This window comes from Phycodurus eques, chromosome 4, assembly GCF_024500275.1.
Source record: "Phycodurus eques isolate BA_2022a chromosome 4, UOR_Pequ_1.1, whole genome shotgun sequence".
In the NCBI taxonomy this organism is placed as follows: domain Eukaryota; kingdom Metazoa; phylum Chordata; class Actinopteri; order Syngnathiformes; family Syngnathidae; genus Phycodurus; species Phycodurus eques.
The window spans coordinates 10,375,791-10,447,879 of NC_084528.1; the positions used below are offsets into that span (position 1 = coordinate 10,375,791).

The window sequence follows — 72,089 nt, forward strand, 5'->3', positions numbered from 1 at the left end:
AAAAAACAAAAAAACCAAAAACGTGATGAAAACAACGTATAATTAGTTAAAAAACAAGATCTCCGTCGCATACGAGCTCCGTCGGGAGCAGCCATATTTACACCGTGGGTAAACGATGACGTCACCACGCATTTACGTCGAGACGGAGCATGCGCAGACAGAGCCTTCCTACTACGGATGGCGAAAATTTACTTCTGAACAGTTTGTTAAAAGGCATAGTCCAACCCTGTGAAACGGAATGAAATTCCATTCAGATTCGGCCTGTTTATTCCGATTGAGGTTTTATTTGAAGCATTTTCACTCGGTTTGGGTTTCTAAACCGATTATAATCGAATTTAGAATGTAAACCAGGCTAGTCTTGCAGCTCTTTATTATTTATTTCAGACCCAGGGAGATCCATATCACAGAGGAAAGTAAAACAATGTAATAGACAAACAAGAAAGGAAATAATAATAATAATAACAACAATACTGATTTAAAAGCAAGAAAATTAAATAAATGATCAAAAATATTAAGGGCGGGCCTTATTTTTCATTATTACAGAGGCATTTAAAAAACAACAATATTATGATTTATGGTAATAGTTTTTGAGAAAATATATAATCTTAACAATTGTTACCTTGACAGGCCTACACACTCGTAACGATGTGGAACAATACAGAACTGGTTGGGCCAACAATATGGAACAAATACAAGTAAAGAGCAACATTTAGCTTGACTTTCTCCAACCTGTAGTTAAAAAAAAAAAAAAAAAAACAGCAAGGAATTTTGGGACGCAACAGAAAGCACTTTATTGCTTTGCGCTGCCTACAATGCAGAGACACCAGTGTGAACCTAATGGTTTAGCCAGCCAATCGACTGTACTTCGTATGTCCACATGGGTTGACTTTCCTTTTAAACGCATGCGCTTGTATAGAGTCTGTGTATGGCGACCTCAAGTGGACAAATAATAACTGCACCGCTTTTAAAAAAAAATCACATTATTGAATTGCATATTTGAAACGTTTAACTTTAATTTATATAAATATGCAGTAAATAATTTGGTCTCATCTCTTTCAGGTGTTTTCTGGAACATAACCTCCGCATTAAACGAGGGAATAGCACTGTATTCTGTTTCAGGAAACGAATTTCCCACGGTTATTATTTTATTTTTCTTCCCTTCAACTTTCATTGACAGTTGCAAAGAGCTGCATGCATGGACACTTAATCAAGAAATAATGCACATGTAACATATAATCCATGTAGTTATGTGTGACTGAAGTAATATATGACGTTAGAGTCCCTCTGTTTTCCTCTTCTATTAAATTATTGAGCTCAAGATTGTAAATCTGCAGCACATATTTCATGGTGCATTAATATCAGCAATATATTCCCCAGTGTTCTGAACTGTCCGATTAGAACGAGTTGCTCAAATCATTCATGAAAACTCCGCCATGAGCGTGAGGAAATTACGTTTCCAATGATCCCATGTGATAATGAAGAGCATTAATCGCATTAATAACTTGGGGTTGAGTAATATCTCAAGAACGCATATTCATGTGAAGGACACACATTTACTGCCACAGTAGCTCGTAGCTAAATGTTATCAGCACGACTTTTATCAGGTGGCCTTTTCACACGCGCACAATTTCAGAATCGAGCGGTTATGCCTGTTCGATGTGATAACAATTGTGCAGTTTAAAGTTTGTTGTGTCACAATAAAAGAAGAAGACATGAAGATGCGAAGAGAGGCCCAGACAAAGTCATTCCCTTGTTTTGAGTCCCATTTCAGTCGACTTTACTGTGCATACACACATGCCACTGTTGGTGGTTTGCGCATCGCGTGAGACGGTTTATTCTAAATGATTTCAAATGTAATTTTTTTTTTTTTTGGAAACATGTCGCGTGAGCACGAGGCAGAGCGTGTTGTAACGATAGACAAAAGGTGCCTTTGCTCCATTCAAGTGTGCCCCGCGGAGTTTAAAGATGCTCACAAGATGGAGCTTCATCAGCACATTTCATGAAGTGCAGTGAAGGAGGAGACAAAGCTCGCTTAAAAACAACAACAACAACAACAACAACAACAACTCCTCTTGTGTCTCTTCAACTTACCCTTGACGCTTAGCGCTGGACTCGGAAAAAACGGAAACAGTTTGACGATGGAATATCATGCGATTTAAGCGCCGTGGCTTCTTGTCCGCTCAGTCGGTCAACTCCCTTCTCCACAGGTTGGAAGGCGTTGGAGCAAAGGGAAGTTCGAGAGCGTCGTCCCCCGATCCCAGGTCAGTTTCAGCTGTTGCATGAGCGGCTGAGGCAGAGCCGACGAGGGGCGTGCGGGCTGATCCTGGGTCAGGTGCACGAGTCCGGAGGGGGCGTGTCGCTTTAATGTTTGCTTAACGAGAGCGAACATGTCAAGTTCTCTCCCTCGGACGAGTCACTCCAGTAACGTCGATCCGTTCGCATTAGTTACATTTTTCTACGATTGTATTATGTCTTATGTTATGTTATCCTATACTACGTAGCACTAAAATGATTGAATAGTGACTGTAAGAGTCTACAAATAAAGTGTGTACTTTTGAAAGCAAATTTGATCCGATGTCACTCAATACACCGTTGTTGTTTCGAACACCCATTGCTCTGATTGAAACGTTTGACCACATCTACCCTGTACAAACATGCAGGAGGTGAGATTGGCAAAACACCAAGCCCCTAAAAGTAGCAAATTCTTCCAATATGGTATCACACGGAACAACAGTCATTACACAACATGTTGACATTCTGCATGTCTTTGCACACTTACAACAATTCAGGGATCATTTATTATTCAGATCTTGCACCTTAAGACAAACAACACATCAGACTTCTTTACCAATTCTCCCCCCGACCCTGAAATGTGCAGATCTACCCAAGATGGCGCGTTTCCTCCAAATGTCCACCCACCCTTTATCTCCACTCCACCCATGTCCTGCCTGCTCGAGCTTCTCCCACAAGGAAACCGGTTTGTCAGGTTCCATATCAGATTTCACTGTCATCGTCTTTGCTGCAATGGGGAGCAAGAGAGGAGGGAGGGCAGCAGTTAGAGTGACGGCTTAGGAAGAAGACAGACAAACGGGTCCCAGGAGGAGGATGTTTGCACATTGACTGTATTGTAAGCGGTTAAAAAGGAAGAAAAGACATCTTACTTGGAGCGTCTGGAGCACTTGTTGTCTGCGAAGGAAAGCTACGGTTACTTTGGTCAAAGGAAGTCAATGATTATTGTGCTAATAATGCGACAGTCACAGTAAGGTTACAAAAAAAAAACAAAAAAAAACACATCTGCAGAAGAGACAAGCTTTCACACAAATGCATTTATGTGTCTAAATGCTCATAAGTCAGCTTTTTTATTTATTTAAAGGGGATAGTAGCGCGGTCATACACTGTAGTTAGATTCGAACCTAACCAAAGAGCAAAGTGTTTGTTCCAGATGGGTTCCCTGTTAGTGATCCAAGGTGATATTAAAAAGCACTAATGTGTCAATAATGCTACTTTTACTACTCCATAATCGTTCATTCAAGCTAAACGTTTCAACACATTTCAGTGGTTAAATGATAGTTTGACTTTGGCACTTACACAGTAAAATACCAACTCCTCCGATGACTAAAAGGCCGGCACAAATCAGGCCTGCAATTCGCAGCCTTTCATAGTCTGTCAAAACAACAACAACAACAACCATTTTTCAGGTTCTCATTTCAGTTCCAAATTGTTCTATTTTACAAAACACATGTTGTTTAATCAATGATCCATACTTTGTAACGTGTACAGCATTTCAATTCCAATAATTACATTGACTTGTGATTACGTTATGTACAACAACATATACCTTTACCCCCACCCCTGAGCATAAACATGCTCATTATAGAAGTAATTCTATATACACGGTGAGACCTTTAAACAGATGAAACTGAGGATGTGTACTTACTATAAACAAATGCACCTATAGAGCAAACACAAGAACATGGAGAGACAGAACAGTTACTACCAAAATGTTAGTCTGACACTTGTTCCCATAAAGGGTCTCAATATAGAAGGCTAGCAAAATTAGATAGATTAAATAGATATGAAATGAAATATAAATTTCCATATGTCATCGTCATTTACACGCAATATTGGCCTTTAACCCTCCTGTTTAGTTTGTTTCTTTGGATCACTCAAAATATTAATGGGTCGATGTGAGCTGCCGCATGTTTAGACATTAAAAAGAAAATATCTTCTTGGATTTTTTTTTTTACTGTAAAATGAGTCAATATGAGCATGATTCAGTACCACAGGAGGGTTAAGTTTCTCCACAAACCAGTTTGTCCACAGAACCAGCCTCAGAGACAAACCAAGGCAGGGGCAGAGTTTTTTTCCTCACTTGCTTCAGTTTCATTGAAGAGAGTGAAGAGCACTAGAAAAAAAAAAACAAAAAAACAGAATATGTTAATTGTGGAATTTCCTGCTCGCCTTGGGGCTCCGCGACTTTCTTAATTATTATTTAAAATTCTTATTGTACTAGCTAGAAATGCAATGCGATACTTTAATAATCATGTGAATTTAAGTAATGAGTTAGATAGATTAAAAATGTTTGAAAGTGTATTTTGCACTATACCTGCCATCACAGCCACAAACGTGAGATGCCCCATCTTCAGAACTGTTAAGACACAAAAATGAGAGCGAAGGAAAGCATGGCTGTGAAATTGAATAGGAGACACGATTTTGTTCTCATGACTTTGCCCTTGCTTTACACATGCGAGCGCATGAACACACACACGCACACACACACACACACACACACACACACACGCACACGCACACGCACACACTCACTCCTCAGGAGGCACGTCCTTGTGGTGTGAGAGGTCAGGGTCCCGTCAGCAGGGATACATTTTGCATGTTTGGAGAATAAACAGCAAAGTTTCCAGTCAACTTTCATTCCACCTCTCAAATAAAAGAAAAATCCCAAAGCACCAGGACAAACACAGTCATGTGCCGCACCGGGCACCCCCCCCCCCCCCCCCCCCCACACACACCCCCCTTGAAATCTTGAAAGAAAACCCAATAACAAACACAATGTTTTGGGCCGTTGTTTTCCATTTCTTTTAATCAGTTAAGTTTGGAAGTGGAACAAAAAGTTTTTGTTTGCATGCATAAATAAACATGCATGTACAGTTTAGCCATTCCTGCTGTATTACTTTAAAATAATTCACTGAGATACATGCTTTTTTTTTTGCAAACTGTAACGTGTAACATTTTACTGACAAAATATAAACATAAACAAAGCTTAAAAACCTTTATGAGCTGTGACGTAAATGTTTTATTTCGGAAATCAACTCCAACTGACCTTTCCAAGTATCTTTAAGAATTCTGTTAATGAAGTGGAAGCAAGGTAAACTTAAAAAAAAAAAAAAAAAAGCGTGGGATAAAGAAGTGAGCCAAACCTTTTGTTACTTTTCTGTTTCCACAATATGTAGTTTTGTAATTCGTCTCTTTCTAGGTTTCAATAATTGGATTGATGATAGCAGAAAGATCCCCTTGCTTTGCATGTTTTGTTAGTCATCTTCCACCATGACCTTTGTCTGGAGGTCATAGTGACACTCAGCTAGCATGACATGAATGAAGGTCACTCCGAATTTTGACTTTCAAGTCTCATGTATGCTGCACAAATGCTGATAAACAACACCAAATCCCAATTTTAAAGGTACCCTAATTTAAAAAAATATATATTTTCTTAACTCTTAATAATATCAAGGCTCATTATTTTAATCAAAATTTTTTTCTGTCCAAACACTAGATTCACAACAAACCTTCCAACAAAACTACAATCACAGGATTTTCACCGTATAAAAACCTGGCTCCCATAATGCCGTGCTCTTCCGTACCTTGGCTTACCTGAACAGACGAGTAGAGAGGCGCAAAAGATTGTCTGAATATTGCAAAGCCGCAGCCCGGATTAAAGTCTTTATTTTCAGTTTCACCTCATTTTGTGGCACTTGGTCCTCCTCTTTGTTTAGAGTATAAACTATTGTGTACGTGCATGTATATCTGTTTGTGTGTGTGTGTGTGTGTGTGTGTGTTCGTGCCTGCATGCATGCGTGCGTGTGCGTGTGACATGCAGGGGTGACTCGTTTGTACATACACTGGAGGATACACTGTTTTCCCAGCCCGTCACATCGTGTAACAGCTGTTGAAAGCATGTCATATAAAATATTAATATTCAACACATCTGAAAACCACAAGGCAGTACAGTGAAGCCTTCACACTTTGTTATACTGCTTTATTGTATTTGTTTTGGTCTCTAAGCGGGGGTTTATGCGAATAATTGGAGGTAGGTTCCCCAAAATATGTGCAAATAGTTGAATTTACAAATGCCAAACCGTGAATATGTGGGGGCCACTGTATTAAAATTGAATTTGAGTTGATGCGTTTCTCCATAAGTTATTTTCCCGATATTTTCCTGTCTGTGAATTTTGTTTCAATTTTTTTCAAATTCTTTCAGATTTTCCCCAAAAATTTGTATTCTTTTTAAAAAAAAATCTTTTTTTTGGGGGGGGGAGCTTTGGAGTTTGCATGTTCTCTCCTTGCCTGCGTGGGTTTTCTCCGGGTACCCCGGTTTCCTCCCACATCCCAAAAACATGCATGGTAGGTTGACTGAAGACTCTTAATTGGCCGTAGGTGTGAATGTGAGCGTAAATGGTTGTTTGTTTATAGGTGCTGGTGACCAGTTCAGGGTGTACCCCCCCTCTCGCCCAAAGAGAGCTGGGATAGGCTCCAGTACGTTCCACGACCCTAGTGAGGACTAGCGGTACGGAAAATTGATGGATGGAAATCATTTAGGGGCTTAAGAAACTTTTTAGGGTGCCTGAAGCCTAAAATAGGCCTAACGACACCACTGTGTCATTACAATGTCTGGTTATCATTATGTTGTTGAGATGGACTAATATCGCCAATGTCTCTCTGGGCCCACCAGCAAGCAATATTTAGTAAGGGGCCATCTCCAAAGTGTTCTGTAAATTGACTGTCTGTTGTACTAGAGCGCCTCCAACTACCGGAGACAAATTCCTTGTGTGTTTTGGACATACTTGGCAAATAAAGATGATTCTGATTCTGATTCTGATATGAAGGGGTTCCGGACAGCGGCGCATTGTTGTTGCACTGTCTTTGCCCAACGTCAGCCGTCTCCTAAGGCCCCCTTCGGCTTGGGGCCCTAGCCTCGACAATTGCCTCTGGCTGCAGCTAACAACTTTAAGCAAATTCTGAAGCTGCCAACCATATTTATATTACTCACTGATTCCCTTATGTACAGTATATGAAAATAAAGTCTATTGTGTAGGGCAATAAAAAATGTTGCATACGTAGGAGACACTTTATTAAATACACCAACACAAGACCTGACTCATACATTCTGTCCATGATAATCAGTTATCGTATTGTTAAATAAATATTTTGACAGGGTCAATCATGATCAATGATCATTATTACCCTTCTTAAAAAAGCACATTAGATTGTGCTGGTGTGCCTAATGAAGTGTTTGGTACATGTGTAGCCACTTTGTTTGACTTGTCATGTTGCTGTTAAATGTATGTCCAAATTGGCTATTCTTTAGCTATTATTGTGCGTGGTCAAAATCACTGTTTCCTAAGACAATGATGGTGTCGAATCAATGTCACTGAGAGAACACACACTGAGCAGTGGAGGTTATCAGTGCATGTGCACCCCCCCACACACTGTCACCGATAGTTGTGCTGTTATGGTGGTATTTAGTGTGTTTGTCTCCAAACAGTGAAACTAAAAGGCTTAGAACAGGTTCGCTGACATTATATGTGAAACCCAATCGCGTCAAAATCCTAGGTAACATAAACTCACCTGTTATTCTTGTAGACCCAAGACACAGAAATACATTTTAAGTGAGCAGCTGAACCAACACATTGCTGCATGCTGCATTGCTGCTGTATCAACTAATAGATGAGAGAGAATTCCCTCCCGCTGATGTGCATTTGTAAGTCTAACACAGGTGTTACAATACAAATGACGGATAAAAAAAAAAGATCAAATGACAGTGGCTGTATTTCATTGTCTATTTCTTATTATCGCTAATAAAAAATGAATCTTTATAATTACCCTTACAATGAATGAGGTGTACGCATGCATTGTACACATGGGACAGATAAACATCAATGACATGAAGTAGGTCTACTCTAAAAGACGCAGGTTCCTGTTCTTTCAGAAGTGAGGTCGCAGTACATGAAGTTTGTCCTTTCTGTGTTGTAATGGTTCATGGTCTTTGTTTGTCATTTTGCCAAGTGCACATTGCAAACTGAGCCACTGAGAACTAAGGTGTGCTAACACAACATTGTTGTCATTTTTTTTTTGAAGTTGATGAATTGAAAAAACACGTCTTTCAAATGAATACTGGTCTAAATAGAGGTTTAGTTCCAGTTCTGATATCTGGTGGTACTGCACACAGCTCTTTCTTTTTTCTTTTTTTTAAGTTTTGGGGCCCGTGCATGTGTTAGTATAAGTGAAGTGTTCCCTCGCTATATCGCAGTTCACCTATTGAGGATTCAATGGATTGGGGATTTTTTTTTTTCATATTGTGCATAATTTGCCATATCGCAGCATTTTAAAGGTTTGCTGAAATGTTATTGTGATAAAATAAACGCTTCGTAGCCTAAAACATTAAAACAAAAAAAAAGAAACAAACCAAAAAAGAAAAAGTCATTAAATCACATATTACAAGGAATAAAATATGCATAGTGTACAGTACTACTGTGTGTTACTGTATGTTTAAGAGTTTAAAAGGTGTTTAAGCGTATAGAAAGTGTTTCTAAGAGTACTGCAGAGGTTAATAGGAGCTTGATGAAGATTAATAATGGGAGGTTCATACATCTTTAAAATATGGATAAATAATCCCCAAAAATATGTGGTCTCTACTTCGCAGATTTCACCCAATGCGGGGGGTGATCCGGAACCTAACCCCGGTGATAAACGAGGGTTTACTGTATATCATCTGTCATGGAATATTGATATATTTGACGGATGCTTGTGCTTAGACCGTGCACAATTGCTGTTGCAATAAACTCCTACACAGCAATAATCTCTTACTTGCAACCACTTGGCAGCAGCCGTAGAACTTTAAAATCACTCTGTGGTTGGAAAATTCCTGGAACCAACATTTTGATCTATTGATTTGGATCTTTTTTTTTTTATTCGATTTTTTTTTTGGAAAAAGGCCTGAAGAGATGAAGGGGTAATCTCCACTAGGGGGAACACGCAGCCCAACCAAACACGGTGCTCGACACATCAGCTGTATAAACTGCTGCATGCCTGTTGTAATTACAGTAATTACCGCACAGCCAATATCCATCTGATATGAAGTTATCTAATTGTCACTTTCTGACTCAGCCGTAAAAAACAGACTGAAGCACAAATAGTATCTTATTCTTTCATCACTGGCCTAAATTTGTCAAACCCACAAAAGAATGAAAGTAATTCAATTCATGAAAGAAAGCACCCTCATCGCAGATTGACTAAAACAACCTATAATATGAAATGTGCCTTACATACATGTGACACTTTGAAGGTTTTAAAGAAATAATGCTTTTGTATTATGTATTGCATTACAAGACTGGGTCGGAAATACTTCACATCGCAATTATATATTACAAATTGAAATAAACATTCAAAGCATGATATTTTAGTTTGTGTCACTGAAACCTCAGAAAACATGTTTACCCTGTTGTTATTTTTTTTTTTGCCATCTTAACTGTTTCATGTATAGTATATATACAGTATATATAACAGTCCATATTGGCACTTAAACAGATTATTGGTTTTAATTCTGATTTTATTATATCATTTGTTAGTTTGAAGGTTATTATTATTATTTTTTATCATTCCTTCTGGTTTCTGATATCCTTGGATATGATTGAGAATGTGTCATCTTCTTCTTCCTTAACCCCTACAAGGGAAAAAAGAACATCACAACTTAAGGAACTTTTAATGATCAGTGAGTCTAAGATAATTGGTCAGCGTAGTTCCTGATAGAGTAAACAAGACGGAGTAAATTTGGATTCAAGCCTCAACTTACAGAAACATTTCTGGAAGGCCTCAGATCTCTGCAGTAATATGAAACACAAAGCCAATACCAGGATGGTACCAAAGAAGGCCCCGATCACACAGCCAATGAGGATGGCCATGTTCCTTCCATCATCTACGAGTAAACACATCAGACATTAGTGGGAAACATCCATGAATGCGTCCTCAACCCCGCTTATCCTGGTTAGGGTCGCGGGGCGCTGGAGCCTATCCCAGCTGACTTTGGGCGAAAGGCAGACTACACCCTGAACTGGTCGCCAGTCAGTCGCAGGGCACATATAGACACGGACAACCATCCGCACTCACAGTCACACCGTCACTGAGTGGGAACTGAACCCACGCTGCCCGCACCAAAGTCAGGCGAGTGTACCACTACACCGTCAGTGACTATTAGTGGGGAACAGTGGGGGGAAATGGTAGATGGAAACAAAACCTTGTAAACCTGAATAGAACTGTGGTACAGAAAATTGATGGATAGATGGAGGAGTAGTCCTCACCATAAACACGCAGGATGGCAGCGGAAGAGTCGAAACCATTTGGCAACTGACAAACAACTCTTGTGTTATTGTCTGAATTAGAGGTTCCTTTGAAGGTCCACACAGCCAGTGACTGTCCTTTTTTTGTTTGACAACTTCCATAAAGAGCCTAAGGACATAGATGAGGGCATGGAATGAATACAAATTACATTGAAAGGCTTTATCTTTAAGTTGTAGTTGATTTCATGATGGCTGTAGACAAAAGTAGATCCCTTGCTGTTGTATAATGAGGGACGAACTCCATAATTTTAATGCAAAGATGTACCTGAATATGGCCTTAAATCATATAAAAAGCAAGAGGAAAGCATTATGCAATTGCATTTGTCTTCATTGAAATAATAACATGTCTCATGTATATATTTTAATGAAAACAACCATGCAAAAATGGAAATGTTATTTCTTCACTTTTATAAAAGGAATCAACATTTAAAAACTGCATTTATTGGGCTCTGTTTTTGTAGGTGGCGCTTCTGCGGTAAAAACTGGCGTATCTTGACTTTTGCACCAGCACAAGGCTCGCTGCTTGTGTCTGCCAATTTGGCAGACCAGTCTGCGACCAGCTGGGTGTACTGGCACAACAAGGGTTTGTCCTTTGACATGTGCCAGCACAGTGACAATTTGGTGGCGGGAAGTCAGTCTAAACTTAGGCTTGCTCAGAACCACTTGTAAGTCCGGCGCAGTAGGTTGGCCGCTGGTCTAGCGCGATTTTTGTTGAATATGATCGGGGCACAGGCAGACAGATACTGAGCCCTGCGGACTTGTGCGGTGGATGTCAAATGTAATCCGTTCATATGTGAACAGTGGGCATCAAACCCCGTGAATAATTGTCATTGTCGAACACATGACTATTATTATGATGATTATTATATTTTTTAATTCATCCCACTGGCCGGCACGGCGCAGATATTAGTGATCTTTCACCTGCCCGTGGAGGTCTGTTTGTAGTTCCGTAAATGTAAACGTACTTTGTGCACTTTGACCTCCCGGATTTGAACAAATTAGGTTCTTCCTCCACCATGTCAAAGATTTAATTGGAATGAGAGGAGCCGCTTTGATTGGACAAGATTGAAGTCGGCTGCAATCGCGCACACAACAGTGCAGAAATCCCTCTTTTAGATGCGCTGGGGTGCGCTGGTCCACGAAATTATACCACATATTTAAGCTATTCATGAAAATAGAGCCCTTTGTCTTTGTTTGTGCTTCCAAAACAATTCAAAATCAGGAAGGGGCAAATCATGTTTCATGGCACTGTATTGTCAAAACAATCCCCGGTCTCACAGATTTCCAAAATGGATTGAAAATGCTATGTAATACGCATGCCAGGCCAGTAGTTGCTGATGGTACAGGTAATCAACACTACTCCTTATTCTTGCAGGTAATAGAACTGTAATTTAAATAGCACTTGTCAACCAATATGCAATTTAAGAAAATCACTTGCTGGAGTAGTGTGACACAGTATCGTAAAAACAAACAAAACAATTGTTTCGCCATTTTGTTGTTGTTGTGATACACACGCCGTATGCCCCGAATTTTCGGACACAAGCTCATCTATTGATGATGTATTTACACTACTCAGTTCAGGTGGGAATATTTTTTCTCCTGATGTGGCACTATTTGGAAATGTGCCCTAGTGTAAAGAAAAAAAACAGCATGCTATTTGGATAGCATTGGCCAATTAGACAAGCTGTGCAAACACAGCCATTTTTCATCATTTACATGTAACGAATGGTCAAAATAGCAGTTTATTTTTGTTTTTACCTAAACAATAAACTGCTTTTTAAAGGCAAAACAAGTTTTCTAGTCGCTATCTGACCTGGGGGATATCTTCCACATGTCCACCAGGGCAGGTGAGGCTGTAATTGCCGTGACCCCCAAACAAGGTGAAGGTGACAGCAGATGTTTCAGGCACACCGCAGGTCAACACGGCAGGGTCCCCCACAAACACAGATACATCCACCGGTCGTGTAAAAATCGCAGACGTAGTGGTTGTATTTTGTGCTGCAAGGGGGCGGGGGCAGTACACGTAGACCGAGTGTTATGTGACAGCTGTTGCACATTGAAACTAAACGTTCAAAGCCGTGTTTTGGCATGAAATGTGCACTGCATAGTGAGAGCAAAATATGCAAAATATAAAGAAACATACCTGATGAGGGTGTGATGATGTAGATCAAGATCAGCAGCAACAGGACAATGTTCTTCCTCATCCTTTGTGTATTTTTTTCCTTTCAATCTGTTCAAACTTCATATCACAATGTTAAGCACAGACAATATTTTGTAGTCCCCTCACACAAGAACGTTTGAGAGAAATCTGTCCTCGAATAATCATGAAATGATGAAAAAGTGAAAATAAATATGTGCCACCATAATCTTTTGCATGATTTATTCATCCAGGTAAGACTATCGATAACAGATTTGCAATGCTGACCTGGCAGCAGGCAGCAGAGTACAACAAAGTCTATGTTTTATTGCTATGGACCCACTCCTGAGCGTTTCAACAAAAGTGTAAGAATATTATGGCTGGTAGAACCCTGAAAACTAAAGTAGTTTACTTGATTGTTAGCCATATATTCACCCAATCCTTTTTAGAACTGGTCTTATTTTTGTATTGCTCCATTTATTAAAGCTGTTGTCTGGCCTTCGACATTAACTGCACGAACAAAAACCATTTCATTTCCACTTGAAGTGAGTTGCTTTCAAATTGAGATTTTCAAATGAGAGTTTTCCAGCCTGATTTCAAGCAAACCTGTTCAGGATCAAGAAGAAAGGGACGAATTTAATACTTAAGCTTTAATTTAAACAACAACAACAACAACAACCCACAACTAACCTTGATATCAATAGAAGCTTCCCAGTAGAACACCTTAATTGATGATAACTACAGCGCTTCAGAAATAAATCCAAAGGTCTTTCGAAAGAGCCAATAAAGTCCAGTGAACAGCCACAAATAATAAATTGTTTGTATCGTCGTGTGATCGTCGTCTTCCTTCTCCTTTCAGATGAAGAAGGGCAGAGGATGACTGTGAGAAAGTCTCTCATTCAAATGTCACATTTCTGCATTGGAGAACCCAAAAAAAAGCAAACAGGTTTGGCTGGCTTTAAGGTTGCGTTGTGGCAGTGATTTACATTCTTTTGCCTTTGACAAACACCGCACACACAAACAATTACAATAATAGAGATAGAGATCGATGATGTAATCATGCAGACGGATAGTCTCGTAATTGGTATATTTAGACAGCCCTATTTCCTTTAAAGAGTTCCTGTTTTTTTGTTTTTTTGTTTTTTTTAAAGTTGGGCCCTATTTCTTATGAATTGAAGCATTTTTCTTTGTTCTTCTTCAAAACACTCTGCTGCCTTACATTCATTCATCGAAGCTCATTTTATCCTTCATCGCAACGAGCCATCATGGTCAAATGGCTATGCTGCCCTCTTGCGTTGGATAAACATGCACATTATTGGGAACGTCTTCATTTCTGTCATACTACTACTATTACTACTACTACTACTAATAATACCAATTCACTTTCGTTCTAGACACGCAAGGACTTGTTTGTGTTGTCCATTTATGGATTTATTGAATCCAGCATTGACAAATATAAATATTTTGTCACAAGTAATACTATACTGCAATTATGTTGTGCAATATAATGTTAAAACTTACTCGGCGCCGCAAAATAGAATGTGCAAATAGCATTTCATGAGCTTTCCGAAGCTTTTTTCCTACCGCAGTTTGCAAAGTGAATCCAATTTGAATTTAGAACAATGTTCCCATAACTGTTGGGATCAGAGTGGTAAGGCTCCTTGTACTCGACCGCATCCATAACACTCAAGTGTCACTGAACTGCTCAATCCATTGCATTATTTGGTTTTCTAAGCGTATAAAAATGTGACAGAGAGTGAATGCAATGAGTAGACGCATCCACCCACAGCAATTGCCACGTATAGGAGGTAAACAAGGAACATAGAGAATGAAGTCTTGATGTCCACATCCATTTTGTAAACAAGTGTCCTGCTGTTGGGAGTCACTGTCCTTCTGGGTCTTGTGCTCTGCTCAGTGTCGGTCAGTGGTGCCTTATCAAACATGAACAACTTGAGAATGTACATCAACAAGACCCTGTTTAACAAGACTGCTCGTTTCAGGAGCTTTTGCCGTCTCAAAATTATAATTGTATCTGCGATAAATAGACAACAAAGAAAGATGTTTATGAGGATGGCAGAAAATATTATACGTGCAAGTATATATATATTCCCCCCCCCCCCCCCCCCCCCCACATGCTGCATCATTGAGGTCATTACGAAGCAAATCAAGATGCAAAGTTGTTGTTTTGGCAACGTCGACCCTGAGCCTACGTAGACTTGTTCTCTGTCCCCCTTTCAAATGTGAAACTTTAGTTAAGTGTTAAATATATGTGTTTTCAATACAAACTGTACATTTTACACTCAGCTTTGTGACCAACACTTACCAGAGGTTCCTCCTTTAAGATTGCCAAAACATCATTTTCGACATTCCCCCCCCCCCCCCCCCCTTTGCTTAATTGTGCTGAATGAATAAGTCAAATTTGATATGTGTAATAATGTTTGACAGAGTCTCACGGATACGGTCTGATAAATTTTAAAAATTTAAATTGTATGGACAGCCACGACTGTAAGAGTGCAAGAAGGAGGCCTTGAAGCCTCTCTAATAATAATAATAATAATAATAATTCAATTTTATTGGATACTTGGTCAGTTAATAAGTAGATTCATTCTAAATAATACAATTATGAATAAAACAAAATAAAAAATGACTATGAACTATCATTTAGATATGAGAAGAAACCTGGAAACGACCTGACCCATCCATTGGTTTTCAAAATGAAACGTGTCCCTTGAGCGGTCCCAAAGTTTGCCCACCCTGGTCCATCCACTTCGACGTGTCGGCGTGGACGCACAGTGCACGCGGGTCCAGTCATGACGTCACGCACGCACGCCCCTCCTCCTCGCCTCGTCACAGGACGAACACTCAGCGACGAAACTTCGAATGAAGCTCATCCAAATTCCGTTTTCGCTCTTACTCGTCTTTCAGGTGTTGCACTTTATATTGTTAGCTGACGCAGGTGGTTTGGGGCGATAGAAAGTGTTTAAAAAAGAAAGAAAGAAAGAGAATAAAACGACGTGAAAAACTTTTTTCCCCCAGCGCTTTGTTGGGGTCAGTAACCTGTGAGGGAACAGGCATAACTGGGGAAAAAGTGCTATACTGTTATTTATCGACCGAACAACGTTCAAATATTTTTGGGCATTTATTTTTCACCAAAGTGGACCAAATGCAACATCTCTGTTCACTTCTTAAGGACTACCAGAAACTACCAGTACCTCTGCTTTCAAAGGAGACAGGTGAGCCTACTTGAAAGATGTATTGTCATTTAGAACGAAGGATCGCTGCTGATGTTTAGTTGAAGACTTAGCCCTTTTTGTTTTGCCACAAAAAGTCAACGTTTGTTAATGCTCACAGTCAAAAGTATTGTCCTACAGTCCATAACGAATGGAGAAAACGATTTGCAAATGCAAACTTGAATAAATAGGGCTGTGTTTTGTGAACCCAAACCACAATAATAATATGATTTCTATGTCCTTGTTTATACATGATAATTGTTTTCCCCATCCATTTTCTGTACTGCTTACCCTCACAAGGGTCGCGGGCGTGCTGGAGCCTATCCCAATTATCTTCGGGCGAGAGGCAGGATACACCCTGAACTGGTCGCCAGCCAATAGTAGGGCACATATAAACAAACTACCATTCACACCTCCGGGCAATTTAGAGTCTTCAATCAACTTAGCGTGCATGTTTTTGGGATGTGGGAGGAAACCGGAGTACCCGGAGAAAAGCACGCAGACACAGGGAGAACATGCAAACTCCATACAGGCAGGGCTGGGATTTGAACCCCGGTCCTCAGAACTGTGAGGCAGACGCTTTAACCGCCTGATTTTGTTTTAAAAACTACTATTGTGCCTACAATGCATAACAGCTTTGGATGCATACTATGTGTATTTAGGTCACTGTTGAAACATTTAGGTCAGGTCATTTTTTTCCCCCCACTGGCACGAATACTTTTATTTAAAAAAAAAAAAGATATTTATTCATTAATTTTTTTCACTGTAGTTGTTTGGATACTGCTATTTGAGGGCCCCCTCAAATGCTGTTTTTGTATTTTTTTTTCATTTTTACTATCTATCTATCTTTCTATCCTGAAAAAACATGCATATTGTACTATTAAGTTACAGGGGGGAAAAATACATACAGTACATACTGTACTATTAAGTTCCAGAAATTCGTATGTGTGGTTACGATGAAACTTGGAGGTTCTTTGATATTTTCCATATCAGAGCTACAGTATCAATTGATCTTTTCAGAGGAGTTGGTGCCATAAGAAATCAAGGGATTGAAGAAGGAAGACAGGACAAGGAGACCATCTTCTATAGTTGCCTTCTCCCTCCTATTCTACACAGATGAATGCTGAAAAAGTCGTAAAAGAGGGGAAGATGGGTAAATACCACACCATGCACGCACTCATTTACACACACACGCCCCCCTCCCCTCCCCACACACACACACAACACACTCGAACACAGATGCACACTCACGTACAGAGGAACACGCAGGCACATATTAAAATGCTGTGCTTGCTGTGTGCATTTGGACAGTGAGCAGGCATCAGTCCATTTGACTGTTGTTAACTATTAACAGATTTGTTCCAAGCTGGCTGGCTGCTTTACCTCTATTTGTCGATTCAACATCCCAGACAAGATAAATGATCAATTCCTGTCTGTTTTGTCAATCCTCAAAAAGTGACAGGAAATAAGCCTTTGTGGTCCTCCTTGCCGTACTGAGGGGATGCTCAGTGCCACGGATCAGTTGCTTGCACAGCATTGGCAGTTTCACACAAAGTTTTGCCTTCGAAAGAATATTCATGCCACTGCTGTATTGTATGACACTGTGTTTATATGAAATGTGAACCCTAACACCGACTGAGGTCACTTGGTGATTATTATTTTTTAAACCACTATCTCTGCTGTCAGGAAGAGAGCTTTCCTATTTAAATTGGAGCAAAGTTGTGTTGAAATAAGCTGAGCCTTGTTTAACCCCGCACCCCCCCCCCACCCCCCACCCCCCCCTCCAAAAAAACCACACTAAACCAGATGAATTAAAAAAAGGATCTTCCTGGTTTTCTAGTTTGTTTTCGAATCTGTTTCCCAAAGTCCAAATGTCAGGAAGAGGTCAAAAGGATATTCACTGCAGTAATGTATCTCACGAGACTGTATAAACACCAAGATACAATAAACTCTATGGCACATTTTCAGTGTCAAGAATGAAACTGATCATTCCTGAGTGATTATTCAAGAGTCTTTCCCTTAACGTTGCATTTCTGTGACGTGTGTAAATGGCGCTCCTGATCATGGCAGAGACACAACTATCCATCACCGCGTGTACAACATGAATCATTTTGAAATGAATCTATAGAATGCATGCTCCAATAAAGCAGACAATAAACCAGCATTATAGGAACCCTCATAACAAAGACCCACAGTAGTGGTCTCAGGTAGAAGTGGACAATAGAGTTCTTGTTCTGTCTTAGGCTGCGATTGCTTCAAGAGCTGCCCTGGGGGGAAAAAACGGGCAAAAGAATGTTTAGCATCACAGTAGTTTTTGTCTCTTTTGGACACCAATGGGCGCTTGTCAGGGGCAGAATAGTGAAGACGATTCTCAGGGAGCATGACTGACAGCGGCCCTCAAAAATACTCTTTTTAATATGAAATTGAAGTGGTGGGGCTAAAAGTGATGTGTTTTCCCTTGCCTACGACATTTTCCCAAAATATGTTAGAAGCCGATAGTCATTTTTGTCAAGTAGTTTACTTATTCCTGGTAATGCACAGCAAACAACATGACCTCCGTAGAAAAGGTAACAACAATTCCTGTATATGAATAACCTGTAACTGACAGTCTCAGAAAGGTTGGTGAGTACAACATTACTTCCTCTTGAGTGCTATTGCTTAATTGTTATTTGGTTTTGTTAAATCATTCAAATATACCAAATCATAAGAAATCCTTTAATAAACTGTAATCTTCCCCCAAAACATTTTGCAATAACTTAAATAGAAAATATTTGTTTAACCAATTGAATAATCGATAGAATAATTTATTCGAAAGATATTTGCCAGTTGTCAGCCCTATCCTGAAGTTTGTTCTTGTGCAGACACTCGACTTTAGACCAGCGATTGTCAACTGGTGGGTTGGTACCCAAAAGTGGATCGCTGATTCATGCATCGGCATCCAAACCCGCCGACATGATTTTTGCTCGAGAAAAACCGCTGATTGGTTTTCAAGGGCCATCACCAAAGCCTATTTGGCCCCGGGCAGCAAAACATGTTTGCATGCCACTGTATCGAAATAAATCCTCGGACTATATTTTTATTCACACTAAAACGTATGGATTGATGTACACTTTCACTCCACTATTCGTAATTATTATAATTCCTCGTGTTGTTAGTGCAGTTTGAAACTCTGCTCGTTAGACGTACACATTCATGTGTGTGTGCAGGGAACCGGGGGATCTCGCTCACCTGTGTAGTAACCCCTTGCCGGCTGATGTGGGTGTGTGTGGTGCTGATGACTTTGGGAGCCATTGGCGCAGCAGTCTGGGCCATAGGTCAGACACAAACACCAACACGCGCAGTGGAAAATACACAGATATTAAACACATTCTAAAACAAAATATGTACTGCCTCAATGAATGTACGCGTATCTTATGTCTCCTCTGTAGTTACGTATTGCTCTGTGGAGGAAGACGCAGGATACTACGATGGTACGACATACTGATTTGCATATCCCGACCACCCACATTGTGACCACTTTCACCATACAAATATCAAATGTTCTCTCTTAACAAAGGTAGGAGTCAGTTTTGCTCGACAGAGGGGGGTATTCCTTTTGCAACGTTACAACGTTATTGTTGCTATAGAATGGGGCTGTACTAATTCCACACCACTTCAAAATACAACTACAATCATAACATTTTTTTTAAAATTAATATTGCTCTTACTAAATCAAAAATGAACATTTTTACCTTTGGGTAGGCAGAATATTTGATACAGATCTAATGGAGATCATTATATTGTGCCACGAATGCATTCACTACTGTACATTGAAGCTAAAACCTTTTGTGTATCACTGTCAAAACCCACTAAGATGTTGATATAATCACATACAGTCCAAGTAAATTCTGCTGACCAACATCTCAGAGTCTTCGACTCCACTCAGAAGAGGTGGCGTCAGGTCTGTTCCTCCTCAGCCAATGAGCTGCTGGCTATTGTCAGCTGCGAGGAAGTTGGCTTTGTCAGGTGAGACCATCTTAAAAGGTCCGTCATATGAACAACGCAAAACGAACGTGTGCTTCTTTCAGCGTGGTGAATTACTCCATCACGTCTGTGCAAGACGTCGGCGGTGACGGTGGAGACTTCTTCTGTGTCAGCACTGAAAAGCTGACCTACGGCAAGAAAATCAAAGACTCTTTGTTCCCATGGTAGCTACACTGACATGACAATTTGATCTTGCAAAATATCTGGTCAGTCGAAGTTCTCATCCCGTTCTTCCACCCATCTACTCAGTTTACACGTGGCATTAGAACCTTTAAGGACTTTTCTATATAGAAAATAGAAGTGGAAATGAAAAATAATACATTCTAGAATGGCACGGTGGACGAGTGGTTGCCACATCTGCCTCACAAGTTGCGAGATTGTTATTTATTTATTTTTTTTAATCGGGGCTCCAGCCTTTCTTTGTGGAGTTTGCATGTTGCTCTGGTGTTTGTGTGGCTTTTCAACGAGAAAGCCTCCTCCCACATTGCAAAACATGCAGTGATTCTTTGGTGTGAATGTGAGTGCGAACGGGCCTCTTCAGATTCCCGTTTTTGCTTCGGAAACTTTCCTTTCCTAACCTATCCAAGCGATACGACCCGGAAGTACTTGGAAGATCGGTCGTTTGAATTCTAAAAATGCTTAGGAAAGTTGCCCTACTGCGACTTTTACGCAACCTTTAACATAGGTTACTACGGACTAACTTTTAAGAAAGAAGTGAGATACAGTATACTACCCACAATCCTTGACAGTAGCAATATTTAAAAGAACAGACAACCAACAAAGCGAAGACACTTGAGTTTCACACTACCGACTTTAAAAAATTATTTGATAAAACTTTTAGTTTTATTCAAAAATATAGACAAATCAGTATGCATAAATAAATATGCATCAAGAATACACTCTAAGTATATAATAGCAACGTAAACAAAAAATGGGTCAAAACATTTTCTTTTCATTTTATTATGAAGCAAATATTTTGCAGGTAAAGTCCGCAAGCTGGAGACATACGCCGGCAATACTTGCCATCGTGCGATGACGTCAGTGAGGAAAAGTGGAGCTGAATTCATTTGAACCGGTGCTGCCCTTTCCTATGTTCAAAAGGAAGCACCTTTTCCTCTCTCCTTGACCCGTCGACGTATTGCAACAAAGGTTAAGGAAAAGTGGCAGAAATGTCAGGAGATTTGACTTTCCAAAGAGGTCCGTTGTTTGTTTATACTGTATGTGCCCAGCGATTGACTGGCGACATAATAGCTAAAGCGTACCCCGTATCTCGCCCAAAATCAACTGGGAGAGCTCACTTGTGACCTGAATGACTGTAAGCGGTACAGAAGATGTATGACTGGACATTCTTGGTTCTTGGTTCGTACAATTTTATGAACTCTACAGGCCATTTAATTAAGATTAAGACACACACAAAAAAATGAATAAAATATAAAACCCAGCGAAGGTGAATCATATTGCAGACATCACGGATCCATTTTTTTTAAAGCATTATTTTGTCATAAAAAAAATAAGATGACTGCAGTTGGCATTAAAATGTAAAAAAACAAACAGTCTTAATGTTGATAACAAGGGACAATGTGCATAATGAAGCTGTAGTCTTACCGCTTTGAACGTGCTTTCTAGTAACTTTTAGTGTACAGTAATCCCTCATTTATTGCGGGGATTTCGCTCCAGAAAACCCCCACGGTAAATGAAATCCACAAAGTAGCGACAAAATATTTATTGTATTATTCTATACATTCATAAGACTCATATATGCAATTAATTGCTAATTTGTGATACTTTAGAGAGGTGCAGATATTTTATTTGCGCCACCTGAGGTCACCATCCACACTATATGAACACGTGCCTATTTTAGGTGGGTGTGCTCTGCTTGAAAGACGTCAGCAACAGTGCATGTGGGCATGGTGTGATTAGGCAATTTCCTGCCTTATGCATCAGCACTGTTTCTCACACTGGTGTTCCTGGCAATTTAGTCAGCAAAAAGCATTATGGGAACCCAGAATTCATCATGCTGATGTTTGTAACTACTGTAGTTGTAGAAAATCAAGCTCAGCATTGCTCTTTACTTGCATTATTTTCTAATTGATATTGTTATAGGTGTGTGGTATTGCTCGGACCAAGGTTTATATTTGTGAATTTATTTCATAAAACTCTGACAGTGGCTTTGCCGTCATGTTCTTTGTATCCTCAACCAATTTGGTGACTTACCACATGTTGAGTTGACTCAGTCAGGTTTCTTTTTCTGCAAAGAATAAGAGCTCAGTTGACCTCATGTTAGTCAGTGCTGCTACGTTAAAATCATATAGTCAATGAAGCGAGCTGCGTCAGAGGTCTGCAGATCAGTAACTGCACTACACTGACCTAAAAAAAAACAAATTCTGCGATGCACTGAATCCGCAGTAAACCGTGATCTAGCAAGGGATGGGATCACTGTATACTCTTTGTGTCGTCCCACATTCCTCTCTTAACAACGCTTGTTGAGTCTTGTCATTCTTTTGTGGATGCAAGAAAAGCTACAAAAAGCCAAAAAGATAATCAGCAGCATGAGGTCTTTCAGGAGATTAGGGTGGGACATTGTTTTGTAACTTTACACACAGTTTGACTTAGATTCCACTGTACTTTAATTCTGATTAGATAGGTTGGTCTTCTCTTAACAAGTGTTGCTTATGTTCCAGCGACTGTGAGAGCAAGGAGGTTCTCACATTGTTGTGCCAAGGTAAGATGTCAACCCATATTTTTATCTTTCCACTCTTGCTTCATTTTCATCTTTGTTTTCCTCTCGCCCATCCCATCAGTATGTTGGGGCACACACACTTCATTCGGAAATCAATTCTTTCTCCCTCGCTAGACTGCGGCAGGCGCAATTTTGCAGAAGACCGTATAGTTGGTGGCGTGGATGCGAGGCAGGGCATCTGGCCATGGCAGGTCAGCCTGCAGTATGATGGAGTTCATCAGTGTGGAGGTTCCATCATTTCAGACCGCTGGGTTGTCTCTGCAGCTCACTGCTTCCCCAAGTAAGAGGCAGAGCTTGATTTTATGCATGAAATAAAGATCATCCCTTATTAGAACAGGTAGTAAATGTACTCACACTATGTACTTAAGTAGAAGAAAAAAAGAGTTGTACTAATTCAACCCCTTTACTTAAGTAAAGTACTGAAATGTACTCAAGTAGAAAATTAAAAAGCAAAAATGAGTTTGTACTGTCAATTATCTACAATACCCATTTTGATGACTTGGCACGATGAAAAAACAAAATAACTTCTCTGCACACAAAATAATTTTCCTCTTTAATGAACTTCCATAGTGCTCGTAAAAAAAAAAAAAAAAAAGCAAGATAATGTTGGTGCATGCACTAATGCCATTAAAACAACGTACTTAACACTAGAAGCTGTTTTTAGGCTGTCACAAGAAATAACATATTCTCCATAAATCCTTCTTGGAGCCAACAAACAACAATTCGCTTGAATAAGGTCATGGGTGTGGAATATCTTGTTTCTCCGAATATGTTGCCATTGTTTTTAATGCTCCCTGATTCACCTTCCTTCATGTCGCTGCTGTCCCTTTTTTTCTCAATGAAGCAATCAATCAAGATCTCAACCACGACTGACTTAACCTCTGTCTATTCACGTTTTTGTTACCTCGTGTCGTCATCGGCGGCGGTTGAAAAAAGTAAGTCTGTTTGACAAAGTAAGGAGTAGAAATAAAGATATTTATTTTCCAATGTAGGGGGTAAAAGTAAATAGTCGTCAGAAGAGGAAATACTCAAGTAACGTACAGATATTTGATAAATAAGTACAGTAACAAGTTTCTACTTTGCTACTTCCCACTACTTCCTATTAGATTTCATGATCAGAGTGCACATTCACAAACATTACTCAAGAATGACAGATGTGTATTACTCTGAAAATGATCACGGTTCACAAGTACCAAATTGTTAATATGATAACATATGTATCGGGTGCATTAGCACATACACTTCAGTGCATTAAGTCACTGGCATCCTATAGTGAGATAGAGTGGTCCGTATGGAAACAATTCTGCCATTCAGATGTAGAACTGTGCTGCACCATTATTTACTTCATTAACATGAGAGGTGAATTGTGATGCCATGCAGTTCTACACCATTGCTAACTGCAAGAATAAACATATTGTTAAAAATTACCTGACAATGCCGTAAGCTGAGGAGGCAGAATTCTCCAACAGCTATTTATTGGCTTGAAAAGATTGTGTCGGTGTACTTTAAAATAAGAACGGTTTGATCAAATAATAGAATAATAACAATGAACAATGGGTGTTTCGTTGTCCCTCTCTTTTTATTAGGCGTAATGGCTTTGTTAGTCACTGGCGTGTGTTGATGGGCTCCATCTACAACAAACCAGCCAATGCCAATGTGGCGGAAGTGAAAACTATCGTTTACCACAGCAGCTACCTGCCCTTTGTGGACGACAACGTTGACGACAACAGCAGGGACATTGCTGTACTGGCCCTCGCCAAGCCCATCATCTTCACTGGTATGACACACTATCAGTTGTTTTTTTTTTTTTTTTTTGCTCAAGCATTTAGTTCAAGTAATTGTCCTATTCCCTTAGAATGAGCTTGTAATTAGCACTCATTAAAAGTCTATCAGGTTTATTTGTGTGCTGAGTGTTTTGCTCGGCAGTTATCTTTTTTGCATTGAAGTGGTGAGTGCGCTCAAAACAGCATTTCAACTTGATCGCGTGTGCCATCTAGTGTCTCATTTTATAACTGCATTTGGATATGAGGTTCCCTTGAAAACAAATGTGGGGGTGGCAATCCAAATTGGTGAATGTGGCTTGCACAAGCTGCATCTGCTTTAGTCCATATATTTTTTTTTCGTAGTATGAATGATAACGGGAACACTATCCATGCGTTCGCCTCTGCTGTTTTTAGAATACATCCAACCCATTTGCCTGCCAGCGTACGGCCAGAGACTGATAGACGGGCAGATGGGCACAGTGATAGGCTGGGGGAGCTTAGGATACTCTGGTGAGTTGATGTCAGAATTCAGATGCTGATGCAAAAAAGTACATTATCATCGTATCACTTGCAATAAGACTGTGCTGTCACGTCAAGGTCATCAAACATATGTTCTACAAGAAGCGAACGTCCCCATCATCAGTGATGCGATGTGTAATGCGCCCGATTACTATGACAACCAGATCACTGCCAGTATGTTCTGCGCTGGCTTTGAGAAGGGAGGTGTGGATGCCTGCCAGGTCAGTGTGTGTTTGTGCACTAATGTGTGTGTTCATGTGGCTTTATCGTATGAGGTGCCGTACCTATACACCCAAAAACATCTCACACACATACAAAAAACATTCCACACTTTAAGGACTGCAAATTCACCCCAAAAAGCCTTTTACACACAACAAAAACCTTTCACGCTCACCACAAAACCTCTTCCACACACTGAAATATCTCTCTCATTCCACAAACACACCAATAACTTCCACAGTTAAAAAAGTTTCATACTCACCCAAAAACTTCTCACTCACACCAAAAAACTCTAACACTCACAAAAAAAACCTCCCACCCTCATCCCCCACAAAAAAACAATCACACTGACCAAAACAACTTTCCACACACACCAATAAATCTCTCTCTCTCTCTCTCTCTCTCTCTCTCTGTCATCCAAAAAAAGACTCCACACAAAAAAGTCTAATACTCATTCAAAAACTCCCCACACAAAACAAACAAACAAAAACCTCTCACACTCACCCAAAAACCACCCCACACACCAATAAAACTCTCTCACACAAAAATAAACCTCACGAACAGAACCTTTCTTTCTCACATTCTCACATCTCACACACACACACGCACACAGAAAAAAGTCACTTTTCCTAGGGAAACCTCTTTTTTTGTCAAAGTGAGTTTTTTTTAGTGAGTACATTTTGGGGCTTTTTGATGAATACGAGAGCATTTTTCAATGAGTGTGAGAGTTTTTTTGATGTGAGTTGAGATGTTTTGTCTTTGTGTGTACAGGAGGCGCATAATCCTTCTTGTCAGTTATGGCACATGCTGGTTGATATCAATGCTTTTCTATCAATATGTTTCTTATGTACGGTAATATTTGACGGTGTCAGGGAGACAGCGGCGGCCCCTTTATGGCAGAGGACCGCTTGTCCAAAACCAGCCGATACCGTTTGCTGGGGGTGGTGAGCTGGGGAAAAGAATGTGCCACGCCCAAGAGGCCTGGTGTGTACACCAGGGTGTCCCGATTTCTGCCCTGGTTGTCGACTGCCATGAGGGTAAGAGGTTTGCAACCTTATACGTGAACTGTTGAACTCCTTTGCACCTGATTGTTCAAAGCTTGTTTTTGTTTTGTATGGGCCTGCAGAACTATAACAACTCACCAGGGATTCACAAAATGGCACGGACATGACTTTTGCACCCGTGTTTCTCCACCTGTTTCCCTCACTAAAGAGGAAATATAAATGTTCTTGAAGTCCTCTAGTTTCAGTTCCTGATTTTTTTTTCTTTACCGTGAACCCATATAAATGTTTTATTATCTCTTATTATTACATAGACAAAACAAATTGATGGATCACTACTTTTGAAATCAGAATTCAATGATAATAGTTTGTTCAATTGTTGTTGAAGTACCAGTAACTGTAAAAAGGGGTTTGGTAACAAAAAAAATACTTGCAATATTTATTACATATGACAATTTTAAATTGTGGAACAGATTTTTAGCAAGAATCCTGCAAGTTAACTCAAATGATTTGCTTTTGCAGGCCACATAAACTCATGTGGCAGGCCAGTTCTGGCCCCCGAGTCTTGAGTTTGACACACATGTTCTACATAGTATCCAAATGCGTTTTTTGTGTGTTTTTCTTTGGCTTGTATGAAGAGGCGAATCACTTTTGGGTACTATTTAGCACTCATTCTTAGTGGTTCTGTACAGAACCAATAATTATCCAGTGGTTCTATAGTGCGCCAAACTAGAACCAAATGTTTTTGTTTTCTTAAACTGTCCTGTTCGGCTGCTAGATCAAGCAAAATGGAGAATCTGCATTCCTTTTACGCCGGAACAGTTTTACTGTGCAACGATGGAGTTTTGTATATATATATATATATATATATATATATATATATATATATATATACTGCTACTGTGGTTCCTTGTATTGTGATGGATATGTATTGAAAATTTCAGTCAACACAGGAAGAGGTTTGAAAGAGGAGTGACAGAAAGAAAAAGGAGTTCACAGAGAAAAAACCCAATAAAAGACAGGACACTAGCTGTAAGAAAAATAAGCAAAACAAATCATCATCATTAATGGATCAAATGGTTCTTCGATATCCAACCAAATAGTTCTTGGGTTACAGTTCTAAAATACTCCATAGTGCAACACAGAATTACGGGTGCTATATAGATAGGTTTGGGCATCGAGAATCGAGAAACGATTGGAACCGGGACTAACATTCCAGTCGTCCCAGAATCGTTCAAATTAAAACATTTCGGTTCCCAGTTTCGATGCCTACAGTCCGCCGACCCCGAAGAAGAAAGTGGCGAAAACCAACCAAGAAGAAGCCGCACGAAGACGTACTTGTGCCCGACGACAGCGCGAACAAAAGTGTGTCTTAACTATGTTAAAATAAATGACCAGTCACCTCACCGCAACACTTGGAATAAGATTATATTGTGCAAAGGATGGCTTTCACGATGTGTAGAAGTCTGACGTGCTCTCTCCAGCGCCGAGCCTCAGCCTACAATACGCGGAACTTCAGTGAAGTCATTTGGGTGAGTGTGAAGCAATAAAATACGTCCACGCCGACGCTGAGGCCGCTAACGAGTTAAACGGTGGGTTGCACTGATGGTTTTCAAGCGTTTATTTTAGTCTTCAAACCAACGTAAGCGCTGATGACAAACACAAAAGTAAAATATCAATTACTTTAGCATACTGGAAAGAAAGTAGAAACAGTCGCATTACAAGCTTAATATTGAGTTAAAACCTCACCAAAGGTCAAACTAGCAAGTTTATATCACAATGAGTCACTAAAACATTGTCTCACAGTATCACAAACACTAACCTTGTGTCTCATCGGTGCTTAGGTAAAAGAATCAACATTTTACAGAGAATTTGGTTCCATTCATTACTCTTTTTCTTGCGACTTGATTTACTTTTGTTTTTACCGGTGTCGTGTGAAGCTATTTTTTTGTGCCAAAATGCTGAGTCAATTGGGTTAGTTGTACACACATTTTAGTTCATATGCTTGATATTGATACTGGTTATAAAGAACCCCAAGTCAAATATTCATTTTAATTTCTGCTGCAGGCTGCTAAGAAAATGGATGTTCATAATTTGGACGGTCTTTGTTGAAACTTTTTTGACCCAGCCCCCGAAAAGAATCGAGAATGATTTGGAACTGGAATTGAAATGAGGATCCGGAATCGGGACCGGAATCGCCCAAATTAAAACGATGCCCAAGCTTATATATAGACCTTCACCTTTCAACTGTAAAGGAGTGGTAACGAACCCCTAAAGAATCCCAGTGGTATACAATAGTGCTATACGGAACCGGGGGTGCTACTGTGTATCGAACCTCTGAAGCACCTTTTATTTTTTAGAGTGTTTTGACTTATTATTTTTGGAGTTAGTAACGATTAGCTACATGTGCAACAGCAATTATCTTTTTGTTTATCTCCTTCCTTAATTCTGATTAAATGTCTGTAGCTTGAGGATAAACTGGTCATATTGAAATCAATATTTGGCGGTTTTGTAAATAATAGTTGATGTCTCTTGTGTGTGTGTGTAGCATTTTATTATTTTTTTTAATCTATTGTTTTATGGATTTGCCAATGACCTGAGATTGGTATAACGCTTTCGTCGGCTGGGAGAGGGCGTGTAGATTTTTCCTGACCAAAATGCGATCGTCGACTGGGGGCTTGCTGACATGAACTTTTCCCCTGGACGGGGGTGGGCAGGGGGTTTAATTCATGCCTTCCGTTGGGACGCCAGCCCTGATTTGGATGCCCGGGGCCAGGGACCTCTTGGACCATCAGACCGTCTCTCCCGTCGCACCCCACTGCTTATCGGAATATGTTTCTCCGACCTGGATGAATGTGATGAAGATGCATGGTGCCAGTGGTAGCCATGTATAGCATATTAATAAAAATGTTTTGCCTGAAATGTTTTTTATTATCCCTATGTATGGAAACTTGTACTGCATATTGTCCTTTTGATGATAAACCAGTTAGAATTTGGTATTTGAAAATAACAGTTGAAACCTTTGCTTCGTTCACCTAGTTATGATAATTCAAGTACACAACAGAAAAAAAGTGTTGAGTATTTCACACAGTTTGTGATCCAAACATAAACTATAACTGTGTGCGTGAGTTTGCGTTTGTACATGAATACTGTTTGTAAGTCCTGTACAGCAGTAGTAAAAGAAGAGACATAATTGGTTCTATAAAGTTTACTGTCTATTGGAGCAAAAGCAGCATCACTTAGAATAAAGCAGACAGTCATGATGTGCCATCTACTGGATATCTGGGCGTATTTCATTGAAGAGTTTCAGTCTAAAAAGCAGCAGCAAGCTTAATTTGCATCGTGCAAGGCAAATGTTTTATAGTGTTATTGTTTTTTCATGACCGTAGATCATTTCAGGTGACTTGTGTTTTACGATACATTGAAAAGAACATGGACTCAGCAGCAGGACCACAAGTTGGTGTTTGGATAATATGACAGTGACGAGTCAGCATGTGTGATTATGTTCAGAACTCACACGTGGTGTCAATGACAAGCGGTTGTTCCACACAGGAAAACTCAGTGGAAAAGAGCACAACCACATCAGACACCACACATTCAATGAATAACAGAATAACGTATTTTTCCCTACAAAAAATACAATCAATCAGTATTCATTGCTGCTGTTTTTGTTTGATAACTATATATAGACATTGCACTGTTTTGTGAAATCAAAATAAGATTATTAGGAGATCGACAAGGATATGCAGGTGGCCTTGGCTTTGCGTTTTTATATTTTGCATCTTTTACATGCAATACAAAAATATATAATTAGTGATAACATTAGGCATAGCTGCAAACTCCTAACAAGGACCATTCATCCATTTTCTAGAGCGTGTGTCCTTATTAGGGTTGCGGGTGAGCTGGGGCCTATCCCAGCTGACTTTTGGGCGCACAGGTGGCCAGCCAATTGCAGCTGATATAATTCGCATTAAAGGTTATGGGTATTTTTGTTGTTGTTGTTGTAAATTTCAGGATTAACCTAAAATGCCCTAAATCCATCCATCCATCCATCCATCCATCTTCCACTTATCTGGGCTTGGCTGACGGGAGCACCAGTTTAAAAGCAGGGAAGCCCAGACTTCCCTCTCCCCAGCCACATTTTCCAGCTCTTCCGGGGGGGATCCCGAGGCGTTCCCAGGCCAGCCGAGAGACGCATTCTCTCCAGCGTGTCCTGAGTCGTCCCTGGAGCCTCCTCCGAGTGGGACGTGCTTGAACCATTCACCAGGAAGGTGTCCAGGGGACATTGTGACAAGATGCCCTAACCACCTCATCTGGCTCCTCTCGATGCGGAGGAGCAGCGGCTCGACTCTGAGCTTCTCCAGGATGACCGAGCTTTTCACCCTATCTCTGAGGGAGAACCCGGCCACCTTGCAGAGTAAACACATTTCGGCCGCTTGTATCCGCAATCTTGTTCTTGTCACGACCCACAGCTCGTGACCGATGGTGAGGGTAGAAACGTAGATCGACCGGTAAATTGAGAGCTTGGCCTTTGGGCTCAGCTCCTTCTTCAGCATGACAGACTGATACAGAGTCCGCATTGCTGGAGACGCTGCACCGTTCTGCCTGTCAATCTTCCGCTCTCTTATTCCCTCACTAGTGAGGAGGAACCCAGGATAGTTTTGTAGATGTTCTCTGAACTTTTGAATGCACATGTCCAGCTGTTTAATGGTTCCCACTTTTTGCACAACTTGCTGTTTTCTAACGCAGAGCTGAACGACACAATTCACAACAGGCGTTTGCTCCAGGAAACAACCAACAAATTCCTAAGGACGTCAACTTCTATGCCTTTCTGTGACACTCCTTCATTCAGTCTCTGTGTCGTAAGCTGTCTGTGACATTCTAAGATCAGTGGCCGCTTACCTCAGGGTGAGGTACTGTTGATCAATTTTTAGGTGTCATCTTGGTATCAAGATGTCAAAATTTAAACATCACGATAAAGAAGACTGTTAAAATCCCAATTCAAATTGAACCGGTAATTCTTATTGGTCAGTTTAGAGATCGAGCACCTTTTGTGAACCTGTTAGAGAACAGCAAGTTGTGCAAAAAGTATTGAAACATGCAGCAGTTGGATGTGGATACACTGCTCTCCAATGTTGTGCCAAATGTTTGAATAGGGGTTGCTTGGTTTCTCCAATGTAGAGATCATTGCAGTCCTCACTAAACAGCACTGCATAAACAACATTGCTGAGTTTGCTTCTCAGGATTTTGGTGAACCTGCATCAGTAACAAATTCAACAAAACGCCCAGGCTCCCTTAGCCCGAACGCCATCATCTGCTTTCAACAATGCCCTGACATCTGTTCCCCAAACACCGGTATTGTCTCATTCCACAGGTTGAGCGGCCGCTGACGAGCTGTTTTGCCACCGGGCTGGTGAATGGCTGGTTGATTTGCAGGACGGTCGTTCACCAGCCAGGGGGGTATTTCAGCAAGCAGGTTTAAAATGCTCTTAATCTAAACCTGAGTTCTGACTTTTCAGGTCATTTGTAGATGAGGCCAAAGAAATACTTTCAAATGATTTACTCTAATAATAAAATAATAGTTATCTTTTAAATTTTGTTTTATTATGTTTACAATAAATCCCTTAACCAATTATTTATTAGGTACATGAATAAAAAAAAAAAAGAATAAACATGAGCAGTTTTTAACCAATAAAATTAATAATTGACGGCACGGTGGCCGACTGGTTAGCACGTCTTCCTCGCAGTTCCGAGGACCTGGGTTCAAATCCGGCTTCCCCTGTGTAGAGTTTGCATGTTCTCCCTGTGCCTGTGTGTGTTTTCTCCGGGTACGCCGGTTTCCTCCCACATCCTAAAAACATGCGTAGTAGGTTAACTGAAGATTCTCAATTGTCCGTAGGTATGAATGTGAGTGCGAATGGTTGTTTGTTTATTTGTGCCCTGCGGCTGGCTGGCTGGCGACCAGTTCATGGTGCACCCCGCCTCTCGCCCAGGATCAGCTGGGATAGGCTCCAGCGCGCCTGTGACCCTAATGGATGGATGGATAGATTTGAAATCAGAAATGTATTAAAATAGCTTATTATATTTCAAAAAGGGTTTTGTTAACAAAAACTACTTGAAGACAAATTGCAATATTGATTTTAGCAAGATCATGAAGTAGATGCACAATTTCTTCAGGGCCACACGAAATGATGTGGCGGGCCAGATCTGGCCCCGGGGCTTGCGTTTGACACCTGTGTTCAATGAACCTGACATGCATGATTTTGGAATGTATGAGGAAGCCCGAGTACCCGGAAAAAACCCATGCAAGCGCGGCAAGAACATGTTAATTCCACACGGGGGGCGTGAGCTGATATTCGAAAACTGTTAAGCACACTTGCTAACCACTCGCCCATCGTGCTGCCAAACTAGAAGCGTCCATCCATCCATCCATTTTCTGTACAGCTTATCCTCACTAGGAATGCAGTAAAAATAAATAAAAGAAACCAATTGCCCTTCTGAGGATGGTAACAATGCTCCATTTAGATTAATATTAATTTTGCAATATGTTCATTATTTATTGTGGGTGTAGTTTACAATGGTAATGACCTCCACTTCATGTATCTTTGCCAATATTTGATACTCATCATTGAGCTCTTTACATGTGTAGGTCTAGCCAATGTTGTGGCGTAGCTGTGTGCGTCAACACTTGCGCATTAAAACCTGTGCTCTTACTTTTACTCAGAAATGTATGTCCCACCTGAGCTTCCTTCTCAAGTCAGTGGTGAGGATGGTGGGGCAGCAGACTGTAAACAACTTTGGTGGACTCCTTTGGTTTCTTATCGCCCCCAAGTGGCAGGTTTTGCACTTGTACCTGCTCTCCCCTGAATCAAAATCAGACGGCAAACGGCAACCATATGAGCTGGTGAGCACATCTGACTCACATCATCATCATCATCATCATCATCATTACCGCATACTGCATGTTTGCCTTTCAACAACAGAAGAATAAAGAAAGATGAGAACAATGAAATGATGTCGCTGTAATATAAATGTGTCTACGGTTCTGCTGTCAACGCTTTGGGTGGGAGTCATGCGCTTCACATGACAAATGAATTATTAAGAAAGAGAGCAAAAATAGAAAAGATGCGAGGAGCATATCACATCAAGCCAGTTGAACTATTACCTTGACAGTCTGGAGTAATGGACTGTGATGTATTTGGAGGCGGGGCTGTATGTTTCAGCTCCTGTGATTGGTGGAGCATCCTTAAGTGGCACAATGGCAGGATGGGAGCTGTCACTCAAGTCTTCGGGTTCCTCCTGCACATGAGACTGTGTGTGTGTGTCTTAATGCCTTTTTAAGGATGCTGGATTTGAGTACATTTAGTTCCGCTTACTGGTATGTCCGACATTAAGGTCCCTCTCACTGGCACCGCTGGTTGGGTCGTCTCATAGAACATGGTGTCAGCTGTCACTGAGGGTCGCTGAAACACACACAACAAATAGTATCATAATGATCTGGAATGATGTGGTACGCTATTCCAAAGTAAAGCGACATCATTAAGTTGTCAAAAAGTGTTTCGAATGCACAATTGAGCATAAATTGCACACGAAAAGATCCTACCTTGGTTGCTACCTGAACTGATTCCATGTCAACCGTGTGCATGTTCTTACTGTGGACAATGAACAAAAGATTGCTCAATCACATCTACCAATGTGATACCGTAATTCCATTTGAGTACATAATATAGTTTGAAGATCAATCTCTTTCTTGCAAAGTGCAGCGTTTCAAACCATTCAAAAAAAGCTTTAAAAAGCAAATTGGTTCCACAGTATCATTCCAGACTCAGCTGTTTGTTGCAAACAAAGGCTTGAATCTTCTCACTTATAATTTGCCCAACAGCACTCCAATTCAGTACCTCTTTGTGTAAAGGGAAATCACCAAAAAAGGTATTTGTCTTGTTGATGACAAGCACATTGATTGTTGTCTTATAACAGAGGTGGCAAAAGTACTCACATTCAATACTTAAGCGGAACTTAAGCACAAAAACTTGTTTCAAAAAGACTGATAAAAGTAGAAGTAGAGTGCTGATAGTTGCCTTTTAAGTCCCCAAGCTCTCAATAAATCAAGATTTCAACGGCGGTTGACTTTACGTGTCTCTATTTACATCTTTCTTAAATTGTCTTGTCATCCACGGAGGCGGAAAAAAATAAGAGGCCTATTTTGACAAAATAAGGAGTAGAAAGTCAAGATATCTGTTTTCAAATGTTGGCATATTGATAGAAAAATGAAATTACATTACGTTTTAGTTTAGATAGGTTTCCTATGTTGAGGTCAAAATGGTACAATTGTCACATTCTAGTGGACTCTCTTTGAATACGAATGAAACTTTGAAATAAAAGTTGCTGTCACCTAATCATAATGGCCACTGTCAGAGTGATGAGCCCAGCAGACACGCCCACCGCTGATGCCAAAGCAATAACCTTCAGCCGTCCTTCCGTAAAGATGGAGAGAAGAGGCACAAAATAATTGTGACAGAAATAGTTCAGCAGACATAAAAATAGAAAGAGAGATTTAAGAGATATGGAAAAAGAGCCGTGCCTCATTTTGCCAGCGTCTAGACTCGTGTCTCCTGTTTCCAGTTGTGATTTCCAACGCCAGCTCCCCTTCTTCAGCTGCCTAGCCTCAAATAGTCATTTTCCACAACACCTCATCTCCTCTTCCTCCTCCCTCATAAGTATGACTTCTTTACATGACTCACCATGACTCATAGAAACAGATGCAACAGAGTCCAGAGAGGACTTGAAAGGTTTCCTTGCGCTCAACCACTCAAACGCAATGAAATTAATCATTATATATGTTAATTTCTGTTCACTGTTTGTAGGTCACTTTGTTTTCTGTCTCAAAGCATCAGTGGAATGCGCCACAGTGCAGAGATGAAGTACAATGGCTTCCAGACTGAAAGAGAATGGGACTCTCACCTGCAACAATTTGTGCCTCACAGTTTGTTAAAGTCAACAGCATGGAGCCTCGTTACTTTTCATGCCGCTGTCAAAACAAAATGTCTTGATACTCACTATCACCTCTTTATAATTGTTTTTTATTTTGCTGTAATGTGTTGCTCCAACATGAATATGTATAGCCGAATATCCATCCATCCATCCATCCGTTTTCTGTACCGCTTATCCTAGCTGAATATCCATTATGTTTAATTTAGTATAATATAAAAACGCAGCAAACGAACCAATGCTATAACCAACCATACGTAATTATGATCAATTTGCTGAGCCATTTCTTTTACAGGGCTAGCTAGCCCCGTATAGGCCAATGACAAAACAAAAAAAGGCATATGCCAGACATGCTCACTAGGTTGTTCTAATGTGTCTGGAAAACACACACACTAATGAAATAAAGCAGTAAAATGATTACGTATAGTCATCCGTTCACACACTGTACAATGCCACTGCCTATTCTTGCTGCCTTTGTTCACATTCTCATAGAGAGAATCCATAGATTGTATATTGGTTGTTCATGTACAGTTCTCACTCCTCAGTTTCGTATTGTTGGTGTTAATTCAATTATCAATGGCTTTTATTGATGTTGTATATATATTTTTATTGCAATACAATGCTACAATGCTGTTGACTATTCTTGAGGCTATTCACACTTACATCTGTTTATATAGTAGATACTGTATTTATTCATGTACAGTTTGCCATTCATATCTGCATATATAGTAATAATCATTCATATACAGTTATCTAAACTGCCTGAATTTTTGGGAAACATTTTTGGATTCTTCAAAATTATTGTGTACTGTCCACTTTGGTGCTGTACAATGTTAATTTGTACAGCACCTGATAAAGGCTTATTCTATTCTGTAATTCTCTTCTATATACGGTGAAATGCATATCTGAAGGAAAGAAATAGAAACCCATCTGGCAGGGCCCCTAATGCAGAGTGGTCCCATGTGTCCAATCAATTTACTACTTGCGTACCTCTGACTCGCACTGTGAGGACAGGGGAGCTGTGGACTCCGATGCGGTTTCGAGCCTCACAGTAGTACTGACCACTTTCTCCAGGCCCGACCTCTGAGAATGTGAACACAGGACCAGTGCGGCTGCCCCACGCTGCATCAGGAAGAGCACAGAAGGACCCAGAGTGGGACGTGAACAAATGAACAGCACCTTTACATTTTTCGCAGTTTAGTTTAACTGGAGCCAAAACATTTTGTTATCATGCTACTAACATTGCACTGATGCTCCGTTGTGTGTTAAACGATGCCAAGTGAAGTTGTCCACGGCTGGGTTGGCATGACTGCTGCAGGTCAGAGTCAAAGGCCGGCCAGCATCCACCACACTGGAAGGACGAGCCAGCACCGAAGTGTTCTTGGGAGGGTCTACAAGAAAGAAGATATAACAACATTATAAAAGCCATTTGTAGCTCTCGTGAGCTTCCACTGACAAACCACTTGTTTTATCATCGATGCCTTGCTTTGTAACATTCGGAGATTTAGAGTTTTCATGAGACAAAAATAGTTTATGGATTATTTGTGGGATGATTTAAAAGATATAAGGGTTCATGTATGAAAAAGGTTATGTCCGGATCAATATTCACAATGCCATTACATTACAGTATGTGGAAAAAGGTACGGAGACACCGCTCATCAATTAACGTTGGAGTTCCCCTGTTGGTCCGTCACCTCACCAAGACATTTTGAAAATGTTATGCTGCCACCATAGAAATGATGAAACTTCACAAAACTTGAGGATTTCCCAAAGAAGAGTAGATAACTCTCTATTTTGTTCAATTTACACTTCCTGTGCTCCAGACATTACGGTATATTAACGCTTCACGACTAAATCCAGTGGATTATACAATAATAGAGAAACAAATAATGTTTTGATGGTAAGCTAGAGGACTGAACAATGCCAGCAGTCAGTGAGAAGAGGCTGTTGGACAGACAAACAGGGAGCGAGAGACAGAGAGCTTGACTAGAACGTGATTGAGGAGAGGAGGCAGATGCACAACCTGACAAGTGACACACCATTCCCAGGCTTGTCTCTGATTCATGTTTGCTCACTTAACAAGCATGGTTTCAATCAAACACACACAAACACAACTTACACAGCACAGTGAGAGTGGCGGTATGAGAGGTTTGTTGTCCTAATTGGTTCCATGCCGTGCAGTAGTACCGACCAGCGTGGTGAGCACGCACGGAGGGGAACGTCAAGTTCTGGACGCTTTCTTTCGCTAACACCTGGTCTCCTAGGATGCGATACCAAGCATGCCTAAAGGAGGATTAGTGGTGATCGTGATGATAAAACTGATTCATAGGATGGAGCAATTCATCATTGGTAAAGCCAGTGTTACTTTTCTGTTAAACACATTACATTTGAGAAATGTCTGATCCAAATTCATGCATACTACTCAGCCCTAATAATAAAAAATTAATAAAAAAACAAAAAACAGACTAGACACCGACAACATTAAAATGCAAGTGACACAATAAAAGACAGAGCCAATGATGGTAATGATGGATAATGATAATTAATAATGGAATAGCACCTGCTGGTAGGAGGGTGGGCACAGCTGACACAGCTGAGGTTGACAAAGGAGCCTTCTCGAATGTCACCAGATGGTGTCATCAGCACACGGGTGTCTTTTGGGGAGACTAAACAGGGACAAGGAACAATGTGACTGAAGCAGCCTATAATACTGTCCATTGGTAATGTTTCTTAGACAGACAGAAAGACAGACATGTTCAATCGGTTTTAAGTCTGGGTTCTGACTGTAGCACTCAAGGACATTCACAGGGTTGCCCTGAAGCCGCTCCTTTGATATCTTGTGTGCTTTGAGCTGTTGAGCTGCTGCTGAAAGATCAACTGTCTGAGATCTGCTATGTGCCTTGTATTGAGGAGTGGCTTCCATCTGGCGACTCTCAGGTCTGATTGATGGATTGCTGCAAAGATGGTTGGCCAGATATGGCGGGGTTTTCTAATTCTTTAGCAAACTCTAGAGTTTAATTTTGACACTCCAGCTTAAAGAGGGCATTGTTCTACCGCCCCACGACATTATTGTCATGTTAGCTATTGTAGGTTGAAAGCAACAGTTGTAACAACATGGAGGAAAAAAATTATAATTTCATACATTTTGGATTAAGGCTGTAATACTAAAAATATGTGGAAAAAGTAAAGCACTATTAAAGCAATATTAATGTATGGATTAGAGGAAAACCACTCCTCTCAATTCTTGTTTTCAAATCTCATTGAAGATGTATGTACAGGAGAGTTCAATTAAATCCTTTGAAGTCCAAAATGAATTTGATATTCCTCCCCATGATAAGTGCATGTAAACTGACAACTACGGCAACATCTCATAGATGGAAGCACAAAATGTCTTATGCCTGTTACGCACTGATAAAAAAAAGTCCTTTGAATTTGCTTAATTCGAACATGTACATGAAAAAAGTGCTTAATTTTCAGTTGCACATAATAACATACAGTATATCATTTGATTATTTTTGAGGAAAAGAGGGGGAAATAAGGCCAGTTTAGCACGTTTTAATCATGTGCAATTGAAAATGAAGTGCCTTTTTTTTCAGTGTGGCAGTGAATTTTGTAGGGTTTAGAATTGACTTACCTCACAGTCTATTAGCCGTGTGAATGTATTGTAAGCACAACCACATCCCAAATTAAAAAAAAAAAAAAAAAAAAAAAAAACATTTGCAATTTGCCAGGTCAGCATTGCAAATGAGAATCTTTTCTAAATTGCCTTGCTCGGATAAATAACTAAAGAAATAAAGAAATAAAGAAATATGTACTCACCGCTTCCCGTTTCTCCGAGTTGTTTCAACATTTACACATTGACCGTTATACCGCTAATTATTAGCAATGAGTAAAGAGAGCACGAACATGTCGCGTTGAGAAGAAGTGGTTTGGAGCGTTCCGTTCCGAGGGAGTTCCGCGCCACACAGAAGTACTCTCCTCTGTCTGTGTATTTAAGGTGGGAAAGGTGGAGCTGAGGCCCAAAATTGTCTGGGATGCTGCCAGTCTCCCTGTCTGTGGAGAAGACGGCCATGTTATACACATCATACATCTCTTGCTGTATCCAAAATGCATCTTTTGAAGTTTGGAATGACACTGTCAAAAAGATATTAGAGATACTTGTTATTATTGGTGTTGTAGTTCGCAGTGAAGGTAGACAATAGAACTAAATTATTTTGAGAGGTGTTTTCAATATTTTGTGACTATACATGACAGGGGGAAAACATTATGGAAAGAGCTGTGACTATGATGTAGCGTAGTTGTACACCACTGCCTCATTAGATCGTGCAATACCTTTGAACCAGGCAAAGCTCTCTACCGGCGGAGCTGCTTCACTAGTGCACGACAGAGTGGCCGAGAAGCCCTCTGACACCTCCCCTAAAGGAGCAACTCGGATGGAAGTAAAACGAGGAGCATCTGATGGAAAGGAACAAAAGAAGGTGATTAGCTAAGGAATAATGTCACATTTAACTATCCATCCATCATCCATGCATTTTCTCTAACGTCGGTGGTTGGAGTGCCGCCCCCGGGCGGCTGCCCATATCGCCCATATCAGAAACGTACCCCTGGATCAGATGTATTTAAAAATTAATGACTGTGTTCGCAGCTCTGAACATATTTTGTGATGCAATGAAGATTTTAAACTCAAATGTCATACATTTTCTACTATGTATTGGTGTTTAATCATGCAAGTGTGCAAATCAAATGAAAACCACATCAAAGATTCCTTACATTGTTCAGATACACACTATCAGGATTGGAATGCCAGTCATTTTATATTTCTTCATGGGGGGAAACATACTGATGCACTTTATTGCAAACACAAAAATAGAGGTCATGCGGTGCAAACTTTTGTTTGCAATTACTTACGGCCGAGAGCCAGAGACAGAGGCGGGGACTGCACATTCTGTGGTGGGATTGGTCGACAGATATACGCTCCAGTGTGCACTCGGTCAAAGCGTTTGATAATCATCCATTTATCATAGGAACCCAGGTTTAGACCATTCCTGTGTTCAAAGCATCTCGTGAGATCTTTTGTATTTTTGTCCTTTTTTTGTTTTTGCTTTTGCTAACTACAAAACACATTTGATGAGCATGTTGGACACTCACCTGTACAATGCGAGGCTCCTTCCTGGGGCAGCACATCCTGTGGCCTGGCAGCCTACAAACACAGTCTCCGCAAAGCCAAACATGTTGGCTGGCCTGGTTGGATGCAGCTGGACCTGGAGGTCTGACACATGCAAATATTCACACAAAACCAAAGTTAAGTCTTATGTGAATGTCTGGCGCGAAAAGCATTGCTTGAACAGACTTCTTGAATTTCATCAGTAGTATCCGTCGCAGCTGATTCAGCAGTTTTAGTTGGCAGAAAATAACCTGTTACGTCGAGAGTGATGGTGTCTGGAGAGGTCCATCTTCCCAGTGGCTGGTCTGTCTCGAACCTGAAGTGGTACTGGCCTGCATCACTCAGCTTGACAGCCCGAATTTGGACCGAACAGCTGGAGTAGCTCCCACCAATGTAGCTGCAGTCCAGAGTGAATGTGTGAGACATTTTTCGACAAGATTATGAGCTTTTCTCAAAACTGCACACAGAAGTATCGGGACATATGGTCCCTAAACCCACAGGAAGTGAAAATAGAAGAAAATATAATCTGGTCAGGCAGCACGGTGTATTCTTGGTTAGCAGATCTCCCACACAGTTCTGAATTTCAGGATTCAAATCTCAACTCAGGCCTTCCAGTGTGGAGTTATCATGTTGTCCTGTGCGTGCCTGTTTTTATTTTGTTTGTTTTGCCAAATACAGTGGACCCCGCATACTTGCAGTTCAGCACCCATGGATTCACCTATTTGCAGATTTTCTTTCCAACCATGGTATTTTAAACTTGCCGAGCTTTGATGAAAAGATGCAAATTTGCCACTGAGCACACTCGTCGGACTCTCCTCACTTATTTTTGCACCGGCGTAAGCATTGATGTGATCACCGACCTACTTCAACCTTCACCGCATTTCAGATGTCCAGCCGCGGTTAAAGTAAAGGAGTGTGTGTGTGTGGTCAAAATAAATTGTAGGATTAATCTGAGTTAATACATGATTAATGCGATCATTTTTTTGTGCGTGATTAATCAGGAGTTAACGCTTTTACATTGATAGCCCTAGTTTAAACAAACAAACAAACAAAAAACATTATTTTCAATGCAATTATATCATGGCCATCAATAATCTGTGGATTTTCCCTATTCCCTAGGATTTTCCCTAGGGCCTGGTCCCTATCCCCTGTGTGAATGTGAGTGTGAATGATTGATGAAGATTTTGGAGTGTCTGTGGGAGTTTTTGTCCATTGATCCAGAAGAACATTGAAGGTGTGGCTCATAATCTTTTTTTCTGTTCCAAAGGTGTTTGATGAGGTCAGTATCAAGTTCTTCCACACCAAACTCCAACCATGCCTTTATGGACCTTCCGCAAAAACTGTTTCAGAAAGTAAAGCATCCAGTTCAAAATGTCTTAGTGTGTTCTAAGAATTAAGATTTGTGAGGAACTATGTGTTATGGCCCAACCCTTAGCTGATTCGTTAGTCAACAAGTGTGCCTTAAAACATTTGCCAATATACTGCACCTGCTTTCAAATACCCTTACCGTGTGCGTCCACGATAAGACAGGCTGATTTGGTTTATGTCCGTGTGATGGGTGAACTCCCTTTGACCATCTGCTGATACACGAAACCACATGACCTGCTTCACTGTGTGACCTATGAAGATGATGACAAAAAAAAAAAAAAAAAAAACACAATCAATGAAGTGTAAACAAGAGCTTTCAGTACAAGGGGCACATTATAATGTAGAGAAATTATAAAGACCTTAAGTTTCATTGATTTACCACAGCAATATTATTGCTTATACAACATAATTAAACCCAATGCAAGAGCTGTTCAATATTTTTGTGACTTTGTCACTATAATTAGATGAGTCAGCTCTCAATTGAATGCAGTAAAGGAAACTATAACCACACTAAGGAACATATTGCTAGATTAATATCTCTCTGACAGTATCAATCAAAATGGATCATTATTATCTCAGTAATGAAATGGCAAAATATTTCATGCAGTCCTTTTGCTGGATATTGTGAGATTGTGAATTGTTGGTTGCTGGTTGGTGTATATAACAAAAAGGTACTGTACATTGAACCACAGTTTATCGCACTAGGTGAGAAAATCCATGATCTAAAGACACCATATAAAATGACTTTTCTTTATAGAAAATAGTTCACCCCTCCCACATGCTTGAAACACATTTAAACATATTAAAACACACTTAAAAGTATTAAAACATACTCTTTAAACTTTTCCTGAGCACCTGTTCTCACTATCAAGAATTGGGAGACATTGTAAAATGCCCGTTCTGCGAATAAGAGGCAACGCATGCTTGCTTCAAGCTTTTTTTCTTCTTCTTAATTTGAAGTTTAAGTTTATTGTATAACTGACACATAAAGCAAGAGAACTTTGTATATTCAAACGCCAAAGTGTTAAAACAAACAATAGAATTTCATCTACCATTCGCTAGCTAAAACCAGGAGTTTCAAGTTTTAAAAACAGCACTTTTTATAACTGTCAATATGACCTGACAGTAGTACGTTAGAAAATGATCTGTCAAAAACATCAAACATCAAGCCCCTCTGGCTTTATCTTGGACCTCTAATTTAATTTTTAAGAAAGGAAAAACAACCAATCAGAGACTGTACCGGTATCCTGTAAAAAAAATGAGCGCTTCAAATGATGATTTGTTATATAGCGAGGGTTCCCTGTACAGTAAATGTATTTCATTCATACTGAGTTCAGCAAGGTCATAATATAAAAACAATTGCTGAGCTACCTGATGGATAGTCATAGCGACAGGGCAGTGTGACGGTCGTTCCTGCCCACACACAGATCTCTCTTCGAGAAAAGAACACACTCCATCTGCTTTGGCCCCCTGCAGCACAATCATACAGTGTGTCAACATCCTAATCAGCGATTATAATAATTGACAGTACTATGCACATGGCCACCAATAGATTAGTTGCTTGACTAACACTATATCCTTCCATCCATATCATATCCAGAATCATATTTGGGTTTTTCTCTCTCTCCCATTTGTTCCTCAGTTTGGTACTATCTGGTTCATGGTGCACAAAGAACAGATTATGATACATTATGATTCTGGTGGGTGGACTGTTCCATTGGAGCCATTGTGGCTCAGAAGGTGAGCAGCAATTCCTGTAAAATTGAAGCAGATCCTTACCAAAGCGTATACAGTAGTTTTGCTTCATGGCCCATGCACCACCACTCGATAATGTTTTTTTAAGCATGATCCATTAATCAAAATGACATTAAAAGAACAAGGCCAGTGGTGGTCTAAAACTGTTGGACATATAAGAAAGGCTGCAAATGACTAGCGACCAGTGCATAGTGTACCCTGTACTCATCCAGCTGGGATAGGCTCCAGCTCTCATGACCGGAGTGAGGACTGGCGCTTTAGAAAACGGATGGATGTGTATAAAAAGGTCAACATTCATGGTTATGAACACGCATTAACAAGAGCAGATATCATTCAGAAATGGCCTTTTTTCAAGCATCGTGCCAGCTGACACACACCAGGGAAAGTGTTGTGTTGAAGAAGGTGTTTATACAGCCCACTGTTGTCATTGCCTGTTCTCATCTTCTTCAAGGTTAACAGTGGACACATTTCGTTCTTCTCATGAAAAATGGGTTTTGGGAGGTTTTCTGTTTGGAATACATACTTCAAGACGAAAAAGAGTGCGCCGCTCCAAAACACACAAGTGAAATTATGTTTCCTTGGAGAATAAAGTGTCAAACAGCATCAAATCAAACAGAAGCGTTGAGATTCATGGTGACATTCTGTCCTGCTCGCAGGCTGCAGGGGTGACTAGCTTGCACAAAACGACAATCAATACTTTATAAATAACCTGAGCCAAGGGCACCTGGCTGCAGGACCTTATTCAACCTATCATCAGACTTAGATTATTGTTTTATTTCTGATTAACCGTGCTCAATTATTGTACAAAGCCATGGCCAAATGGCATATGACATCCTTGAAATCAAAACTATAGAATAAAATACCTGTCAATCAAAACAGATCTCACATCCCCCGATATGAAACAAATGATAATGTCATCATGACAATTTAGTTCTTCAATCTAATGTATTACGACTATTTTAACCTACCTGGTAAAGTTGAAAGGACTGTGCCCAGAAGTAATGCACCTGCCAACATCTCCGCGGACTCTGTAATGTCACAGGAGCAGAAGAAAAGAAGAAGAAAAGCAGCAGAAAACAATATAATAAACAGCATTATACTATAGGTTCATCTTAAAAAACACTCACCCCTTAAAGTACAATAGCTTCAGTCAGCTCAATTCAACGAGAACAGAGAAGGGGGTTATTTTCACAGCAATGAGAGTTGCTCGGTAATCAGAATCATTGGGGGAGGGGGCAGGGGGAGGAGGAAAATGAAGATGAAGAAGTGTTTGTTTGTTTCAGACAATCAGCTGTCCCATAATTAATCTTTTTGACTTGTTATTTTCGCTTCTCTCTCTGCCAACTACTAGCGTGGGACATCTGCTTGGTGCCGGTTATTTATCTCTTTGAATCAAACTAGTATTATAATTCCCAATGTAAATAAAGAGTACAAATAGTGCGTTCAAACAGATGTTTAAATACTTTCTGCCAAGTACACGTGTTAGGTTGCTTGTTAAAGACGATATTTTAACTAAAGGACCTGAAGTACCTGAGTTTCATTTTTTTCTTGTCCTTTGTAACGAGATCTTTCAAGACTTGAACAGGTAATTGTCCCGTGGATGAATGCTATCCACTTTGAACGGTGTCTGCCATAAGACGGCTTCTCTGTGACTCCACACACAAGACTCGGTTACTGTATGTTGTTAAGTACTGAATACCATTTGTGTTGGAAATACAGAGCCAACTTTCTGAGCTGTCATATGTCATGTGTCAAAACATTTCTTTTGTTTTTCACCCCCTGGACTGTTGAAGAAGCCCTGAGTGCAAGTGAGGGGATTAAGTTTTCAATTTGCAATGGTTGATTTTCTCGAAGCTGCACGGCAGGCTGTTAACTTTGACATCGTATCGGCTTTTATTCATTTTAACGCATCCGCAGAGTAACATTAGCATTCAGCTGAAGTGGTGTTTCTGGCCATCGGATATAGACACAAATCAAAAGTTCACTCTACATTAAGCTCTATTTTGTTCCTTTTCCAATCAGCTCCAGGGGGAAATATTTAATATTTTACACAATAAAATTGGAGTTTAAATTCTTAAGACTCCTGTGAGAAAACTCACACATTGGTTGTGCAAAATGATTACTATTTTACATAGATAAAAAGTACTAATTGCAAACAGTAAAAGTTGATCTTTTAACACAATGTTATTTGAAATATGAACCAGCTATAAATGTTTTGAAACAACATCTATCAACTACTGATAGTTAGTTGTTAAATGTTTTTCCAACCTTTTTTAAATTGCTACAACATTTACTTTTCCACTGTAGCTAAAGAAAATGGATGAATCAATGTGATAAATATGAAAGAAATGGACACTATTCATGAGCTGATCATTTTAGTGTGTGCCAAAGTTGGTGCAAGCACTGCATAGACACCAGCACAAATACAACATGCATCTTATTACATAAGACAGTGTGCCCTCAAAATAATTTCTTTAAATTGAATGTCATAGTCATACATTCTGTTAATTTGATATAAACACTCCAAGCAGGCATCTGATGACTCCTCTCATCCCCTGCTAAATGAAAAAAAAAGTCAGCAGGGAAATCTACCCTGAACCAGACGTGAGGAGGTGGAAGACCTTTCGTTCAACCGTGTCCACTTAGTCTGATGAGTCTTAATGACTTTAACATCCAGCTCTGCCACATTGTGGCCAATAGATGTCATCTTAGCGTCATGATTGACCTCCAAAAGTCTGTCATTAACCCATAAAGCGATCAGTTTAGCATTCAAGTCATTCGACCTGCACAGAGAAGCTGGGCTGAATTTTATTTAGAAATTATATTGTGATCAACATCTGGAAATGGAAACCCTTTGTTTGATGTGCGCACTATGCCATAATAGTGTTTTAATGAGGGTAATGGTATTAAATAAAAGCCTATCCATTCCTCATTTGGGTCCTAAAATAGTGGCACTTTGTAAATGACATCTGCATGATGTTTAGTGAGCGAGAGCTGAGCTTGACTTTGAAATGTTAGCCTAATAAGGAACAGAAATGCTTTGGTTGGGAAAGTTACCTTAGAAAAATAATAAAAATCCTCAGGCTATGAGGTTAAATGAACAATATATTCCAGTTCACAGATTGCTCGGTTGGATTATGGGTTAGGAAACCAAAAGGAGTCGCAGGCAGGCGCTCTTCTTGTGAGTCTCCCCATGACAGAAAGCTCATATGATTGAATGTTTCTGGATCCCCAAGGGAAAAAAAAGTCATTTAATTCCAGGACTGAACATTTTAATAACCTACTGCATTTTTCCTCCTCTGAATATAGTGCACATTGCATGCAGTCGGAAGAGTGGTGGGCTTTGAGCTTAACCTATAACCACAGAATGACTTCAAAAGGATCACAACACACTAATAGGTCAAAGCCTGATGTAATCTTAATCAAAAGCAGACCTGGCTAAACGAATGAAGAGAAACAGATGGATGGAGCTCGATTAAGTGTGAGAGACCACAAACAGAGAGGAAAGAGTGAATCTGAAGGGGACAAAAAAGAGATGATGTGGTCGGGTTGCGAAGGAGAAAAGAAGGGGAAGTAGAATAGTCAGCAGAGTGAATACCAAGAGTGATAATATACCAAGAGTAGAGTGACAATGGGACCGTACCTTTCTTTAGTCTGCAGTCAGGCGTGGGGGAAAGGGCGGACTTCCATTGTAACTTAAACATAAATAGCTAAAGTGGGCTACACACTTTGATTTTTAAAATGCCCTCGAGAGTGAATACAAAGATTTGCTTCTACAAACCCCAATTCCAGTTATACGTAAATAAATACAATCATTTGCAAATCCTTTTCAAGCTATATTCAACTAGATACTTTGTCTATTATTATTATACTTTGACTCAATGTTCAAATGAACCAATGTTATTGTTTGTTGCAAATATTCTCTTATTTTGAATTCACACACGTCTGCCTCACAGTTCTGAGGACCCGGGTTCAAATCCGTCCTTGCTTGTGTGGAGTTTGCATGTTCTCCCCATGCCTGCGTGGGTTTTCTCCAGGTATTCCGGTTTCCTCCCACATCCCAAAAACAGGCATGGTAGGTTCATTGAAGACTCTAAACTGTCCGTAGGTGTGAATGTGAGTGCGAATGGTTGGTTGTTTCTATGTGCCCTGCGATTGGCTGGCAACCAGTTCAGGGTGTACGCCACCTTTCACCCACAGTCAGCTTGGATAGGCGCAAGCCTGTCCGTGGCCCTAGTGAGGATGAGCGGTTCAAAAAATAGATGGATGAATTTCATGCCTGCAACGCATTACAAAAAAGCTGGGACAGGGGCAACAAAGGACTGGGAAAGTTGAGGATTGCTCAAAAAACATCTGTTTGGAACAGTCCACAGGTGAACAGGTAAATTGGAAACAGGTGAGTGTCACGATTGGGTATGAAAGGGGAATCCCCGAAAGGTTCGGTGGGCTGAGGTTCACCACTTTGTGAACAACTGCATGAGCAAATAGTCCAACAGTTTAAGAACAAGGTTTCTCAATGTACGATTGCAAGGAATTTATGGATTTCATCATCTACAGTGTATAATATCATCAAAAGATTCTGAGACACTGGAGAAATCTCTGCACATAAAAGGCTCGGTAAAAAAAAAACATTGAATGACCTTCAATCCCTCAGTTGGCACTGCATTAAAAACGAGTAAAGAAAATTTTGCCACATGGGCTCAGGAACACTTCAGAAAACCAATGTCAGTTAACACAGTTCATCGCTACAGCCACAAATGCAAGTTAAAACTCTCCCATGCAAAGCAAAAGCCATTTATCAACAACACCCAGAAATGCAGCCAGCTTCTTTGGGCCCAAGCCCATCTGAGATAGACTGACGCAAAGTGGAAAAGTGTTCTGTGGTCTGACGAGTCCACATTTCAAATTGTTTTGGGAAATCATGGACATCATGTCCTCCAGGCCAAAGAGGAAAAGGACCATCCAGATTGTTATCAGTGCAAAGTTCAAAAAGCCAGCATATGTGATGGTATGGGGATGTTTTAGTGCCCATGGCGTGGGTAACTTACACATCTGTGAAGGCAACATGAATGCTGAAAGGCACATACAGGTTTTGGAGCAAAATATGCTGTGATCCAAGCAACGTCTTTTCTGGGACATCCCTGCTTATTTCAGCAAGACATTGCCAAATCACATTTTGCACCTGTTACAACAGCATGGCTTCATAGTAAAAGAGTGCGAGTACTAGACTGGCCTGCCAGCAGTCCAGACCTGTCTCCCATTGAAAATGTGTGGCGGATTATGAAGCACAAAATATGACAACGGAGATGTTGGGAAACTGAAGTTGTACATCAAATGAGAATGGGAAAGAATTCCACCGACAAAGCTTCAACAATTAGTGTCCTTAGTTCCCAAACGCTTATTGAGTGTTTGGGAACTTCATTGGAATTGGGGTTTGTAAATACGTTATACATGTTTGAAGATAATTGCTGCAAATGTGCAAAGACTGAGCGCTATGAATTAATAGAGGAGATATAGCATGAAATTGTTTTTCACCATTTCAAGTCTCCCTGATTTTTTTGTGGTGTGGCTAAAATAGCACCACGTGATGCACTTTGGCGTCCGGCTTGTGTCGCCCTTCCCACTATATAAGAGCGAAGGCCCTTCATTCGCATCAGCAGTTATCCAACTCAATTGCGATGAGCCGTTAGAAAGTAATGCCTACACCATGAAAATGCATCTTACCTTTGAATTGTCCGTTGACATGGTAGCTTTAGAGCACGTCGTTGTTGGCTGTGCGGCCCAGACTGTTTTCCGAGCAGATCACGGTGGAAAAATCACTCTTAACACACAGCATAAACGGTCAGGATAATCTTTCAAAGATACCCGGTAATCAGGCCTTTTTACTGACTTTGTCATCCAGTTTCTGACTGGTCTTTTAACTCAAACAGTGAAAACGAGATAAATTTCCGGTCCTGCATTTTTATGGTTCTTGCTTATGGGTTTCTTTCCCCCGCCCCCCCCCCCCCCCCCTCCCCCAAGAAACTAAGAAAAGCTGATCAAAACAATACCTCTTGTCATTGTGCTTTGCGGTGGTAATAAGCGCATTGAGGAAGAGATGAGCAAAGAGGGAACTGTTTTAAAAGTGTTGTGATTGTCAGACGGACAAGAAAGAGGAAGAAAAATACACAAATGTGTGAGAGGAGAGAAACGGGGAGTAATGGACAAATGTATGACAGCGTATCCAACCTTTATGGTGGGGAAGGTATCCATCTCCTCACCACAGATGAAGTGTGACCGTCTGGTGGTGAGAGTAGACCTGAAGATTTTCCACTGTTGCAAAACACTTCCTGCCTGCAGTTTTCATGTAATGTGACCGCTCGCAGTTTTCTCCTCTGCCATTTTTTACCGTGTGCAATATGTTATTTGGGTGTTATTCCAGTGCCCACAGATTAGACTTAAAGCGCCCCAGGCTCTCCGGTTTTGGAAGGAGTCCACACGAGCAAATAACGCCTGTCCAACATGTGTTAGTCTTCATGCTGAGTGGCCCTCTCCATGGGGGAAGTCTGGGCAAGAATGATGAGGATCAGAGCAACAATCATTTCTGACAAGGTGATATGTTGTTTTTGTATTGCCTTTTAGGCTCTCTACACAATGATTTGATGAGTGGGACTTTGGCCAAGAAAATCACTGCAGCAAGCTGGAAGTCATACTGGAAATAAAAAAGAAAAACGTGACAAAGGCGATTCCTCGAAGTGAAACCTTTATTTCTTATCAATAATATGCCTAGGCACTACACTTCATTCCATAAATAAGACAAACCAAACACTTTTATCACACAATTGTAAGAGCATCAATAAATGTAAAGTTATTGTACCTCTATGAAATTATTCAAATCCCATTCACAAACAGTGCAGGGTTAGGTTTCAGTTAAGCATCTGCCAGAGGCCTGTCTGTGGCCACTGTGGTGTTCTATGCTGAATGAGTCATGTCTGATGGTTATTATGGGCAGGAGCATTTGGCTGCACCCACCCCACCCACTTCTATCACCCCGTCTAGTGGCAATCGGCAAAATTACATCGCCCCCCTTATTTGAGTCTCATCCAAGCACCCAGACTAAGCTCAGGTTCTAATTTAACCAGGCCAGATGAGTAAAGTGAACATTTTTGGTTGGTGTTGTAAGTAAATGCTCTGTTAATGCTAGTCAGACTGGTCTGAGGACTGTCCACATTCAAGTGAGTAAAGATCATCAATCAATAAAGCTTTATTTGTACATGGTTTTCATACAATAAAAAATGCAACACAAATCGCTTTACATAAATTAAAACACCAAAAAAATAAATATTTCATAATCTTCTTTTCCTTCCAGTTTGTCCCGTTAGGGATCGCCACAGCGTGTCATCCTTTTCCATGTAAGCCTATCTCCTGCATCTTCCTCTCTAACGGCAACTTCTCTCATGTCTTCCCTCCCTCATCCACCAACCTTCTCTTTGGTCTTCCTCTCGCTCTCTAGCCTGGCAGCTCCATCCTCATCATACTTCTACCAATATACTCACTATCTCTCCTCTGGATGTGTCCAAATCATCGAAGTCTGCTCTCTTTAAGTTTGTCTCCAAAACATCGAACCTTGGCTGTCCCTCTGATGAGCTCATTTCGAATCCTATCCAACCTGGTCACGCCAAGACAAACCTTAACATCTTCATTTCTGCCAGCTCTGCTTGCTGTTGTCTCTTCAATGCCACTGTCTCTAATCCGTACATCATGGTTGGCCTCACCACTGTCTGATAAACTTTTCCCTGACAGCTTCCTCCACCCGTTCCATCCTGCTTCGACCCACTTCTTCACTTCCTTACCACACTCACTATTGCTCTCGACTGTTGACCCCAAGTATTTAAAGTCCTCCACCCTCGCTATCTCTTCTCCCTTGTCGCCTCACTCTTCCCCCTGCCCCTCTCTTATTCATGCACATATATTCTGTCTTACTTCGACTAATCTTCATTGCTCTCCTTTCCAGTGCATGCCTTGACTTTTATAAATGTTCCTCCACCTGCTCCCTGTTTCACTGCAGATCCAATGTCATCTGCGAATGTCTAATCTCATCTGTCAGCCGATCCATCACTACTGCAAACAGGAAGGGGCTCAGGGTTGATCCCTGTTGCAGTCCCAGCTCCACCTCAAATTCCTCTGTCACACCTACAGAACACCTCACCAATGTTCTGCTTCCCTCATACATGTACTCTTTGAACATTCTGTACTTCTCTGCCACTCCAGACTTCCGCATGCAGTACCACAGCTCCTCTCTGGGTACTCTGTCATAGGCTGTCTCTAGAGCTACAAAGTCACAATATAGCTCTTTCTGACCTTGTCTGTACTTCTCCATCCACACCCTGAAGGCAAATAATGCGTCGGTGGTACTCTTTGTCGGCATGACACTGCTGTCACTTCCCCACCAGTCCACAATATCTTAAGTTAAGACATTGGACTAGTACATATGTGACTTACTCCCATTTGTCTTTTTCCAAGTTTGAGACTGTAAAGTGGTCACTTCCCCACCAGTCCACAATATCTCAAGTTAAGACATTGGACGAGTACATATGTGACTTACTCCCATTTGTCTTTTTCCAAGTTTGAGACTGTAAAGTGGTCACTTCCCCACCAGTCCACAATATTAAGTTAAGACATTGGACTGGTGGGGAAGTGACCACTTTACAGTCACAGGTTTACAGACCCCGAGATACTTGAACTCCTCCACTTGGGGCAGGATCTCATCCCTGACCTGGAGAGGGCACTCCACCCTTTTCCGATTTAGGACTATGGCCTCAGATTTGGAGGTGCTGATTTTCATCCCAGGCGCACTTGGCTATGCCTAGATAGTCTGTCCATAAAGGTAAATGAACAGTATCGGTGACAAAGGGCAGCCTTCGCAGAGTCCAACCCTCACCGGGAACGAGTCCGACTTACTGCCGGATATGCGGACCAAACTCTGACTCCGGTCGTACAGGGACCGAACAGCCCATATCAGGGGGTTCGGTACCCCACAAGACTCCATGAAGGACATGGTCAAACGCCATCTTCAAGTCCACAAAACACATGTAGACTGGTTGGGCAAACTCCCATGCACCATCGAGGACCCTGCTCAGGGTGTAGAGCTGGTTCACTGTTCACGGCCAGGACGAAAACCACACTGCTCCTCCTAAATCTCACATTCCACTTCCTGACAGACCCTCCTCTCCTGAACCCCTGAATAGGGAGGCTGAGGAGTGTGATCTCCCTATAGTTGGAACACACCCTACCTTCTTAAAAAGGGGGACCACCACCCTGGTCTGTCCATCCAGAGGGGCTGTCTCCGATGTCCAGATGATGTTGCAGGGGTGTGTCAACCAGAATATCCCTACAACATCCAGTGCCTTTAGGAACTCAAGTTGGATCTCATCCACCCCTGGGGCCCTGCCACCGAGGAGCTTTTTAGACACCTGGGTGAACTCAACGCTTGTGATAGAAGAATCCACCTCAGAGTCCCCACACTCAGCTTCCTAATGGGAAGGCGTGTCAATAAAAGTGAGGAGGTCTTCAAAGTATTCGACCCACCAACTCATAGCATTCTGAGTTGAGGTCAGCAGCCAACCGTCTCCACTATACACAGTGTTGACAGTCCACTGCGTCCCCCTCCTGAGACACTGGATGGTGGACCAGAATTTCCTCTAAGCTGCGCGAAAGTCGTTCTCCATGGGCTCACTGAACTTCACCCACACCCGAGACCGACAAAAGTTGCATACCGCTTGACTGCCTCCAGAGTCCCACAGGCAAAAAAGGCCCGATAGGACTTCTTCAGCTTGGTGTCCACCAAATGGTTCTGGGATTGCTGCCACCGACAACCTTACGGCCACAGCGCCGGTCGGCCACCTCAACAATGGAGGCACAGAACATGGTCCACTCGGTCTCAAGTCCACCCCCTCGCCAGAATGAGAGTGAAGTTCTGTCGGAGGGGGGAGTTGAAGCTCCTTCTGACAGGGGACTCTGCCGGATGTTCCCAACAGACACTCCCAATATGTTTGGGTCGGGCCAGCATCTTCCCCTACCATCGGAGCAAACTCACCACCAGGTGGTGATCGGTTGACAGCTCCTCCCCCCTCTTCACGCGAGTGTCCAAGACATACGGCCACAAGGCCGATGACATGACCACAAAGTCGATCATCGACCTGCGGCCTAGGGTCTCCTGGTGCCAAGTGCACGTGTCGACACCCTTATGTCTGAGCATGGTGTTATGGACCATCCGTGACGAACACAGAAGTCCATTAACAAAACACCATGCGGGTGCTGGTCGGGTGGGGGTATTCCTCCCCTGTGTGTGTGTGTGTGTGTGTGTGAGAGAGAGAGAGAGAGAGAGAGAGAGAGAGAGAGAGCAGATCGTACATCTGCTACTTGTTGCACGACTCACTTTGATTGGCTCTCAAAGCCCAATAGAAGACTTTTTGTGTGGACGTGTGCCTTTCTTGAGTTGTTTGATTGGTGAACTTGAGTCAACCATCACTGTGGTAATCACAGTTGTCTGGAGCAATGGCGCCCTCAATGCGGAAGTTGAAAACGACAGTCTAAAAACAGATTGCGTACGCAATTATTGATAAATGAAAGTAGGGAGCGGCATGTAGATTATTGTAACATTAACGTTGTAACATTAATTGTAATATTGTAATATTGTATTGTATTGTAATTATTGTAAGTAAAAGTGCAATTTCTTCTTAACGTAAGTACTCGAGTAAAAGTAAAAAATATACTTCACTAAAACTACTCTGACAAGTACAATTTATCCAAAATGTTACTTGAGTAAATGTAACGCGTTCATACCCACCTCTGGTTTTAACTTCAAATATATAAAACATTTATCCAATACCCATCTCATGTGTGTATGACTGAGTGTTCTATGCCTGATATTAATTATGTTTTATATATATATATATATATATATATATATATATATATACTTTTCAATGAATGTTGCACTGACTGGAAGAACTTCTAATTTTGTTGTACAAGTGACAATGACAAATAAAGATCTATTTTATTCTTTGACCAAAGGATGCATTGCCTGCTTTTTATTTGAGCTGCATTGGAGGTGCTGTCTTTTGAAGCCTCAACATCTAATGTAAGATTTCTCTCTTTATTGCACATTGAGCACCACACTGCTGCCAATTCATTAAGTTAAAGACCCTGTAAAGCAAAGATAAATACTGTATGTATATCCTATATTTTACACACCACAGAAAAAAGTGCTACATGATCTGAATGCATCAGAGAAGTGAAAAAATAACAACACGACTTGGTAAAAACCTCCAGCATTTTGCTTTTTCTTCTCTGCGTGCAACCTGGACAAGCTTTTATTGAGAAAAGATGCTTGCTGTCGTCTTTTCAATCATAATCAATAAACTGTCATGTGCGTCAAAGGTTGTGTGCAATGTGGGCTCCGTCATCAGAGCATTTGCAAACAATTACGTTGTAAGTGGAAAACCTGCTTGGTGAAAATTGTTTTTTGTCCACCAAAAGCCTTGCTGTCCTTTACAGTTCTCACATCTACACGTGCTCGATGCCACGCACGTTCTCCACGTCACTGGGCATTTAGGGTCAAGTTCTTTATACTGCAGTGGATCCTTCCAGTCACGAGGGGCTACTTTCCTAACATCCAGGATATGGTGGTAAATGTATTAAATACTTTCCTGCTTTGACAGTGGAGACTTGGATTCATTCCTACTGCCTTGCTGAGATTTGTGTCGTTTGGTTTCCCCCACATATTAGCCAAATATGGCCCATGCGTCTGGTGCAGCACAAAAAACAGAGCAGTTTGTGAGTCTGAGATTTTTGTTCACCTTTTCAACAAACATACTGTAGATCAAGAGACTGTTAGTGCTCTTCATGAGATTAGTAATGTATACTTATCAATCTTCTGTGCAAACACACATTTAGCGGGCCATAAGGAAAAGTTAATTGGCTTTGGATTATAGTCACTGACTGTACCAATCATTGGATGAGAAATGGAAAGAGCTCAGATGATCTGGCCTGACTACCAGATGTGAATATGGTCAAGTGACTTCACCACCCTCATGAGAGCAGTGTGGTCCACGTCGGAGGCTCTTCAAACCAGGTGGAGATGTCTAGTTATGCCTAATTAGGATGATCTCAATGTTTCATCTATAGATGCTTGTGAGGGTCCTGGAAGACACTTTGAACTTCCTGAGGCTTCTTGGGGAAGATGGTCAATCAGAGTTGTTCTTTCTCAATTATTTGGCCATTCTGTCTGGGCCAGTTGAGGTTTTCATGAACAGGAATCAACAAAAGTTGACTTTCCACCATAAATCTGACGTGTGTGTCAATCATCATTCCCTGCAGGCCTCAATCAAGTCTATGGTTTTGCAGATGTTGAGAATGCAGGTATTGTCCTAAGCATAACCTCATCTGTGTGGGCTGTTCTCATCATCTCATTATCAGAAATTAGACCCATGGTGGATGTGCTGAACACACAACCTCTGTGGGGGGGAACTACAGAGGTGTTCCTGGTGAAGTCACTGAATGTGAGGCTGCCCATCATCCTACCACGAATCTGCTCCACAGGATGTCTAGGATCCAGTTGCAAAGGGAGGAGTTAAGTCCCAGGGTCCACAGCTTAAGAACATGCTTGGCAGGAACTCTGATATTAAATGCTGAGCTGAAGTCAATAAACATCACTCTCACATCCAGTAGGTGTTAGCCAAGTCCAGGTGGGAGAGGGCGGTGTGCGGTGAGTGTGGAAACTCTAGACAGACTTTGTCTCCATGTGCACGGGTGTTAGTTCCATTCAAACGGATTCTTACAACTTCATACTGCAGCACTACACTCATTTAACTGTCAGTGAGCAGCCGCTTGGAGTGGTTTCAAAATCCCTGCCAAAGCATCACATGACAGGAAGATCAGGAGAATTTGCCAGCGCACCTTGTTCTGGTCTACTGTCCACATTCTCCCAGCTGGTCTAGATCTTCAAGTCTGCAGTGGCACAAAGTATTTACAGAGAGCCAAAATCCCCTCTGCCTGTCCCCCACTCTATTTCTTATGTTTTCAAATAGAAGTAAAAACCATTTCCGGATTGAGACCAAGAGAGGCCATGTGTGTCGTCTGTGTGTGTGTAAATATGTGGGAGTCGGTGTGTTCTGAGTGCCTGTGATGGTTTTACCATGTGTGGAGTCCCTCAACGGGACTGAATAAAGTCGGATATGAAGGAACCTGTCAGGTCTGGGCTACTGTCGGAAACCCCATTACGTCCTCCTCCACTTCCCTCCTTTTCCTCTTCATTTGAACATCTAACTTCAGAGGTTTCTGACAATTGATGTGTATGACTTTCACATATATCCATCCATTTTCTATACCACATATTCTTATTAGGATCGCAGCTGTGCTGGAGCCTATGCCAGCCGACTTTGGGCCATAGGCAGGGTACAGCCTGGAGTGGTCACCAGCCAATCACAGGCATTCATCGATACATGGGGTCCTCAGTTTACAAGAAGGGAGTGAGTTCTGTTCCTACCACAAGATTTTGTACGTAAGTCGGAACACACCCTAGTCTCGACCACTAACCTATGCCAACGCAGTAGTAAAGTCCTAATTACAGTAAATATTTGTATGACTCACCACATTAATATAAAATAACAGAATTAAAAACAATAAGAACATTTCCTTCCCTTTACTCCTGTGGTTGGTTCATTGCAGGTTGTTCATAACCACGAAACGTCATACATCGAGACTATCGTAAGCCGAGGGCCCCATGTATTAAAAAGCTAATTTATCAACATTTTACACCTTTTCTGTAAAGACTAAAACACTTGTCGTGGAGTGCAAGGAGTTCAAATTGAATCCTTACTGCAGTGAAACAGAATTCAGACCTATGATTACAACTGACACATGAATTTATATACAGTGTTGAAATAAATGCGCAAAAGCAATATGAACCTCATCATAAATTCTTGTTAAGGGTCTTTCATTTGCGGCATCTGGGATATAAAGAACAGCATGGTTCATATGATACTGAAATTGGATGATTCTCTTACCTTTTATTTCCTTGGCTTGTAACTTGATGACGACCACCAAAATGAGTCTCGGGGCTAGACTGGCTTTAGTTGAAGGCCGTAACTCAAGGCGGAGCGTATCGCTGTGGCTGTAAATAAATAACATGCATATTCCATAGAGGACTCTGTCCGTCAGGGGTCTCCAAACACAGGCCAATCGCAAGCCTTGTATCATTTGTGAAAAACGAGAGATTTTTTTCAAGATTTCATTTACAGGCAGCACATCCAGTGATAGAAATTAACCACTTCTGTGTGAACGTCTGTCCCGTACTTCATAGTGTTGTTTTCCATGCACATATTAATACAAAGTCAGCTAAACGACCAAAAACAAAGGTCACTGGTGAGCTACTTTGAAAAAAAAACAGACAAAAAACAAAAACGGCAACGTGCTTTGTGACTGTCAACAAAAAGTACACTTTAAGAACTTTTAAGAGGATAATGCCAAGAGTCTTCATCATCAAATCGGGTGATTCACGTGTTCTATCTGCTCTTTTTTTGTGGCGACCAGCTTCGGGTGGCACCGTCAGGATTCCACAGATTCTTATTAGGGTCATGGGTGAGCCAAAGCTGATAGGCTGATCATTATACCTTTTTTAGCAATAGTTTTGTATGACTTTTCAATGACTTTACATATCGTTCATTCATTCATTCATCTTCCGTTCTGCTTATCCTCACTAGGGTCACGGGCGTGCAGCTAGGCTCTTGATGTGTATGGCTTTCACATATATCCATCCATTTTTTATACCACATATTCTTATTAGGATCGTGGCTGTGCTAGAGCCTATGCCAGCCGACTTTGGGCCATAGGCAGGGTACACCCTGAACTGGTCGCCAGCCAATCGCAGGGCACATATAAACAAACAACAATTCGCACTCACATTCACACCTACAGGCAATTTAGAGTCTTCAATCAACGTACCCTGCATGTGTTTGGGATGTGGGAGGAAACCGGAGTGCCCAGAGAAAACCCATGCAGGCACGGGGAGAACATGCAAACTCCACACAGGCAGGCCCGGGATTTGAACCCCGGTCCTCTGAACTGTGAGGTAGATGTGCTAACCAGTCGTCCACCGTGCCGCCACTTTCCATATTTTTTCACTTAATTTCCAAAAACAAAAAATTAACTCATTTCAGTCATACTACTGAAAATTATTGAGGTGAACAAAGCAAAAAACAAACAAACAAGGTCAGCATCTGAAACATTGTAGTGCCTCTAAATCAAACCACAGACACATCTTGGCATGTTTCAATTGCAACAGCAGCAACACTAACAAAGTTATCAACAACATTAACAGATGAACCATCTAGCTTCTCGCCACCACAGAGAACAAGAGAAACGGAGAACAAAAACGTGCTTTAGGGCTAAGAATACAGTCTCCTGATTTCCCAAATTGAAGTATTCCTGTTTATCAACATAATAAATAAAAATGTATATATTTTTCACCACATGTAAAAATCTCTTAGCAATCTGGAAAAGACAAGCTATGTCTTCTGACAAATTATAGGAGTAGTAGGGGTTCATCACTTTTAATGCCCACAAAACGTCAGCTTTCAGAACTTTGGTTGTCGTTACATTAGACACATCCAAGTTCGTCTACTTTGCCGTTAAAATTGCAGCTGCCGTGTTTTTAGACACGTCAAACCAGGAACCAGTGACAGTTCTGATGACAGCCGAAACTGTCAGCAAGGTAAGAGATTTCCTCTGAACAGGAAATAATCGTCTGAACAAAACCAATTAACAATCCATCCATTTTCTGAGCCACTTCTCCTCACTAGGGTCGCAGGCATGCTGGAGCCTATCCCAGCTGTCATCGGGCAGGAGGCGGGGTACACCCTGAACTGGTTGCCAGCCAATCGCAGGGCACATAGAAACAAACAACCATTCGTACTCACAGTCATGCCTACGGGCAATTTAGAGTCTCCAATTAATGCATGTTTTTGGGATGTGGGAGGAAACCGGAGTGCCCGGAGAAAACCCACGCAGGCACGGGGAGAACATGCAAACTCCACACAGGTGGGGACGGGGATTGAACCCAGGTCCTCAGAACTGTGAGGCTGACGCTCTAACCAGTCGGCCACCGTGCCGCACCCAATTAACAAGAAGAAGACAAAATGAACGCTATAGACCTATGACATGCTAACCACTTGGGCCCCTGGTGCCTGACCCAATTTGTGTAAAGTCAAAATAATCAGAAAGTGACGATTTTCATCAGCAATAATATTTCAGGGATTCAAGGATTCAAGGACTTTGTACTTACCAACACACGTTTACACATGATGTCACAAGATTTGATACCCAAGGTCCCATATTAGCTAAGTAAGTCTCAAGACTTGTGAAATAGAAATAGAATAAGAAATTAAGATGAAATAAAACAAAATTAAAATATTGTAAAAAAATCTTCCTTGCAGTTGTGAATGTGAGCAAAGGTGCAAATGCAGCAAAGATTTGGATGCAGCAAAAATACAAATGCCAGATGCTTAAATTGCACATAATATTTCCATGGTCCTTGTTCTTGAAAAGAATAAAGTGTTCATTGTACACAGGGATGGATAGGCCTTGGGGGGGGGGGGATCTGATGTCGGGGCTACAGCACTGTTTGAGTTTAATAGTCTAACAGCTTCTGCAAAGAATAATCCAGAGAGCCCTCCTTCTGCACCTGCTGGTGAAGACGTCCGTAGTAATGGGGAGTCTGCCCCCCACAATCTTCTGAGAAGCCTTTTCCATCCTTTGTAGTGCCTTCCTCTCTGCAGCCGAGCAGCTGCTGTGCCACACCATGATGCTGGTGCTGAGAGCGCTCTCCATCACACAGCTGTAGAAGCTCCTCCTCAAGACACCGCTCCCCAGTCCGGCACGTGGCAGCTTCCGGAGGAAGTAGAAATGTTGGTGTGCCTTGTTGTGCAGACACGAAGTGTTTCAGCTCAATTAAGGTACTTGGAAAGGGGAACTCCAAGGTATACTTGTAGCTGGAGACCACTTCCAGAGCTGCTCTTCCATATGTGTGGGGTGGAGGATGCGTCTGTCCCTCATGAATTTCCCCACCATCTCCTTGATCTTCATCACACTGATGCAAAGATTGTTATCTTTGTATCAGTCTACCAGAAGTCCTCCCTCCTTTCTGTACTCGGACACATCGTTGTTGGTGATGCGTCCCACCACTGATGCGTTGCCCGCAAACTTCACTCTATGACAGTTTAGGAATTTTGTTAAGCAGTCATAGGTCAGTAGTGTGAACAAGAGGGGTCTCGGCAAGCAGCCCTGGGGGGAGCCGGTGTTGAGGGTGATGGAGGAGGAGATCTGTTGGTCAGAATAACAGGGCCCAGTTTGCCAGTGATGGATTCAGCCCGACAATGTATAGTTTTTGCACCACGCTTTGAGATGAAATGTTAACAATACAGTAGCAACAATCATAAGAATTATATGAATTAAGATTTAATCATTACATTTGCTTTATGATAATTGAATTTTTTATCATGAAATGTAGTGTGTTCTGCTATTCACCCTGACCCCAACTTTGTGGTGGTATTGTCCTATGTCAAAACAAGAAACCTTTCGAGTGCATCCAGCAAAGGACGGCTGAGGTAGGCAAAGTCAAATTGTCACATTTTCCTTCAACGATTTCCTTACAACTCAACTTCTTTTACAGGGACTTGTACTTTAGGCTCCAATAGTTTTCCAGTAGTTTCCAATTTTGGTCAAATGTGTGCCCCAGAGAGATGATTCAGCCAAAAGTGAATAATTTATGTGCACAGTTGTTCTATTAATAACAAAAAAGTATCTTCAAAGATGATGCAATATTCTAAGTCAAAAGTCTAAACATCCAAATATATACTTTGGGGTGGCTGAGAGGCAGCATTTAGATTTGGAGCGTGTTCACTGAGTTGCCACCCCTGCTTTCACGTTGTCCACATGGAACAACTCAATCTTGGACTTTCCTGCAATCCCAAACCCAATTCTAACCTTAACCCAAACCCTGTAATTAGTTTTTCTGGAGGGAAAACAGTCCACACAAGTCATTTTCTGGTAATTGACTGCAAGTAGAGTTTAAATGGTCACAGACACATGTACAAACACATACTCGCACTCATATACACACACAGTGCACCCATAAACACACAGTCAGTGGCGGTACAGCTGCGGTGTGTGTGATAATGAGACAATCCTAGGAGGGGCTCATCTGGAGTGTGTTATATCATCTCCCTGGAAACAGTCCACAACCCCAAAATTGGTGAGTTTGCTCCTAGTCAGCTGCAGCATGATGTCATCCAATATAATTCCTACAATCAAGGAGGGGGAGGGGGGCTACCTAATGACACATGAGTGTGCTGCAAATAGTGGTTGGCTTTAAAAATAAAGAAAAAAGAGAGAGGTTTTTGCAGTTGTGTTTGCTTTGTATGTTTGTCTGTAATGACATTGTTCGCAAAGAAATAAAAGCTGTTTTATTCTGTTTATTCTGGCAATAAGCACAATATTTAGCCCAATGAAGAAATGTTGTATTTTATCTTGGGAACATAATCTCCAAAGTACTATGTTCCTGTCGATAAAGCGGAAATAATATGAAATCATAAAAAGCTTCATTTTTCACAGAGTAATCCAGGTGTTCTCTGTCTTTGAGTAGATATACTTTTAATCACCAATAAGCACATGCCTCTGCAGCATTGCTTGCTCAGATCAGAAGGCTATTGTACAGACTTTGGCCTCAATGTGGTTTTAGGTACAGTTCACATTCTAATGAGGACAAGTGGTATAGGAAATGAGTGGATGAATAAAACATTTACTTTGATGACAAGGGATGGCACGTACGGTATAACTAGTCTTTCAATGTGGGAAAGTGTGTTCATTTCACATAACGTAATTAACTGTATATTCTTATTATTTTCTCTCATTGTTCTAACTTGTTGAGACTGGTCCTATTTAAAGTCACAAAAAGCAAATCAAAACGCAAAATGTGCAGAGTTCATAGTTTGATTGTAGCTGAACTGAGGTCACGTGAGGTATGCTGAGATCTCACGTGACATGCTGAACTCTGACGTTTTCCAGCCATAATTTCCCTCCGCATTTTGGTCCAATTCTGAATTGTACGACATCACTTCAGTGGTTCCGCTGTATCTAAATTTCAACTTCTGTTTTTCGGCTGGACCATCAACGAGATGGTTGATTTGTAGGATTCAAAGCCAGAGACATGTTATTTTTTTGCAACAACCAGTAATTTCTTCTAGCTGAGAGGATATGAAGCTGTATGAATGTGAGTGTGACCGTGTCACTCTCGCCTCAAAGGGGCCTCAGATTGGTCAAGTCTGGTCTGTTTCCTTGGCGATAGCTTTATTAAAGACTGGATTACTGTGTTTTTCTGAATGTGCTTGTGCATGTGTGTGTGTGTGTGTGCGCGCGTGCGTGTGTGGGTGTGTGTGTGGTTTACTAGCCGGCTGCGGTGGTTCTCAGGGGACAGCCCTCTCCAGCTGCCGCTTTACAAGACTGTAACATCAAACACACAATGGTTTGACTTTGCCCTCACCTCTTGCTGTCACACACACTCTACAGCCTTAGCTTTCCCATTCTTAGTCTTCTTTGGGGCTTAAATATAATGAGATATCTAGTTTGCTGTTAAATGTATTGCACACACTAAGTATGAGTGTGATTTTCCATTGTGTTTTATTCAGTTATCATCAGGTGGAGCTCCACAGATGATCGCTGCTGACATCACTGTACAATGCAGAACTCCCATCAGCCCAATAATCTGCATTAGTATGAAGAATGAAATGTCTCAATTTGAGCTTGTTTTTCCAGTTCAGGGGCAGGATTCCCATTTCTTAGAGGAGACTCATTGGAGGAAATTCCAATTTCGAACATCAGAAAATGTTTGACTCTACAGTTTACAATTGTTCTGACATACGACATTTTGAGGTTACAAATGGAATGCAATAGACAAGTTCGCACAGTGGCGTAAGAATTAAAGTCACGCGGCACAAGAAGGCCCGCTCAGTTACCACGTACTTGCTGTTTTTCCATTTCATTGTTGTATATTTATAACCTAGTGTTTACTTTATACAAATATTGATTTTAATTATGACTTTAGTACTTTGTAAGCATAGGTTAGAGATATGGCACGTTCTGACTTACAAATTTGGTTTAGGTCAACTAATTGAATTTTAATCGTGATCGCGATTTTGACTTCCACGATTTAATGAGCCTGATTGTCTGCGATTTTTTTTACATTTAAAATGCAGATGAGACGTGCTTCAGTTGCAGCATTGTCCGAAACCCAGTCACCCAGCCACCAGGGGGCGACCGTATGGTTAAGGCTTCATTCAGGGCCAGCACTGCGCATAAACTCGGTGGGCGGCTGGTTAGAGCGTCTGCCTCACAGTTCTGACGACCGAGGTTCAAATCTCGGCCCCGCCTGTGTGGAGTTTGCATGTTCTCCCGTGCCTGCATGGGTTTTCTCCGGGTACTCCGGTTTCCTCCCACATCCCAAAAACATGCATGCTAGGCAACTCTAAATTGTCCATAGGTGTGAAGGTGAGTGCAAATTGTTGTTTGTTTGTATGTGCCCTGCGATTGGCTGGCAACCAGTTCAGGGTGTACCCCGCCTCCTGCCCGATGATAGCTGGGATAGGACACCCACGACCCCAGTGAGGAGAAGCGGCTCAGAAAATGGATGGATGGATGGATGGATGGACGTGCAGCCCTAGGTGACCACCTTTGGAACATAAATGCATCGTAAACCGTGGACCGCCTGTAATAAGATTTTCCAAATTTACAATAATTATAAATGTATTCTTTACACATGCATCATTATAATATAGCTTTCTTGTATTGTTTTGATCACTTTTTCTATATACACTACAGTATATTATGTTGGGGGGGGGGGGGGGGGAAATCATCAGGTTTAAATACTTTAATTTATCGTAACCAAATATGGTTCTTTGGCCGCAAAAGGACTTCGGAGTAAAACAATGTGAAAGCATTATTTTTAGCATAGTCAGTTATCACCACACGAGTTTACATACTACTGGTAACTTAAAATTAATTTTGTCGTCTTTGGAAAAAGTCTGTACCACTTCTGTCGTTCTCTTTCCCGCTCAGTGATGTGATCTGCCTGGCATTTAAAGTAGGCAGCCATTACACCATGGAATGTCCTGAAGGCAACCAGTGCCCAACATTTTGGAAAAACACAACGTGAAAGTCATGTCGTAACTTTATCAGGATTGCTCCTGCAAATAAAAGTTGAGTTGTTCATGAAAAAAAGCTTGCCTCGGACAATTTGGAGCAGGCCACACATGAAAAACTTCCCATTTGCAGTGAAGTGTGGGTCTGGAAAGTACTGGCCCGCCTGTCTGAGCACAAGTGTCTGAGGGGAAGCACATAACCCAGGACAGAAAAACACATCATTGTTAAATGGAGAGCGTGGCAATGGAGGGGGGAATAAAAACAGACGGTCAAGAAAGAGACTTTAAGATCAAGTTGAATATATATTGAGCAAAGTGACATTGTGAGTGAGTCAGGTGGGCGAAAGGCATCCACCTACTTGTTTGTGGTAAAGACATTTCAAAAGATTTCTTTTCGTCAACTTCTACCACTCCTCTGTTTGATAGGCATGTAGCTGCTACTGGCTAACGTCTTAAACTGGGGTCAGCAGAGCAGCTGTGATTTCAACGATTAATCAAATTTTGTCAATTTGATTAATCAACAACAGCAACAACAACAATAGCTTTAATTGATTTGATATCGGCGTCATTTGTTTTCGTTCAACCCCCATCGACTTGCTTCAGACATTGAAAGATTGTGGTTAAAAAAAGAACAAAAAACACACAGAACACTTTTTATTTCTCTGTGTTATGAAATGCAGTTGTGACAATGTAAAATTACCTCCGCTGAATGAGATAGTCAGAAGGCAAGAGTTATTGCTTCGGTTGCAGTTTGTAGGTTAATTTATTGGGGTAGCTTTTTTAGCAGCATCACACAAAAATATAAACATCAAACACAAAGCAATTATGTTATTGTATAAATATGGATATTTACTATTGATAGGAGCTGGTTTTGTTCGTGCTTCACTTCTGGAAGGATTCTCTGCCCCACAATAGGTCTTAATATTGTGGTTTGTGCTCCAGGGAGTAGCCTGCTTAATGAGGCTGCAGTCAGATCAGAAAACCAAATTGATTGATAATATAATGTCTGACACAAAATATATATTTTTTTCCCCATTTGCATTCCCCCTTCCCAAAGTCAAAAATGTTGGATAAACTCTGTGAGCCAGGGAGAGGTAACATACAGACAGAAATTTGAACACTCCACACTCCACAATCTTTCTTACATTTTTATTTACAGTTCAACCTTGGCTGAAGTCTGCACTCTCCTGGGTGCCATTTTAGTGACTGTGCTTCTCAGCTTGTTTCATATAATGCTTGGAAGCTTGCTCACCATAATTCAGAGTATATTTGAAAAATGAAATCGTACAAAGCACTCACTGCACACTGCATTAGGTACACCAGCAATTATAGTTTTCCTTTAGATAATAACGTTTTGATTGTCATTCATTTAACAACACAGTATCTTTATTACAATGATTATAGTTTGTAGTGGTGAAGAACTGCACCTCAGCACACTCAGTTAATAGGTATGATAGGTACAGTAGGTACTGTAGTTACAAGTTAGACCTCTATATTGGGCCTGCGAGAGCTGTTTCAAGAAGAGTCGAACGGATAACATTTCTTATAGATGCCACTTCAAACAGTGGTGTTTTAATGTATGTTTTTCTTGCCTCATGTTGTTGAACATGGTGCGACATTAGAAACCGCTCACAGGATGATGCAATATACTGTAGTTCTACACTACACCAGTAGATTGTGAAGTTAAATTAATAATGATCTGTGTGAATATAAATTGAGCATTCGTGTATTTTGGGCAATTTTTAATTTTTTTTATACAGCTCTTCAACTGAATTGCCTTAATGCAAGAGACTGCTCATGTGCACAAGTGATGAGGGGATATTGGGCCTGAACTACGGTGGCTTGGAAGTGCAAAACAAAACACGAAAACACAAAAACGAAACATGAAACACTTTAACATTTTAGAAAACAAATTAACAAAACACGAAACACTTTAACATTTCAGGAACCACAAAATACCAAACACTTTTACATTTCAGGAAACACTAAAACAAAACTGTTTCTGAGATGTTAAAGTGTTTTGTGTTTTGTTTTTGTGTTTTCTGAAATGTTAGTGTTTTGAGGTTCCTGAAATGTTAAAGTGTTTCGTGTTTTGTTAATTTGTTTTTTGAAATATTAAACTGTTTTGTGTTTTGTTTTTGTGGTTCCTGAAATGTTAAAGTGTTTTGTGCTTTGTTTTTGTGTTTAAAGTGTTTCACAATTTGTTATATTGTTTTGCACTTCCAGGCCACTGTACCGAACAGCCATTCATCCGTTTTCTATCGCGCTTGTCCTTATTAGGGTCACGGCTGAACTGGAGTCTATCCCAGCTGACTTTAGGTGAGAGGTTGGGTGCACCCTGGACTGGTCACGAGCCAATCGCAGGGCACAAACAACCACTCACTCATATTCACATCAAAGGACAATTGAGAGTCTTTAATTATCCTAAGAAATATGTTTTGGGAATGTGGGAGGAAGCAAAATTACTTGTGGAAAACTCCCAGAAGCACAAGGAGAACATGCAAACACCACACAGAACGCGAGCCGAGATTCGAGCTCATAACCTCTTGACTGTGAGGCAGACGTCCTAATCACCACACCGCCGTGCTGCCGGGACAGACCAGGACTGCACTTTATTTCTGCCATTTGTAAATAAAAGTCAGCAAATGAGAGAAACTGCTGAAGAAGCCTGTGTGAGCCAAGAGTATTGCTTCTCTGACGCCCACATCACAAAATTGAAGAGTAAATCTTTTTTTGCTCAAACGTTAAAGCAATATAACGTCATCCTCAGGGGAGCAGATCAGTAGCCGGTAGATTCGGCATGCACTGTGCAAAAGTGTGAATGTGTGTCCCCGCATGTGTGATGGGAAACCCTTCCAGGCAAGACAGCATGCTGAACTGAATGTGGACAAGCTGTAGCAAATTGTAAAAGAACACCAGCAAATGGATTAGAAACAGATTTCCATCCCTAAGAGTTTCTTTTATGCTCTACTTGTTTGCAAATCTTGCTGGGCTGAAGTCGACTAAAAGAGACATCCCTCGACATAAAACAACAGCCTTTCAAACAAACCAAATAAAAGTCACCCGGACTTTAATTTAGCAGCATTTGTGTCATTGTTTTACAGCATGGTGACAATAACAATCAAACAATAGCTTTTTATTATGTGTTTGAACCCAATGCACCACCAGCGTGTTTGTGAGAAACTCTATCACTCCATCATAAAAAGGGATATGAACGGAAAAAGCTAAAAGAGCGAGCACGGTTTCAACTGATGTCTTCCAGTTGTGTGACCTCTCTTTCCTTCTGCCTCTTTTTTTTCTGTCTCTCTGACTCTCGTGCTTTAATAAGGCCAGCTGTAGAGTCAGCCTCTGGGGAAAGCAGTAGAGTGTGGCTGGAGCTGAGGCTGAAAGTGGGGCTAGTGGTGGTGGTGGTGGTGTGGGTGGTGGGGGTGCAAGTTAAGGGAGGGAGGGGGGCACTTCCGACCATTTTTCCCCATGCAAAATCCCATCAAGTCTGGAGCTTTGGCAGTCAACTCTCTCCCCTTTGGTTTTCTTTACCTCCCTCCTTCATTTCCTTCCCTTCCATCCCACTTTTCTTCCTCTGTCTTCCCATCTCTTTCTCCATTTTCCCCTTCCTTCTCATATTCTTCTTCCTGCTCAGTCACTCCGTGCCCGCCATGGAAAGTAGACAGATGCTTTTGGACTTTTGGTAATGACCCTCTCCAGACGTCTGCTCAGTGGCACCATAACAAGTCCAGAATCTTCTTTCCTCCCCCTCCCTCCTCCTCCTGCTGCTGTCACTTTCAAGCTAAAAAAGAGCGTCCAAGGACTGCGATATATTGCTCACTTCCTTGGAGACTCTTTTTACCCTCCAGACGGCTGCTCTGTGGTACTGTGTTGGGTCCAGACCTTCTTCCAGTTCCGACAGGTCCCACGCCAGAACTGTTCAGCTGGGCTGAGACTACAGGGGTGATAGTGGCGTGTGTGCGTGTGTGTGTGTGCGAGAGCTATGTTGGTGGGTGTTTTTCATCAGACTAATGAATAATACGTCTGAGCTGCGCAGAATATCAAGCGAGAGGAGGAGAGAGAGAAGGCTAATGACTCTCAGATGGTCTTCTACTACTGTGCTGCTCCATGCGTCTTGTAAGGGGGAATACTACTCGATTCATAAACTATGAATATTATTTTAAGGATATAATCATATAGCTAGAAAGGTGATGCTTGTCTGTTATAATTTGTTTGTTATTTTGTGTGGATGCTGAAAAACGCATCTATAGTGTTGCATGTGGAAAATATGTTCTTTATTGTGTGACTGTAGCGAGTCAAGCAGTCACACTGATCTGGCATTGCTGGAAGAGCTCAGCACTTATTTAGTGTCCAAGTTGCCACAACATTATGTACACCTGCACAATTTAATAAGATCCAGAACCAAAGCCTCTCTTGACAAGGATATTTAACACTTAGCTTTATCCATTGCTGTACAGAGATGCATTTATTTGAAAATATGTGGTGTAGCACTGCACTGCATTACACTGGTGTTTTGAATGTTTTGCCCCTTTTATATAGCTAAATAGTTCCCCCCCAAAATGTTTTTTAATTGACATATTTGTAATTATATATATATAAATACCTCACTGCCCTTAACAATACATTTTTAAAAAAGTTATCTTAAAGGAATATTTTTACACAGCTCTCCACAGATTTGTACAAATTTTGCAGCTCCAGCCAGAGGTGGATAGTAACGCTTTACATTTACTCTGTTGTATTTACTCAGGTAACATTTTGGATAAATTGTACTTGTCAGAGTAGTGTCAATCCAACGTCATCACTAGTGTAATTTGACTCCAATTCACCAATCAGACGGCACAAGGTAATCACATGACTGCACATAGACACTACGTGGCCCAATCAAAGTGACTCATTTTTTGGGGACAAAAACAGCTGCGAGTGTTTACGTTACAGACTCCGAAAAACATCAGCTTTGTCATGCAGCGTAGTCTTAAATTATGACTGGCCAAACATGGATATTTCAGCCCACTTCTGACTTGAGAAAACACCTTGCGGTAAGTTGCAGGTGTTTCACTCTCTGTCTCTTTCTCTCACTTGCCCAAACACACACACACACACACACACACACACAATCAATAAGTCTGTTCAGCAAAGACCTTCTTCATTCAGTCATTTAAGTGAATAAAGCAAATAATGTTTATGTAGGGTCAGTTCAAAATTGAAATGGTGGCAGGTGTGTGTGGACTCCAATATATGATTTTTTTTTTAAATTTTATTTGACGTTCCTGCTATGATTTATTTTTTATTTTTTTAAATCCCAAGTTACTCGGGAGTTACGCTTTACTTGAGTAGTTTTTTACACTTATAACTTTCTTACTCTTACTCATGTAAATATTTGGAGGACCACTTTTTACTTTTACTTGAGTCATATTGTTCTAAAGTAACAGTACTCTTACTTGAGTACAATATTTGGCTACTCTACCCACCTCTTTCTATAGCTAACAAATAGCTAACAAAGAGGTTGCGGTTTTCTTTAAAATGAGTAATACACATGAATTTGAAAATGCATAAGCACTTTGCAGAGTGAATGTAAAGAATTCAGTGTATTAATCGAATTCAGTGTATTAGATTTCCTACACGCCAGTGAAAGTCATTCACTACTAGTCAATGATTCATTGATAAGCAACAGAATGTAGGTACCATTCAATATAAGGTAAAACGCTATCTTTATCAAGTGCCCAAAATTCTAAAATATACAACGCATACCCCATTCAAGGATATAGGAGGTAACCTTGGGTCAACCTGTCATGTCATTTTATGCAAATGTGACAATTACCAAGCTGTAAAACAAATTATTTAATCTTCCTACATTCTTTTGTAAAATGCTGCCACGTGTGGTTATGAAAAGCCCCTATGTCTGCATTATGTTTTCTGGCCTGCAGGCATCAATTCAGGGAGAATTGGATACTGTGTGCGATCAGACCCGCACATGGGAGATGCAAATCAGAGGAAGTAATGATGGACCACCGCGACTGAAGCAGACTTGGCAAATATCTCAGTGTTTTATTGCCCTCGCCCACTCTACTGTGGAGTAGACTGTCTAGGTTATGAACACCACTTCAACCTGTTAATTTGTTCCATGGTGACAAAAGGCACCCACACGAATGATTTGCTCATTGCCTTCCATCAGTACAGAGTCCTGAAAGTTCAGATCGCATACTTGCCATATTTTAGGCAGCGTGGCTAAAGGGTCACCTTCTTCATAAAAAGTCTAACACTGTACAAAAAAATCAGAATACATTAGTTATGAAACTAGACAATGAAATTAAGATTATGAATGGAGCTGATTATGGAGTTATGTGCAGGTAATATACACATCACTTTAAAGCTCTTTCTGAAAATACCAATGTTCCAATCAGTAAACATGGAGCCAACCCATTTTGAACATTAAGAACAATTAAAGAATATAAATTATCTCAGAAACGTTATTACTAGACTTTAGAATCAAGGCTCCAGCAAACACGCGGCTCTCGAAAATTTCAATTGCTTTGAAGTTTGTATGAACGTTACCGTAAATGATATTCTTTTAATCACAGAAAAGCGTAATGCCTTGGCGGCGGCAGTGCTTGGTCAGATCAGAAGGCAGACATTGGCCTCCATGTGGTCTTAGGTACACCCCCATATGTATATAGAAGTGCCTCATCAGCAATTCTCCTACTAACTTGGTCCCTCTCATTTTGATGCAATCCAGGTCTACATCACTGTAAACCTCTATTAATAACTCTTTGACAGTGTTGAAGAAAACCTGAAAATAATAATGCTATAGCATCGTCAATTTATTACTATTTATGACCATATTTGCTTGTACAGTACTATTTTGCCAGGATCCCATTGTGAATTGATGTATTCAGATGGACAAAGAGTATGTCAATGGTTTAATACAAACATGAGGTCTGACACTGCAGGGGATCGAATCCGTACAAGTGGAAGTGGAGAGGCAGGAGTGATGAATGCTGACTGTAACATTATGTAACGCTGACAGATTATTCATTGTGCTATTCGTTTTCAACAGTTACTTGCTGTTGCCAATTTACACAAAAGAGGCATACCAGGAATGGTACTTGGGTTTACAGTTTTCAGCACTGGACTACTGAGGATTGTACACTTCAGAGTTGACTGTCAACCTTTACCCACGGCAAATTTACTGTACACCAGAAAAAATATATCCAAGGTCAGTCAGTTCCCTGGCAATAAGCCATAAATTGGACGGTCATGGTTGATTAAAATCCCAAAGACTTTAAGTAGGGTAGGACAGGAAAGAGTTAAAAAAAAA

At 41.0% G+C, this 72,089-nt stretch overlaps 3 protein-coding genes and 1 long non-coding RNA gene across 4 annotated transcripts in view; 1 reads left to right on the top strand and 3 right to left on the bottom strand.

Moving 5' to 3' along the window:
• LOC133401209 (FXYD domain-containing ion transport regulator 3-like) overlaps nt 1-2,990 on the bottom strand; it is a 14,896-nt gene extending 11,906 nt beyond the window's left edge. The window contains exon 1 of the mRNA XM_061673905.1: nt 2,092-2,990. The gene's annotated coding sequence lies outside the window, so the exon portion shown is untranslated. The remainder of the gene's footprint in view (nt 1-2,091) is intronic.
• A 12,743-nt stretch (nt 2,991-15,733) lies between these two features.
• Nucleotides 15,734-26,473, top strand: hpn (hepsin). Its single transcript, XM_061673903.1, has 13 exons — nt 15,734-15,998; nt 17,016-17,148; nt 19,202-19,309; nt 19,424-19,465; nt 19,871-20,000; nt 20,063-20,182; nt 22,700-22,740; nt 22,873-23,038; nt 24,345-24,535; nt 24,936-25,031; nt 25,119-25,261; nt 26,132-26,296; nt 26,386-26,473. Exons 2-13 carry the CDS (start codon nt 17,112-17,114, stop codon nt 26,428-26,430), a joined length of 1,284 nt encoding a protein of 427 aa, XP_061529887.1. The 5' UTR covers nt 15,734-15,998; nt 17,016-17,111; the 3' UTR covers nt 26,431-26,473.
• A 10,705-nt stretch (nt 26,474-37,178) lies between these two features.
• Nucleotides 37,179-42,011, bottom strand: cd22 (cd22 molecule). The gene is made up of 9 exons (XM_061675449.1): nt 41,920-42,011; nt 40,664-40,809; nt 40,397-40,517; nt 40,157-40,293; nt 39,581-39,703; nt 39,155-39,301; nt 37,809-37,914; nt 37,440-37,531; nt 37,179-37,192 (listed from the first exon to the last, which is right to left on the bottom strand). Exons 1-9 carry the CDS (start codon nt 42,009-42,011, stop codon nt 37,179-37,181), a joined length of 978 nt encoding a protein of 325 aa, XP_061531433.1.
• Nucleotides 42,012-43,185: 1,174 nt separating this feature from the next.
• Nucleotides 43,186-44,717, bottom strand: LOC133401909 (uncharacterized). The gene is made up of 3 exons (XR_009768486.1): nt 44,663-44,717; nt 44,504-44,563; nt 43,186-43,250 (listed from the first exon to the last, which is right to left on the bottom strand). It is a non-coding gene; the product is annotated as an uncharacterized LOC133401909 (long non-coding RNA).
• Between the last annotated feature and the right edge of the window lie 27,372 nt (nt 44,718-72,089).

Coding starts and splice junctions, on each gene's coding strand:
- hpn (XM_061673903.1), top strand. CDS start 17,112: ATGAATGCTGAAAAAGTCGTAAAAGAGGGGAAGATGG. Junction 24,536..24,935: donor CAAGCCCATCATCTTCACTG/GTATGACACACT, acceptor TGCTGTTTTTAG/AATACATCCAACCCATTTGC. Junction 25,262..26,131: donor GAGGTGTGGATGCCTGCCAG/GTCAGTGTGTGT, acceptor TGACGGTGTCAG/GGAGACAGCGGCGGCCCCTT.
- cd22 (XM_061675449.1), bottom strand. CDS start 42,011: ATGTGGTTTCGTGTATCAGCAGATGGTCAAAGGGAGTTCACCCATCAC. Junction 40,810..41,919: donor TCTTATCGTGGACGCACACG/GTAAGGGTATTT, acceptor TCTGGACTGCAG/CTACATTGGTGGGAGCTACT. Junction 39,704..40,156: donor TCTGTCTCTGGCTCTCGGCC/GTAAGTAATTGC, acceptor CCTTTCCATCAG/ATGCTCCTCGTTTTACTTCC.